Raw genomic sequence first — 70858 nt, 5'->3', positions numbered from 1 at the left:
CTGCTATTTTTGAAGAATCGTGAAAATTAGAATTTTGACCCGAAGTGTCTTTTGAATCCTTCGAAGTTTTTTTTTTGAAAAACCCTATGTTTCTATGTCAGCAATCTGGCCAGCCATCATCAAAGAAAAGGTCCTTTTCACTTAAATGGAGCTCAGTTAGTCTGTTCTTGAGAGACTACTATGTCGGTGGTTCTCAAACCATTTCATGTAAAGGACCCCCAAAATGATATGCATTTGGCCACGGACCCGCATCTCAAAATATTTAGTTCCAGGGACCACCCCGAAGCAAAATTTGAGTTACAAACGTTCGCTTTGAAAATACATATACCGGTAGTCAAAGATTTGCACACATTTTCACGACTTTTTCAAAAATAGCAGATCTACAAGCTTGCAGCGCTGTGAGCTTGTATATCTGCTATTTTTCAATAGTTAAGGCATTCAATAATTCTAGGCCTAAATGGGTTAAAGGGATGCTTGCTGTCCCCGAGTGCTGATCTAGGACCAGCCTTGGCATAGGAAGGATTAGAGTAGTAGCTGGGGCCCCAGATGTGTCACAGGATCATTTAATTTCTGATGGCTCCATTTGTGGTTTAAAATGAAAGAATATATGTAAATGAGCTTGGGTGGAAAAACTGTTTGTATTTTGGACGTAAGGCTGAAACCGTTAATAACCCCCCCATCTTAACTGTCCAAAGACTGTGTAAATTCTGTTTTGGGGTGTTTTTGCTAAGCAAGCAGTCAAAGGTTTAGATGTAAATGAATATGTTAGATGTGATCCAGGTCCAGTCAACGTTATTTTCCATACTGTTCTGTCGTTCAACAAACAGGATTCATTAGCAACAACCACTGTTCTTTTTCTTCCTCGTTCCATTTGAATCACATTTTGTTTTATATGCCAATCCCACTGAAGCAACATTTGTTCTCCTTTTGACACCGACTGTGTGTGCAGTTTTCTCTGGTGTTTTATTACATCCTGTCTCTGTAACCCTGAGCACCACCAAGTGGTCTTTTTTATGACAACACAAGTGGTAAAAGGTGTTTAATTTATATATTAATTTATGTTTTTTTGTTTTGTTTTCGATGGATCATTTTTTGAACGGTTGGAGACGTCCTTCTGTGTCTCCCGTGGGCTTGTCTTCATTGTTTTAACAGTATACTTGCCCAAGAAATCATTTGCTTATCCTAAGGGTAATACTATTGTCTTACTGTATATCTGAACTGAAAGTGGTCAAGGCTGCTAGTAATGTGTTGTGCCTGCTGTCTTTTCCCCAACACTAAAACTCTTCAGGTGTAACTAGTAAACAGTCTTTTGTTTTGGGCTTAGTAACTATCTAGTAACTTGTGTTTCGGGCTCTAGTATATAATCTCTTCTGTTTCTTGGTTTGGTCTCTAAATCTATTCTTTTTATATATTTAAAATGTGTTTGTTTTTTGTGGGCCATGTGTGAAGAAACTGTGGTCTGTTTTCTTGTGCCTGTGGGGGGGGGGGGGGGTTAACTTTGTCATTAATTTTATTTTTCTTGTGACCTGTATTGACTACTGTGCTGAGTTTAGGCTCAATCTAATGCTGCCTGTTCATAGCTAGTCAGCATGAACGCTACCTAATGTGCCGAGTGTACTTTGATTTCTACATGGCACTCTATCAATCAGGGTTTCTTAAATCATATTAAAATGTCTGAAATTTGAGTATTCTATACTAAATAAAGTTATAAGGCAATCTTTCATGCACATCATTTTCCCATTTATTTATTTTGACAAAATATTCATTATTTTGAGACCATGACTAACTGTTGACTGATAGATAGAATGCACCTATTGCACAGTAAACTCCTTACTTCAGTGTTAATTGAACTCCAGAGAGTGTAGAACCTTCCATTTGTACACTTTGGAGTTAAATTACTGTGCAATACGTTACCATACATTGAACATTGATGAAAGACATGTTTTTGTAAACATTCAAAACGTAAGAGTTTTAATTGTTTAACTATCTTTAATTCTGTCACTTTGTTATCTCATTTTAAGTTTAACCAACCCACTAGAGCCCTCCTACAGTCTCTTCTACACTTAGGTTTCATACTGTCTGCACTCAGCATTCCTACTGTCTGGCCATTATACACTCAGCTTTCGTACAGTCTGTCTCTCATCTACACTTAGGTTTCATACTGTTTGCACTCAGCTTTCCTACTGCTCTACAGTGTGTCTCTCAGCATTCCTACTGTCTGGCCCTTATACACTCAGCTTTCCTATTACCTGTCTCTCCTACACTCTTCATCTCAGCATTCTAATGTCTGTCTGTCTCTCCTACACCACCTCTCTAAGCTTCCCTACTGATAGAATAAGTGAAGAGGGAGTGAAAGGGAAAGTGAGGGTGAGTCTACGAGGTTGAGTTCCAGTTGAGGCAGTCATGTGTATGATTCAATTAGCAGCATGAACACATGTCTTATATAACACACATTATACAGACTCTCAGCTAGTCTCCTATCTGTAAAATAATAGTAAATTCACTCTGAGATACAGAGGAGGGGGAAGGGGGGACTGACATGCTGTCATGGCTTTTGAATGAATGCAGGATGAACAGACTTATCCTTGAGGTCCCTCTCCCTACATGTCTGTTACTGGGCTAAGGACACTGTCTCCTTATTCATTTATTTTTTAGCCCCCTAGGTGTGTGTGTGTCTGTGTAGTTATATCTGTGAAGGAAAGATATAGAGAAATGTATTTGAGAGAGTGACAGGTTAAGTCACAGAAAAGAAGTAAAAGAAACTGACAGAAATAGAGATCCCTTGAGGCTTAACCCCCCCCCCCCTTTCTGTCTTACACAGTCTTGCTCTCTCTCTCCTCTCTCTCTCCCTCTCCCTCCAACCTGGAAAAGCTGAAAGGAAAGGTCCACTGGCAAAAAACATCGCTCTCTAGTGCCAAGGCAAAGAAAAGGAAAGAATAAACGTCAGAAGAACGTCTGAACAATGTTATTTTTGCCAGAATGAAAGGGGTACATACAGTAAATGCTGTTTTAGTTGCACATTACTGTCATGAAGACAAAGCGTGGAATTTACAACTGAATGGAGTGAGGAGAGGAGAGGAGAGACAAAGATCATCATGGAAATGTGAGTATTGACCAGTGTTGTTGTTTTTTTTTTTTTTGTGTGTGATGAAGACGATTATGCTGATGTAGAATGTTAAATATGAAGTGTATACTGTACATGTGTTAAAATACAATGGCATATCCCTAACAATAAGATGTGTTTAAACATATAGTCAGTCAAATAAATTGAGCAACACTGAAGCTATCTTAGGCTTTCTTCCTTCCGTACATTCTTTCTAGAAACCATATTCCTTTTCTTCTGTTTTCTTTTCTGTTTTCTCCTGTCTAAATCATTTCAGTTTTTAGTTTCTTCCTGTACCCTACACTTTGTTTATCTCTCTCCACTTCTCTCTCTTTCTCCATGCAGGTAACGTAAAGCCTGATTTATACTTAGTTGCATGCTGATGTTGCATCCCAACAATATCAGATCTACAAGCTGGGAGATCGGCTATTTTCGATACGCAACATGATGTGCAACTGAGTATAAATTAGGCATAGTGCACCCTGCATTAGACTCACTCACTCTCATTCTCTATACCAGTGGGTTTTGTTATTTTTTATTTGCAGGAACTCCTGTTTGATATAATGGAAAGGTTCCATTTGTACCCTCAGAGTTACAGATCTGTGAGAGTCCATTTGGTTCATAAATATAAATAATTTAGCTGAGGGCACCCTGGAACCCTCTCAAGAACCCCTGGTGGTTCGCAAACCCCACATTGAAAATCATTGCTCTAGTCTACGCAGACACACACAACCTGGACATATCATACTGTTATGTGATATAAGGCCTGACATTTGCAAATATATCAGGATTTAAGAATACAAGTACTTAGTAACGCAATACTCATGAACGCTTCACCAACAGGAAACCTAAATATGGACGTGAAGGTGGTTTCACAAGAAATGGCATCGCTTAGCAACATGCTGGCAGCTTACACCTTTATGGCAGGTCAGTCCTCGTGGGTGCATGCGTGCGTGTGTGCGTGCGTGCGTGCGTGCGTGCGTGCGTGCGTGCGTGCGTGCGTGCGTGCGTGTGTGTGTGTGTGTATGTGTGTGCATGCGCACTGTGGTGAGGAGAATGTACTATAGGCCTATAGACCACCCAAAGAGTTGAGGATTACTACACCAGAAATGAATCAATATTTCAATGAATTGTCAGCCATCCCGAGACATGTCATAACAAGAAGACATGTGAAATTGTGAATATCTGATCTTGGGGTTTGGTGGTGGTTGGATGGATGTTGACCAGTGCTGTCTGTCTGTCTGTCTGTCTGTCTGTCTGTCTGTCTGTCTCTCCCCCTCTCAGAACATCCCGAGAGGACAGCTTTGGTGTTTCTAGGTGGGGTGTGTGCTGGCCTTCTTGTCACCCTCTGTTCCATTGTCTTCCAAATACACTGTCGTGCTGACTTCCATCGTGGAGACCATCTCCATGGTGATGTTGGCAGCCATCACCACGTTGACAGGCACTGTAGTCGTCAACGTCGATCATGTCTCCGGCATGACTCTGGTAAAAGAAACCAGGATGACACAGTGGCAGTAGCCACTGGAGAGCACAGCCAATCAGACGGCTGGGATGATATGACATCACAGCTGACTGCACAACGACAGAGACATTTTGAGAGAGATCTGCGGCACGCCGAGGGTAAAACACATGCACACACGCACGCACGCACACACACACACACACACACACACACACACACACACACACACACACACACACACACACACACACACACACACACCCGCCTGGCCCTCAGTCTGTATATGTGCATCTGTTCATGAATATTTGTTTAACTTTTATTTAGTAGCTACTTTGGTGGCAAGCATGGTGGGAGGAATTAATTGTCATAATGACTAAATTGGGAGAAAAAAGGGAGTACAAATAATTGGCTACTCTAAATCAAATTAAAAAATATAATTTGTGTAAGTATAATTATTCTTTTTAAAAGTTCATTTGTTTTTAGTTGTTTTAGTTTGACATTTTAGATTTCAATTTCAGTTTAGTTATACACTTTTTTACATTTAGTTTGACAGTTTTTACTGTTTTAATTTTTATTATCTAGAAATTACTTATGTTTTAGTTCAGTAATTGAGGTTTTATCAAATTTCAGTTGTTTACCATAAGCATCACTCGGGTAGGATTAAATATGTTTTTCCCCCTATTATATATATATACACAAACACCATGTCATGTACCGGTATTTAGTCTTGTACACAGTATGGGTCCATTGGGTCATAAATGATTTTATGTTATTGAAAGATGGTTGGATTTCTCCTCTGAAAGGGGGTGTGTGTTCTTTGCAGCAGCCTATACCAGTTATGGATTTCCACAACTAGGACAAATGAATGATATATAGCACACATGTTCCCCATAACTAATAACAACTCGACTAATAATGATAATTAAAATAAAATACAAAAAGAACCATTCATGCGTTAACCTCCTAGACAGTTGTTCTCTGAATGTAATCCATTATGTTAAGTAGTGTTGGATAGTCCTTGTCCATGATTGGCACATAACTTAAATGATTGTTTTTCAAAGTGCTTTGATTGATAGCATATTAATAATGGTGACATCGCATGTGACAACACAGTGATGTCAGATACTCAAAGCAGGGATCTCCATATATGGGCAATTGGGCATAAACAGGTGACATCACAGTGGTGTGGCTGGTTCAGACAGGGAACTCCATGTATGGGCATAAAAGGGATTGTATGTTGTGATGTCATGGATGCCCATATGGAGATCCCTGATGTCATCAATATTAAGCCCATATCTAACAGGACCTCATATCCATATATGGGGAACTGGTCCGATATACATCACTGGCCAGACGGCCAAGACATGGCGCGACCTCACCCTTTAGGCGTCTTACTAGTATCAATACTGTGTGTATATGCAATGCATTCAATTGTTTTATAGTCTACTCATATTCGTATGTTTCATTTAACAATACTTTTTTCCACAAAATAGCTTTCATGTTTGCTGTTTTGTTTTTATGATTTGTGTGTGTGTGTGTGTGTGTGTGTGTGTGTGTGTGTGTGTGTGTGTGTGTGTGTGTGTGTGTGTGTGTGTGTGCGTGTGCGTGTGCGTGTGCGCGTGCGTGTGCGCGTGCGTGCAGAGCTGGAGCGCACCCAACGGCTGGAAGAGAGGGAGAGGATTCTCCGTGAGATCTGGATGAACGGACAGTCAGATATCAGTACTGTTGCACGCAACCTGAACACATACTACTGATGAATGATACAGCAAACATGTGTGAGGGCATAACACCACGTTCCCCATAACTATAACAACTGGACTAAATGATAATAACCCAGATTTTCATGAATAAAAATAAATATAGTTATTTGTATTTTTCTATTAATACTTTTTAATGCTTTTCAATTTTGGACATACTTGAAGAACTAATGAACAGGCGTACATAAACCTTTTGGACAGAACATCATCACAAGTAATGCAAAGATTTTTCTAATTAATAAAAGAAAGATCTAAGAAATTCCATAATTTAGAAAACAATTTTTTAAGAAGTTGTGAGAATAGACGATCTAGAAGCTTCGTGCCGTGTTGTGAGCTTCTAGATCTGCTGTTTTCACTGGTTTGGGTCCCGGGCAAAGGTCTAATTTATCTTTTGGGTCTTGAGCTAAAAGGTTTGGGAACCACTGCTCTACATTATCGTGCATGCATCAAGATTTATGTAAATGAAACTACTTGTTCCTCCTACAGTTGTAGTCTTGAGCACAATCCATGTTGTATGTGTGTGTACAATTCATCTGAAAAGGTTTTTTGTGTTTTATTTTCTAACCCACATGTAAATGATATTGAATATGGAAGAGAAATTACATTTTATGAGGATAATTTGCCACATATAATGTCACAATGTTTGTGTATGTTAAATCAGTGGCTTGTCATTGCGACCGTAGGTCGCAGTTAACGATGAAAACCGGATCCGTATCTCTGTCACGCCTGAAACTGTGGTTCCCCTGACACATCACTGTGACATCACAGGCTATGGGTTTGCTGCTCTGACATCACGCTCTGGCTTCACTGTGATGTCACACTAACAAAATCCCTTTTATGCCCATATATGGAGTTCCCGGATGTCATCAATATTAAGCGTATATCTAACATATGGGAATGCCCATATATGGAGGCCACATCGGCCACATACCACACTAACAGAATCCATGGCCAAGACAGATGGCCAAGACAGCCCATATCTTTGTGGCTGGTTCTACAGACAGGGATCTCCATATGGGCATAAAAGGGTATGATGTCAGATATCATAGACATCATAGGACTTTCACATACTGTAACGAATAACTGAGTAAACATGTTTGGGCTCTCACAGCATATCTGCATACAGTACATGGATCTCCATACATGGGTACCAGGGGTCTCCATATAAGGGTAACTGGTCCGATATACATCACTGGCCAGATGGCCAAGAATTGGCGACGACAAGGTTGCATGTCTCCCTGAGGCGTCTTATAGTATAATTAATGTATAGCTTACAGTTTATTTTAAAATAGAGACTTATGGTCATGATAACATGTATGGTGGACCTAGGCTACTGTATATTGACTATAGTAGTTTTATAATGATCATATTCATTGTGTGTGATTTTTCTGCCTCTACAATAAAAAACAATGTCTAAACTTTGTGTTGTGACCAGGTGATAATCTGTGGACAGTGAGGACTGTGAACCTGACCCATCCAGACCCACTCAGAGGACATGCTGGATAGCCTGTAGACATCTGTGGCCTGACATGGCCAGGGTAATACACAGATGCTCTGGCAGATTCATCTGTCATCTCCTCCAGCACAGTGGTACACAAATAGGTTCCAAAACCTCTTGAGGCACATTAACTTGGATCAGTTTGCATGGTGTGGAATAGTGTGCCACCTAGTTGTCAGAGGAATGAATAGCCTACTACACATTTCTGATGCTGTTTACCCTGGAAGCTGTGCAGTTGAGAAACTGCAGTTGAGGTTTCTGTTGACTATTTTGCTCACAACATCTTGAGATCTCAGCTTGATGATGATGATTTAACTTGTTATTAGTGTGGTTGCCCTAACAGGGCAACACACTATAGTTCTAGGGAAACTTTCTTTATTTATTCTTTGGGGGATAAACTTTTTTTCGGCGCGTTTCACCGCCCACAGTTTTTGTGCCAAACACTCGCGCCATATGTCAAATCGACCGGCTTCATCGGGAATCGTGTGCTTATATTTTGCTAAGAAAAAAGTTCTATAGTTTAATTGATATTAATTTATTAGTGAATTAATTTTCCCCATTGACTTATAATGGGAATATCAAAAACTCACATTCAATAATTTTTCTCTCGCAAACCATAGGGGCTACAGTTTCAAAATTTAGAGAGGAGGTTCATAATGCTTACAAGGATTAAACAAAAAATAATGACGTCAGTCTGCCTCATGTTGGCGCTATAACAGCTCACTTTACCTTTTGGCTTATAACTCTTGAACCGTGGGTCGGAAAATTTAAATTATTTTTTCCCTGGATTCCTTGGGCCATGACGCATCTCCCCATATAGGCCACGCCCATTTGCGTCAGGATAGATTTTCCGCCATTTTGAATTTTCTTCAAAACACACTTTTTGCTCCTTTTCCTACATATTTTATCCAAATGTCACAAAAATCAGTACACATGATCTCTGGACCCATGCGATAAACATATTCAAGCGATATGTTAATAGTTTGTACCGTTCCTCCGTAACAGGCTTCCAAAGTTAGCGGGAGGGGCCCGTTTTGCAATAAATAGCCATAAATCACAAACAAAACATACAGTCAACACCAAATTTTAACCACAAGTTCCGGGTGATATACTCATCAAATCTCCAAAAGCATTTCCACTTCGACCCATAGGGGGTGCCACAAAATCGCAAAACGTAACCGCTTTGTGCCAAAACACGTTTTTTTTCGGGGACCCTCTCAAAACGAAACACAAACGATCTCGGAAGTGACACGACAACGTAATCGCCTGCCAAAACTCGTGGGAGGAGCCTATTTCTTTAAAACAAGAAACCATATCCTTACATCGAGAACGCAGGATCCCAACGGCACCTTTTCGAATGGCGCATCGCACGGCCACGACGGTATACGTCCCGGCGTCCTCTCCCTCGGGCCCCGCCGTTTTCCTCGGGGTCCCGGAGGCGCATCCCCGCCGCTCGCACCGGGGCGGGGCGGGCAACCACACTCGCAATTTTATTCTCTGTTCCGTAGGGGGCACTAATAGGCTACAAATGCACCATTGGCCAAACATGTTCAACTTTATCATTATGATTTTTGTACAGAAATCATAATATGTATATATCATAAACTTGCGTATATGTCGTTACTGGCAATATTATGTTCTGTATAATGTGCCCCTACATGTACTTAAGTGCGTATAAACTCTATGGATTTGTGTTTTGTTTTGTTTGTTTGCTTGCTTTCTTGCTTATTTGTTCGCTTATTTTCAATGCATAGAATCTAGAATCACAATATGAAACCAAACTGATTGTCAAACTGGTGTTGCAAGTAAGGCACAGATGACTGCAGCTCATTACAGATGTGTCAGACAAGAATGAGTCAACATTTATCACAGAAAGGCATTTATCCTTCACCATTAGCCTGATGAGAAATGGAACAGACAGAGAGTCCTGCTCAGCATCGACAGACAAAACAACACTGAGGTGTCACGTCAAAGAGCTGAAATGAACGTTCAGTTTCAGTCCAATCAGAAGATCACAGATTGGGTTACATGTGAAGTATGCTTTTAACCCAAATATAGGCGATCTACAAGCTCACAACATCATGAACATGTTGTGAGCTTGTACTGTATTCATTGGCTGTTTTTTTTCAAATAAATTAGGTGTAGAGGGGAAAAAGGAGGGGTCCAAGGATAGACCACTGGGGCTGGTCAATAAAGTATAAACTGTATGTACTGTAAGTGGTTAATATATTATGTACGGAATATTGGATTATTATATAGACCATCTGTTCATGGCCCAGGCCAGATATGGACAGGAAAGCTGCTCATATCAACATATTGTACAGTAGGCTATTACACCTGAAACAAACGTCTGTTAACTGTCAGTCCAGAACACTCCATTTCGCTTTTCTCTCAAACTTCTACTTGATTCTGTGCCTTTAATTGTAAACAACTTTAGACTGTGTTCATAGCAACCCTCAGAACAATTATACATGCACACTTTATCAACAAAAAGTCATGGTATGTTGACAGGGGCGGCCTTAGTAATCTGGAGGCCCGTTTCAAGAGCTATTGATGAGGCCCCCCCGTGCCGCCGCCGCCGCTCCGAGGCCACAGTAGCCGTGCAACAATCGCACACAGAAGTTAGTCAATAGTCAATGACTGGCTGCTATTTATAGATATCACTACATAATGTTATAGCATTGATCTAAATGGTGTTATATTAACAAGGTTATATGATTATTAAAAAGTGTTATAAGTGCGTTGCAAGTTGAACAAGGCTTGCTGGCTGGCTCTTGGAGGCCCCCCTGGTGGCTGAGGCCCGTTTCAATTGAAACTGGTGAAACATAGCTAAGGCCTCCCCTGTATGTTGATTAGTGAGGGATTAGCAATGATGGCCATTCTATAATAGTCTGCATGGTGTATACCCTCCAGAGCAGCTAATTCAACTACATTACTGTTGGAAATGAAATTAGGACAGGCTAATAATTGTAATTAACAGATGGAGTCTAATTATGAGGTTGGGTCATTATGTCTATATTAATATTGCTTTGGCGCTGAACTACCAAACTACAAAATATATATATTTTCTTTTTTAAGAGTTCCATTGAAGGTTTTTATCTGATGTTTAATTCAGTGGTTGTCAAAGTGGGGTCCAGGCAGGGAGGTCCCCAGCTAAATGATATATTGGGAACCATGGGTATGGGTCTATAAATCAGAGAAATATTAAATGGGGATCCATAGGCTAATGCATCAAACTGGGGGGTCCCTGAAATTAAAATGATTGAGAATCACTGCTGTAAAAATCTCATATATGGGTGTCCCTGGCATAGCCTATATTTTCAAATGGGGATCCGCGGTCTAGTTATTAAAGTGTAAATTTTGGGGCCAGGGGCCCTTGACTGTCATGAAAGAGTTTTGAGCACCACTGGACTGGTGTATAGTTACTTCATCGCCACCAGGCTACCAGTCTATTAATAGCTCTATCGCTTTAACGGTGCATGCGGGCCGGCCGGTGACGTTGGGAGACAAGTCGCGGGACAAACGGAGCCGAGAGAGCGGGGCTACCGCTGGAGAGACTCCTCCTGAAGGAGAAAGACATCAGTATCTGATGCTCTGAATCCCGGCCTGCGTGATGAGGGACTACTCGGTGTCCGTGGCTTCCAGCCGCGGAGGCTCGTGTTCGGCTTCGTGCTGCCAATGTTGTGTCTTTTTCTTCACCGCGTTCCTGATCGTCGCAGAGAGGACGGCGCGTGAGTTGTGTAGCCGCCTAATCAGTGTGTGACTGTGACCACACACAAGCACGCACGCGCGCGCGCATACACACACACATGCATGCTGCATGCACATAATCACGCACCAATCCACGCTTTTAGTGTTTTGGATTTTCTTCCTTTTGCATGCATGACAATAATTAAACATTTTAAGGGATGATCGGGTTGTTTTGTTTTAATTTTTGTATGCATAACAGTAGTTAAGAGCACATTCTGCACCACACTGCGTCTGACTGTATTTACACTCTCTGGATGTTTCCAAGTCCGGGCTGCATGCCGCAGAAAACTGCAGACTCATGCACCTGGAGAGTTGTCGCAGTCGTTATGTCTCTCTGTTATCACCATTATGCTGATGTCTACTTGTTCTAATATGATACTGGTGACAAACAACCATGTTGGCATGTTTAAGCGCTCATTTTTGGGGATGTGTTGTGATGTAATGATGAACGGGGAACGGCATTAGGGATGGGCGGACCCCCCCTCCCAGGATGGGGCCTGTACAGAGAGCACCAGCCCGCCAGTTTGGTTGCTGAAATGGGTCAGGTTACAGTGATGAAGAGGTGATGGAGGGAAACATGAGAGAGTGGCACAGCTTTACTTGTGTTTTAGAAACATAACTGCTCCAGCAGTCAGCAGGATACTGGGTTTCTCTGCTGATAGTGTCTACACTAGAGGTCACAGAAGACAAAATGGGTTAATATGCACAGTGCACACACACAGGTACACAGAATATAGGCTACTACACACATGTAGATGTGTAGCGAGCGAGCCTATTGTTTGCATGCGTGTAAACACACACTTCACCCCTGGCAATCTGCCATAGACGAAAGAATAGCTGTTCTTAGCATTACTATAGGACAGTGGTTGTCAATGTGGGGTCCAGTGAACCCCTTGGGTCCTGACTCTGTTCCGGGGGGTCCACACCATATGCAGCTGAAATATTGATAGTTACATATCACCTATGAGTACAAGTAAATGCAACCTGAACTTACTCTGTCATCTATATTTATCTACTGTACAGACAAGGAATTCTGGACCAAATGACATGCAGACCATATTGGACCAAATCAATAAATCATGTGTAACAATAATCTTCTCATCAAATGAGAATCTATGGCCTAATGCATATCAAATCGTGGGCCCTTGAAAATGAAAAAGAATCAACACTTTGGATCGAAGCATGATCTGTGTGTGTGTGTGTGTGTGTGTGTGTGTGTGTGTGTGTGTGTGTGTGTGTGTGTGTGTGTGTGTGTCTTTCTTCCCCAGTAATCTACTGTTTTGTGTACTACCTCTGGATGGGACACAACTACTGCTATGCTCATTTAGCTGCCCTCACTGCTGTACTGCTACTACCAGGTATATAAGGTTTCTGATCAATGAATCTATTTATTGATTGATGATTGATAAATGCATGCAAACAGACAGACAGACAGACAGACAGACAGACAGACAGACAGACAGACAGACAGACAGACAGACAGACAGACTAATAATAATAGGCTAATAATAATTATCATTATCTTTCTATCCGTAAATAATAATAATAACTGTTAAGTAATACATTTTATTTATAATGACCTTTCAGGTCACCCGAGGACACTTTACATATCCAGACAAAAACTCGATTGATTGATTGATTGAAGACTTTATTAGACGTTTGCATAGAAAAAGGTACAGTTTCATGACGGTACAGACCTTGCCCTAAAGGGTGAGGTGGCGCCATGTCTTGGCCATCTGACCAGTGATGTACTGTATATCAGACCAGTTACCCATATATGGAGATCCATCAGAGATATGGGCTTAATATTGATGACATCAGGGATCTCCATATATGGGCATAAAAGGGATTTTGGAACGTTAAATGGGGTAAAAAAGTTACAGACCTCTAAGATATTTAATTGTTTGTTTCTTTGTTTGTTTTTGTTCATCCTCAGGCTGGTTTCCTCAGTGGTTGAGCTATCTGTGGTATTTGTCAGATGGACGAATCCGCATGAAGTCTCTCACCTGGACGCACTATTTGCACCTGGGAATTTTCAAAAGGTAGAAGCTCTCTCTCTGTGTGTGTGTGTGTGTGTGTGTGTGTGTGTGTGTGTGTGTGTGTGTGTGTGTGTGTGTGTGTGTGTGTGTGTGTGCATGCGCATGAGTGTGTGTGTGTGTGTGTGTGTGTGTGTGTGTGTGTGTGCGTGTGTGTGTGTGTGTGTGTGTGTGTGTGTGTGTATGTGCATGTGCATGCCATGCGTGCGTGTGTGTGTGTGTGTACATAGGAACCAAGAGCAGCATAAGAGGGCGCATATTTTATTTTATGTTAGAAAGAAAGTGTGATTTTGAATGGGAAAACACTCCCCATGACTCAGGGGATGTGTTTTGTTCATACGCCAGACTGGTGAGTCAGTAGGATACAACAGCAGTGACAACACAGAAATGTGTGTGGGGAGGAATCAATTGGGGAGAGAAAGCAAAAGATTAAATACAAATATATATAAATTAATTGTTTTGCACAATTAAAAGAGAATGAAGAACTGTGTAAACGGAGCTGTATTTCAAGACCCGTGCATTTGCTGCCTCGGTGGCTGGAGCAATTGATCTGAAATCGCATCACCATAAGCATATGAACACACCTGACATAACTGTGAAGCCCGTTTGTCACTTTCACAAATCGTATGCTGTATATTAGCATTTTTATGGTGTATCTACTATCTATTCTGCATCTAGCTTGAGGCTAATCTATTCTGCATCTAGCATGAGGCAACATGTTTAACCAGCTCTCTCTCTGTGTGTGTGTGTGTGTGTGTGTGTGTGTGTGTGTGTGTGTGTGTGTGTGTGTGTGTGTGTGTGTGTGTGTGTGTGTGCAGGCGGGTGGGCGGGCGGGGGTTGGGGGGGGGGGGTGGGGGGGGGGGGACACAGTATGAGGCAAAATGTTTAACCAGCTCTCTCTGTGTGTGTGTGTGTGTGTGTGTGTGTGTGTGTGTGCAGGCAGGCGGGTGTGTGTGCAGGCGGGTGGGCGGGCGGGCGGGCTGGGGGGGGGGGGGGGGGGGGGGGGGGGACAGTATCTCTGTAGCCATTAAACGAAACGGGTTTCTTACATTGATGCTCCTACATCATGCAAGCACCAGTTAAAGTTACTTTCCATCCCTCATATACTGTGTGCACAGTGCACATCCCATAACCCACACACTGCACATCATTTTGGAGCTCATATCTTTGAACGGGTAAGGGCTAGTAGTTACAAATGGGAAAGGTTAGCTTGGACAAATAGCAGCACATCTTTCAAATGTATTTCTCTCTCTCTCTCTCTCCAGGCTGTTTGAGTGCATGGTTTTGCGAGATGAGGACCTTTACGGTGAGATCATGCAGCAGGCTGATGTGTCTGTGTTACGTCTATTTGAAGCCCTGGTGGTCACGCTGCCTCAGACGCTGCTGCAGACATATGTCCTCATCTGCACTGACATTGGACTCAAATCTCCAGGTATTGGACACATAATCTAATACTCTACTAGTAGAGATCGATGTTACAGGCCCTATTTCTACAGTGGAACTTTGTGCCTTGGCGTATGGTTTTGATTTGACTTTTATTTATCTTGAACAAATAAAAAGTACAGAAAACTCCATACATCTTAAGACACTACTAAACAACTATTTTTGTTCTTACCTTGACAACAATATGTTGTAAAACAATATGTTATAATACAAAAAATACATTTTAAATAAATATATAATACCCCCTTTTTTCTTCTTCTTTTACATACAGTAAATGTAAATCAATCATAACAAAATCCCAGTGGATTATTATATGAAAGTATCTTCCTTGGGGCGCCTGCTGGCCTACTGGCCCAGGCGTATACCACATAAGGTATTGCCACAAAGGCATTGATGCCTGACGGCGTCACCGGTTCGATTCCCCATCCAGATGACCTTTGCTGCACGTCACTCCCCATCTCTCCCCCCATTTCCTGTCAGTCTACTGTCCTATCGAATAAAGGCATAAAAGCCAAAAAGAAAACCTAATCTTAAAGTATCTTCCTTGATTATTACATGCTGTCCAATTTCCATTGAAGAAAAGTGAATTAAGTTCTATAAATTAAAATGCACAATTGATCTAACTTCACTTTTACTTATCAATTTCTTACTGACAGGTGTCATTATATTTCCCTCTGTTCTTATCTCTTTCCCCCCTCTCTCTTTCTCCTTGGCCCCTCTCTCTCTCTCTGTCTCTCTCTCTCTCTCCTTCTCTGTCTGTCTGTTTCTCTGTCTGCTGTAGTGTCGGTGTGTTTTGTGGTGTGTGTCGTATCTCTGGCCTGGGCGCTGGTCCTTTATGCCAGAGCCTGTCACCTCATCAGACCAGGACACCTCTCCTTGACTCCTGCTGCCATTATCTGTCGACTGGTGTGGAGGGTGGGTACACTGCCATGCATAGGTTTGTGTGTGCGTGCGTGCGTGCGTGCGTGCGTGAGTGAGTGCGTGCGTGAGTGCGTGCGCGCATGTATGTTAGAACTTATAGGACAGGGGTTCCCAGCCTTTCTGTATAGAATATTTTCAGAAAGAAATGGGGTTACTTCTTATATGACGCAACCTAAGGTTTCCCTATGGGAACTCCAAGAGACTTCTACATTGGGAAAACTACAGTGCTGTATGTTCTATGTTGTGAGTAGTTAAAATCAATCTAAAACAATTTCATACGGGTCCAAAACATTTCTTCCTGTTCCCATCATGTCTGTCTGTCTCAGGTTGGGATGCTGGGGGCTCGTTTCGCTGTGCTGATGCTCTTCACACGCATCTTCAAACAGTGGATCCTGGGAGTGATTGGTGAGTCTTTTATTTGACAGGTATGTGTGTGCACATTATCCACTTAACCCATTAAGACCTGAGGCCGATTCTATAAATGTTATTTATTTGATGGACTTCCTGCTCTGGCATTTGGCCTTTCTGTCCTCAAAAAATTGACAACACCAAAGGCAAAGTGGCCTTGCCCCTAAAATGACGAAATTCCAGGCCTGGTTGTTATACTAATATAACAAGGCTATATATATAAGAATAAATTGATTTAATTTGATCAAAAGATCAGCTGTTCCTGGAAGTTCTTCTCCGGACATCGGTTCTGCAGAGCACTCGTGTGTGTGTGTGTGTGTGTGTGTGTGTGTGTGTGTGTGTGTGTGTGTGTGTGTGTGTGTGTGTGTGCGCGTGCGTTTGGGTGTTTTATTTATTATATTTGTAATAATTGATTCCTAAAGTTTTGTATTGTAAACCTTATGTTCTAGTAATTGAAAAGTGTGTGTGTGTGTGTGTGTGTGTGTGTGTGTGTGTGTGTGTGTGTGTGTGTGTGTGTGTGTGTGTGTGTGTGTGAGTGTGTGTGTGTGTGTGTGTGTGTGTGTGTGTGTGTGAGTGTGTGTGTGTGTGTGTGTGTGTGTGTGTGTGTGTGTGTGTGTGTGTGTGTGTGTGTGTGTGTGTGTGTGTGTGTGTGTGTGTGTGTGTGTGTGTGTGTGTGTGTGTGTGTGCGTGCGTGTGCGTGTGCGTGTGTAGGTGTCCACTGGCTGGGTACAACATTCTGGATGGTTTCTCAACAGACCGACATCATAAAGACAACGAGTCGTTGGAGGATCTTCAACCTGGTGCTGGGAGCCATTCACATCTTCTTCTTCCTCAATGTGAAGGAAGGACCATCCAGATACCGCATGTTCGGATTCTACCTGGTAAGTGTGTGTGTGTATGTGTGTGTGTGTGTGTGTGTGTGTGTGTGTGTGTGTGTGTGTGTGTGTGTGTGTGTGTGTGTGTGTGTGTGTGTGTGTGTGTGTGTGTGTGTGTGTGTGTGAGAGAGAGAGAGAGAGTGTGGTATGATACTATTACTATGGTCTATGGGTAATATGGTGGGTTACCTCCAGTGAGTGAGAAAATGGCATCCAGGATAATGAGGCAGGATGATCACAATCACAGACACTGGGAGCTCCCAGTCAATAGACCAAAACACAGGCATTGATCATCACAAGGATGTCCCACAGTGGACAAACTAAAGAAGGATGCGTGGAAACGTCACTGGACAGCTCATCTGAGGACAAGTTATCTAACCTTAGATGTTGTCTATAGAATCTATATTGTGGAATTATAGGTAGCTAAAGTAAGGAGTTGTTTGTAAATACGATTTTCAAGCATTTTGCTGATGAAAGGAAGTTTGGAGATTGCTATTGCCAGATCTGAATTTACCAATGTGTCACTTGTGGGGAATAGAAACTGAGCATTGTTTTGATCATCATGTATAATTTGAGAGATGTAAGATTGACATGAAAATTGTATTTCTTCGTTTGCTAAGCGTGTTCACACAGATTTCATTAACAACCTAGAACTTATAGACGGGTTTCTGGTCCACGTTACACTGATAAGAAATAGATGCGTGCGCAGGGTCGGTACCAAAATTAGCCAATGAAACCAGCGCTCCCCAAAACAACAGGTTTGGGGATTGGACTGAATTGATTACATGATACAGTCAGCTGTGCATTTAGTCTCAATGTTTGTAAACAAGAAACCCGTCTATTTGACTGCCAATCTCGTACTCTTTCCCAATCTCCTCAAGGAGCTTTAAGATGAAGATATGAAATAAGTGTCTGATTCTCACTCTCTTCAGGCCATGTTCTTGGAGAATATGCTTCTTCTGTTCGCCTCTTCCTGGTTGTTCACCATGGCATCATGGGATACGGTGGGCATCCCAGCAGCTGTGTTCTGCAGCTTCCTGATCGGTGAGATACACAATCAGAGACACACAAATACATCATCACCAAAAACAGTCATGAACACATGTTATATCATATACTCCAATACCGAAAAATGTTAACCAGGCAAGGCAGTTTTATTTGTATAGCACAACAAGGCAATGCTGTACACAAAACATCAAGCAAAGGAAACACAATTATAAAATGACATTAGAAGGCATAAAACAAAATAAGTTGAATTAATAGTTACAGAGCAGAAGAGAAAAGAAAAGAGAAAAAAAGAAAAATAACTCAAACAAAGGCAGCAGAAAACAGAAATGTATTTAGTTCAGTCAGATAACTCACAAATAGATTGAGACCAATAATAGCTTGCAAACATTTTATTAATGTAAATATAATTGTGAATATTATATTTGATCTTGGCGTTCAGGCTCTGGTTATACTACATTACTCCCTGCTCAGCACATAAGCAGAAACCATTTAAGAGCAGGGAGATACATCTATAACAAATCCCAGCCCCGGGGGAACACAACTTTTAAGGAAAGCCGAGCCTACTGGTGGTGCTGGGGTGGTGGTGGGAGCAAACAAAACACATACAGTGGCATTGTTATATTGTCAGTGACAACCCTGAACACTGACAATACAACAGGAGGAAGTACAATGAATCAGGTGAGCTTTAAAGAGGTGGTGCCATAGTGTTGTACTTGTTCTGGTTTTCATGTGTCTAGGAGGTTGACAGGACTTCATTAGACCCCCTGGTGTGGTTGTTATGAGCAATTATGTATTCCCTTTGTATTTGGGGTTTCTTCCTGGAGGCTGACACCTTGTGGGTCAAAAGTGCAGATCCAAAAACACGGATTAAATGACATCATACAATCATCCCCTCCCCTTTTACCATTCACCCAACACTTGGATGTGGCTAACTTCAGCTGGGTCACCACCCACCATGACAACCAGGCATACTTAATGAACTGGTGGGTGTGGCCACATAAAAACCTAATTTTAACTCTTTCTGTACACCTTTTTGGAAAACATCTTCCTTCTAGTATAACCATAATACCTGATAATCATGTTTTAGGGGGGGGAAGAAAATCATGGCACTTCATCTTTAAGTAGACTGCCAATTGATCAGCTGCTTGACACGTCACATGAAGAACATCTCCCACACAGAGCTGCACATGCGTGTTAACCTCTCGAGTGTATACTGTCTGAACTAGCCTTGCAAACTACGTATCATTTGTGTTGGCAACAGACCTGCCGTGGCAGCAGACCTGCAGTTTTTCAGGTCATCAGTTTGCGCCTTTGACACAGCACCAAAAGCATCCACGGCAGTTACTGTGAACTTACCGCCATACCGCAATCATATCGCAATATATGACGTAGGCTATGATGATGTAAATATTATTATACATCATGCTATTTTAGTGTCTGTTGGATAGCTGTTACTAAAGGCATGTTTTCACTACAGTTCCGGAATTTTTCCTGCAAAATAATTAGCATAATGATTTTCAACTTGCCGGGAGTTTAGTTTTTTGGGTGTTTTCACATAAGCAAAAATGCTGGCATAGCCATAAAATACCTTGTTTTCACTAAAAGTCGTCGCGGTATGAAAGTCAGTGTTGCCAGACTTTGCGAGAGAACTAAGCAACCAGGTGTACGAAAATAATCCCCAAAAAGTGATATTATCTAGGCCACACGAGCACTTTAAAACTACACGCATCAGCTAATTGAAAATTACCGATCTACAAGCTCACAACAAATAAAACGAAACCAGCAACTATCATATACAAGCAACTTTACGGAAATGAAGCCCAGAGTCGCTTATAATTAGCAGACATGGCAACACTTGGACTGAAAGACCTGAAGAAAAAAAAGAAAAAACTCTCCCCAGTTCGGTGCGTTGAACTGCGTTCACTGCGGTGGCATCGTTGACTGTCCTGTCTCTTCTCTCTCTCACTCTGAACGCTACAAATGGATTTACTAAAACAAAATATTCTTCATGCTCAGCAACAACAACACATAAGGTCCGTTCAGAAAGGATCTCATCTAATGCAACGTGTTGCACCTGTGGGCTTTAGCTGTGGTCTGTGGACTCGCTCGCTGCTCAAAAGACTTTTAGGCTAATCATCACACGACAACGAGGATAAACTAATGATGCACCTTTTGTTGAGAACAGCTTCTTTCTTTCGGAACCTCTCCAGTCCCTCCGCAGATAGCGGAGGAAGAGGTTCCAAAAGGAGCTGCCGTTAAGAAATCATTGCACTTTTGCAGGCAGCCAGCCATGGTCACAATGCGACTCTACTCTTCTATTGCCTAAATAATTATATCCCTAATGCAAGGTGAAGCTGTATTATATTTCTACTGTATATCCCATTCACATTCAGATCGTTTTCAATCCCAAATACAATGCTTTAACTGTTATCATTGGCTCCTTACGCACCTGCTTGTCAAAAAAACGTCAAAAATAACGGTATGCGTTTTCACAGAAGGGAAATTTGTATTCTCACGGTACTTTCTGCAAAAATTACTAGGTATTTTCCCGTCAAATTTCGGCCCCCAAAACTAACGGAAGACAAAATAAGTGGCCGTTTTCACATGGCGTGAATTTCAAAATTGCCGTCATTTTGGAAAAAACTTCCAGAAGTTTGACTCAGTGAAAACGGGGCTTAAGTAGTGTACCAGTAGCTGTAGTTCGAACATCATTGCAGTTACCTCTCATCGCCAGACACAATATTCAGAAATACTGGATTGTTGCAGATTTCAAGTTTGATTGTAGGTACCCTCACACAAAACATGCAGTAATCCTGGTCTCTATACTACCTCCCCCTGGCCAGGCACCTGATGGAGGGGAAAGGAACTGGTTGGAATAACGTGTTCCTTCCACGCGCTACGTCCTACCGGGGAAACTCCCCCCTGTTAGGTGAAAAAAAAGGGCTTGGACTCCTCATGCATAGAAGGAAACATGAGGTCAGTCCGTTGCTCTCCCCAGGTTGGCAGAGGGAGTGTAGCGCCCAGGTTTACTTTAGATAATTGACACTGGTTGAAAAAATGGGTTACAAAATCGTAGGATAAAAATTAAGAAAAGATTTCAAGTCAAGATGCTCTTCTCTGTTCTCTATTTCCTGTTCTGCTCCGTTCTCAGTTACCTGTTCTCCTCTGCTCTCTGTTCTCCAGGTGTCATAGCGTTGGTGTTGTACTACCGCTTTCTTCATCCAAAGTCCTTTGAGATCTTCCAGAGTCTTCGTCACAGAGGAGTCAGTGGAGCCTGCATGGAGCGAGGGTCTATTTTGTCCTTGGATGAGAAGACAACACCCAGCTTCCATCGCCATGCAACACTGTGTGGTCTGTACAGATCATATTACCATGCAACACTGTGTGGTCTGTCCAGATCATATTACCATGCAACACTGTGTGGTCTGTCCAGATCATATTACCATGCAACACTATGTGGTCTGTACAGATCATATTACCATGCAACACTGTGTGGTCTGTACAGATCATATTACCATGCAACACTATGTGGTCTGTCCAGATCATATTACCATGCAACACTGTGTGGTCTGTCCAGATCATATTACCATGCAACACTATGTGGTCTGTACAGATCATATTACCATGCAACACTGTGTGGTCTGTACAGATCATATTACCATGCAACACTATGTGGTCTGTCCAGATCATATTACCATGCAACACTGTGTGGTCTATCCAGATCATATTACCATGCAACACTATGTGGTCTGTACAGATCATATTACCATGCAACACTGTGTGGTCTGTACAGATCATATTACCATGCAACACTATGTGGTCTGTCCAGATCATATTACCATGCAACACTGTGTGGTCTGTACAGATCATATTACCATGCAACACTGTGTGGTCTGTCCAGATCATATTACCATGCAACACTGTGTGGTCTGTACAGATCATATTACCATGCAACACTGTGTGGTCTGTACAGATCATATTACCATGCAACACTGTGTGGTCTGTACAGATCGTATTACTCTATTATTATGATGATGATGGCAGTCAGGAGAGGCTGGTCTGTTGTCTGTGACTGTCTGCATGTCTGTCTGCCTACAGTATTTCCACGTATTATTTGAGACCAAACAGCACATCATGGCTCCGTCTGTCCGGACGTCTGCCCTTAGGCGTCTTACTGGTTATTGTCCGTCCGTCCGTCCGTCCGTCCGTCCGTCCGTCCGTCCGTCTGTCTGTCTGTCTGTCTGTCTGTCTGTCTGTCTGTCTGTCTGTCTGTCTACAGTATTTATTACCCATTTATTACCTTATTTATGATGATGATGATGATGATGATTTCTTCCTTTTTCTTTTTCAGGAGGTGGTACCTTGATGGATCTCCCCCACCAATGGGAGGGCTGGAAGCACCATCACTGGCTGCTGATTCGTTTAGCTCTCAAGACTGGAGATGTGTCCAAGATCTGTTCTTCCTATGGGGAGGGAGGTCTGGCTGGACTGATGGGTCTGGATGAAGATATCATTCACTCTCCTGATGCTCATCTTCCCCCTCAGGTCAGAGGTTTAATATGTATGAATCCTTAAACAATAACAATGTGCTTGAGGTATTACTCCTCGTTCAGAGACTAGACTAAAAAGAATAGACGTCTCATCTATTATTTTTTGTGGATAATAAATACATCATTTAGACAACCAATATTGATTCCTTTCCCATCTACAGCTGCTATTTTTGAAGCGGTGAAAACCGCTTCCTATGAGTGGCCCACACCCATATATGGTGATCTCAGTCCAGAATGAACAGGGTTTTTCAAAAACACAATGTATGTCACCTCATGTCCATATATGGTCACTCCAGTCCAGAATGAATAGTTTTTTTCTGTCCCGTACGTCCATAATATCAGTCCAGAATGAATAGGCTTTTTCAAAAAGTCCCATGTCCATATATGGCCATTTCAGTTCAGAATGAACAGGTTTTATCTGTCCTGTACGTCCAGAATATGTGTGTAGTGTCCCTCCCGGTCTGATGAATGGATACTTTGAGGATTGGTCAAGCTTCACATGATAATTTGGCCCTCCATTCTTTATATATTCATTCAGAATATATAAAGAATGTAGAATTCAGAATATTTAAAGAATGAATAGATCACAGAGTCCATAACTGTATAGATGTATAGATCACAGAGTTCATAACTCTAGAACACATAGAATAAAAGTTCACCGCTTCACTTCGAACCGAGGTTTGATTTTTTATTTTCTATTTAAAAATGGGCTCCTGTCCATACTGTCTGAGCAGGCACACGCGCTGATTCATGAGTGACAGCTACCACTCATAACCTTGGACACGCCCAATTATTGCTTTTAGCTTCATGCTTTTATGTCTTACACATTATAGTGTATCATGATTTTATGCTTTAACTATTGAAAAATTGCAGATATACAAGCTTGAGCTTGTAGATCTGGTATTTTTGAAAAATCGTGAAAATTAGAATTTTGACCCGATTCTATAAGTGTCTTTTGAATCCTTCTAAGGTTTTTTGAAAAAAAACCTATGTTTCTATGTCAGCAATCTGGCCAGCCATCGTCAAAGAAAAGGTCCTTTTCACTTCAACTGGAGCTCAGTTAGTCTGTTCTTGAGAGACCACTATGTCAGTGGTTCTCAAACCTTTTCATGTGAAGGACCCCCAAAATGATATCTATTTGGCCACAGACCCCCATCTCAAAATATTTAGTTCCAGGGACCCCCCAGAAGCAAAATTTGAGTTACAAACGTTCGCTTTGAAAATACATATATTCAAAGATTTTCACACATTTTCACGACTTTTTCAAAAATAGCTGATGTACAAGCTCGCTGTGAGCTTGTAGATCTGCTATTTTTCACTGGTTAAAGCATTCAATAATTCTAGGCCTAAATGGGTTAAAACCATAGCACAGAGACTGCCCTAGTCAAGGTTGTAAAAAACCTTAGAGTGAACAAGTGATGGTTCTCCTAGACCTCTGCATTACATTTGACACAGTTTGTGATATACTTATGGAAAGACTGGAGAAGTCTTTCTGGCACAGTTCTCAAGTGGTTTAAACTTATAATATCCACAGATAATACAAATAATATTTGACCAGCTTTTACCTAGATTTCTGCATTAATCTTATTCCTTGGCATTTGTTTTTAAGATCAATTTATAGTTTCTTATTCCTTATTGTATTTAGTTGCACCTGTTGTATTAAATGTGCTATATAAAACGATTGATTGATTGATTGATTGATTGATTGATCAAAAATGTCATCACTGACCAAATTAAAAAATATATATTTTGTTTGTTCCCCAGGTTCCACCAGCAGCACCTCTACCTGTTCCTCAACCTGTTCCTACAGTGACTCCTCAGGTATAACTTTAACCACTAAAGCCTATACTCCTCCCCCCCCCCCCCCCCTCACAATGTATGACTACGTATCGTTGTAAGCTTGTACGTGTAGATCGGATGATTTGGCGAATGGTCCCCCCAGAATAGGTCATAGGGTTCAAGTGGTTAATTGTGTTAATCTGGCAAGACAATTTAAAACAAATTCTTATTCTTACTTATATTTTTAGTCCAGTATTTATTGGAGGAAATAAAGATAAACCTTGGAGATGGGTCTAACCCTATGTAGTCATCACTATTATTATTAGCACAGTATACTGTAACTCAGTGTTTCTCAACCACTGTGCCTGGGGACCTTTGGTGTGCCCCTGAGAATGGTCAAGTGTGCCCCTTGAAACTGCTTGAAAGCCAGTATTGTATTTATCATTTTAAAAATGATTTAAACTAGTGAAAACAGCAGATCTACAAGCACACAACGCCTCACGGTGCGAGGCGTTGTGTGCTTGTAGATCTGCTGTTTTCACTACTCTTGTGCGACAGCCTTGAATGATGAAGCAGGGCTTTACCTTGTGAAGAAACGTACAAATTTGAAACTTGGAGATACAAGGTTTTCCCGACAGTGACGATATTTACACCCCCGTATTATGTTTGTGTGCCACATGGATTCTTGGGACATGAAAAGTGTGCCCATGCAGAAAAAAGGTTGAGAAACACTGCTATAACTCATTGTAGGAACATGCCTGTCTGTCCTTTTTGAGCGGTGGTAGACCGCTCCTATACGTGGCTGTGCGTGTGTCTGTAGCCTTTTTCCTCAGCGTTTTGCCATAGCAAAATGTGTGTACGTAGCACCATGTTTGTCTAGTGATGTCATATGTCGTACTGGTATGTCTGTAGCCTTTTTCCTCAGCGTCTTGCCATAGCAAAACGTGTGTGTGTAGCATAGCCTGTAAATCCTAGACTCAAATCCTAGTCTGAAGACGTTATGCAAGCACGACCACCGCTCACTTCACATTGGGTGTGATTTTTTTATTTTTTTTTAACCAAAGGTGATAGAAGAAGCCCCACCGCCAAAGCCAGCTCCATCCACAGTGATAATGAGACCGGTGAGACAGGCCGCCGTCCCCACTCAGATCAGACGAATGAAAACACCTCCAGAGGTCTTCCCATGTCCGGATGTCATTCCTGAGGAGGTTGAAGATTCCAGCGCTGCACCTTCTGAAAGAGGTTAGATGTTTGACAAAAACTAAAGCACGCACGCATTTATCATCGGACTTAAGGCCACTAGGCCAGGCTTTGGCTCACAGACCCCATTATATTAATAAGGTAAATATATTTGTGCAGTGAATGTCACCACCATCCTAGACCATTGTGGGCATGTCTCAGCATGTGTGTTAGTCAGTGAAAGCGCATGCTAGAAAATATTTAACCCATTTACTGTAGGCCTAGGATTTTTGAATGCTTTAACTATCGAAAAATAGCAGATATACAAGCTTGCAGCACGGCACCGAGTGCCGCGCTGCAAGCTTGTAGATCTGCTATTTTTGAAAAGTCGTGAAAATGTGTGAAAATCTTTGAATATATGTCTTCTTTAAGCAAACGTTTGTAACTCAAAATTTGCTTCTGGGTGGTCCCTGGAACTAAATATTTCGGGCCGGCCCGAGCTGTATAATTGCAGCACCATTTCGGGCCAGGGCCGACATTTTCGGCCTGTGCAGGGCTCCAATATGAACGCACACCACGCATGACGTGATTGGCCCTCTACCCCTGTCCCCTGCATTTCTGGAACAAATGTCGATGATGCATGTTAATGGTCCACTAAAACTCAAAACAATTGCCTGAAACACAGAATCGCCATAACTGAGAAGACTGGAAGCACCAGTATTATGATCAAATATTTGATTAGACAAGGTGAGAATTTGTTCACCTTTTCCCCACCGTTGTGCCATGGGTTTAATTGTTAGTATAGAGAGGGTATGTGCATGCATCAAGTGAGTGGCAAATCGAGTTGCAAAGTGAGTTTAATGTTGTTTAACGTCGTTTAATGCAATCAGATAGGACTTTTCTGTTTGGATGTATGGGCTGTCAAGGCCAGAAACTTCCGGGTATGATCATGATGTCACACGCATACCCTCTATAGAGTCAGTATGGAGTGCTGCACACACATTATTACAGTTGTTACATCAGTTCAATCTAATTTGTTTGTCAGGAGATGAAGAGTTCCAGAGCGCTGCATATGGCTCACCCTCACCCTCAACTCCTATGCAAGCAGACAGTCTCAGTCTTCCTCACATCGACAGTTTCGGAGGCACTCTGACAGAGGCTTCATCCTCCGTCTGCTCGCTGGACATCAAGACTCCTGGCTGGTCCCCCGACCGACGGTCCCCTCTCCTGCTGACGTCCCCGGACAAGAACCCTGCCGTGCCCGGAGAGTCCAACACCACGCTGTACTTCAGCGCCGAGGCCCAGTCTCCGTCCAGCGGAAGTTATCTGGGCTGGGGTTCCGAGCTGTCACCCATCTCCACCTACAGAAGTCCCTATCGGATCAGGGAGGCTCGCTTTGCCACTTCGACCCCTCGGCCTGAGTTGACCCCTCGGCCTGAGCCGATCGCCCCTAGGCCCGAGTCTCGTGCTGTGATTGAGGTTCCAGGTCTGACCCCTGTTGTTATCACCCCCGCTACCCCAGGAACCACTCCTGGAGCCACTCCGGGTACAACTCCGGGTACGACCCCTGGTACAACCCCTGGCGCTACCCCTGGTACCTCTACCGCTGGTACCCCTGTCGCACCTCTTACTCCAGTCATTTCCCATGCCCGCAAACAAATGGTTCAGTTTGTGGACTACAGGGAGAGGGGTGTATAAAGAGGATGAGAAGTACAGGACAGGGAATGAAGGCTCATTTGTTTTTAGTTCAGCCCATGGATTATGGATCTACAGTACACGACACACAGTAAAATCCTCAATGTTAATTCAACCCTAAGAATATAAAAAATTAAACTGACCCAAATGAATGTGTCTATTTGGGTCTATTTTTATACTCTCTGGGTTAAATTATGTATCAACTGTGGGTCCGCTATCTGGGGGATTGAGGCCCTTCACAACTGTGTTCAGTCAAATCAATGAGATTAAATACTATTTATTTTCAGCCTGGTAAAATATGTATTTTTAAACGGTTGAAAACATCTGGAAAAATATATATATACTCTGTGAGGGATTATGTTTCTGTTACATGTAGAGATTTATGTTATGAAACCTTATGTGACCCCCTGGCCATGTGGTAAAATAACTGCCCCAATCTGCTATAGCACCATTAGAAATTATGCCTGACACAGAAAAACTTTTAGTTGCTTGCAAAATCTGAATCATTTCAATTATTTTTTTCCCTCATTGCAAATCTTTCCTATAGTTGACATTCAGTCAATCAGTGAATCGGTCAGTCAGTCAGTCAGTCAGTCAGTCAGTCAGTCAGTCAGTCAGTCAGTCAGTCAGTCAGCCAGCCAGCCAGCCAGCCAGCTAGCTAGTCAGTCAGTCAGTCAGTCAGTCAGTCAGTCAGTCAGTCAGTGAATCTGTCAGTAAGTCAGAGGGCTAGTCTGTCAGAAAGTCAAGAAAATCTATATTGTTTTGCAAACAATAAATAATTATAAAGAGAATATAAACTGGGCTTCAGTCAGTCAGAACTTCTGTCAATTATTCAGAGAGACACTGGTTGAACACTTTATGGTCATACAAACAAAACATTAAGTGATACCTATTCATCTATGTATCTTGATCTAATCTAACTGGTCAGCAAAATGTTTCATAGGGAAGTTTTTTTAGGCCTTAATTTCTTTGCTGTTTGTAACAGATTGCACTTTTGAAACAGAAACAGTAATGGATTAACTTCCTGTTTCCACCAAAGGATATATGGATATTGCTGTATAATCCATGATATTTAATCATAGGGTATGCAAGCAATATACAGTGAAAAGGGAAAATAGAAGAATGTTTTATGATATGTATTCTTTTAATGTACTAATTTGTTTACATTCTGTTTACATTTACTGTTATTTGCATCTGCACATAAACACTTATTTTAGTTTATGTAAAAGTTTGTTGTGAATTATGTTGATGACACGCTATATCTAAAAGAGAGAGAGGCAGCTTTGGACAATAAAAAGCAAAACACGGATTGTTTTTCCAGTAGGCACTATGTTGTGTCTCCATGGTTTAGCTTTGTGCAAAAATCACATGCTGTTTTCTTAAAATAAGAACTGCTATCAGCTTGATGTTGTGATGAGGTATAAGAAAAGAGTTAGGATGTAAGATTTCTGACAGGTACTGTATGTAGTGCCGTATTCCTGTCAGAATGGATGTAAATGTCATCATATGATCATTCATAACATCTCTTCATTTCTGTTTAATGAGAGAAGGTCATTGTATGAACTTCAGTGGTACTAATGTAATCTATTATTATAAGCTACAGTATACTAAAAATGTATTATAAACTACAGTAGTAGTTCACAAGTTTAAGCTAATCTGTCAGAACCCTTTAATAACCCCAATCCTTTTAAATGAACCAGAACACATTACAGGACATGTTTTGTTTTGCTTCAGATAATGTCATGAAATTATCATGCCAATGGGTAGCATAGCATTAGCTATAAGCTCAAACAAAGTGGCTTGAATACTGGTACTCACTGGATGGTTTGTTTTGGGGATAACTAAAGAACTGTGAAAGACAAGTGAACATTGTGAAATACATAGATTATGTATTATGATAGAGCTGACATTAACCATCCTTGGAGCTGGTCTCAGACACCTCTTCCTTCAGCACCCCCCATGGTCTTTATGAGCCTTTTTCTCCGGGACGTCTAATGCCACGTATGCTTTCTCCTGTAAATATCCATACAGTTGTAAACTATAAAACAGATTATAGATTTTGAGAGAAATGGAGAAAGGCGTACGGGACGAGACTGGAGCTGTAAGGGTTAATGGTGCTTGGAGAATGGATGGTTTTATCCGCTCAGTAGCCTTTTACAGAATGTTATGGGTTCCTTTTAATATGTTATTTTATTTTATTATTATTTTTTTGTCAACATAAAAAACATATATTTTCATCTCTTCTGTTTTGTATTATTATTTGTTTAACAAATGCATTGTTTTGTAACAAAAATATAGGCTACATTATTTCTACAGCTCTTCAAAGTTCTATCTCTGTGGTGAGGAAGGAAATGCAAACTGGACAGACATCAAAATGGAGTTTTTAAGAAAAACACTCTTGTTTATAAAGGTTGGTTAATCTGCTTGCTTAAAATGCCTCAGAATATTGTCCATGTTTGGATAGAAACACTGCATGTTCCTCTTCCATACCGCCATCTAGACAGAAAAAATTAAAAGTATTTATTGCAAAAGAAAAAGAAAGTATGCAACTACACCGACACATTGCATTACTCTAACGCACAAGCTAGAATGTATGTCTATGCAACACTAATATGAAATGTACCTTAGTGCACTATGTTACAAAACATAGCAACACGCTTTAGAACGCAATACCAAATGCTTTGTCTTGTAGAAATGACAATGTGTGTGTATCTGTCTGCAATTTTATGGCTTGTATTTCTACTTTGCTTACATTTTGTACTTATTGTGTTGTCCTTTCACTTGGTGCTGTTATGAGATCTCTGGACATTCTTGGTGGTCAGTCTGGATACAGCTACTGGACAGTCTGAACACACAGTGGCAGTATTTCCCTGGTTATAAGTTTTACATGTTTTATTTTATTATATTTATTTTATTATTTATTTTATGTTCATTGATAGAATGGGTTTGATTGCTAATTGATTGTAACATTGTTTAGTCATTGGACTGTCTCATGTTATAATTCATACTGTACATCTCATCTTAATAAAGATTGAAAAAGATTAATAAACACATGATCTCACAACTAGAGACCTGGTTTATGTTTTGATAAACATATTCATCTTCCAGTGCAGATATTTTTGAGGACCTCAGACAGAACTGTGGTTTGAGATGGTTTGGAGTTGTTTTGGTGTTATAACAGAAGGACAATAAAAAGCAGCATAGTTTTGTCTCACTTCCAGGCAGTGTGTCTCAAGTATTTGAAATTCCTATATTTTAGCATCAGTTAAAGGGGAATACCACTCATTTTCAACACTGAACCCATTTCATAATATTGAGCTGTTGTGTGGAAATAAGAAAAAGGTCCCCCTCCCCCAAACGCCCTTCTTAAGTCTACAGGGAGTGTTCACGCAACTTTTGACACAGACTGGTCCAGCCGATTCTTTGGTCTTGACGTTCTCCTGGCACCACCTCTCTCCTCTAGAGACTAGGTCTTGAGGCTCTAGGCATCATCATCATCATCATCATCTCTGACAGAAAGTCCAGGGTCCAGCGGCACAGGCTGGGATTGGTTTCTATGTTTCTGAGCTTGTAGGGGATTATTATGGTGTTGAACACTGAGCTGTAATCTATAAACAGCATTCTCATGTATAGGTTCCTCTTCTCCAAGTGTGAGAGTGTATATAGACATAGTGGCTACGCCATCGTCTGTGGATCTGTTTTCGGCGGCCGTAGCTTGTAGGCTGTTTTGTAATCAGAGGGTCACCAGTTTACCTCCCATGCAGTCCTGGTCGATGTGTTAAAGTGTCCATGAGCTTTGTGGGGGTCCATTGTGGGGGTCTAATGGGTGGGTGGTATGCTGTTTTTCAGTCTTTGTGTAAGGAAGCACAACACACTACTTGTTTCATAGCGATGATGTGATATGATCCCAGACTTTTTTTCCCCCTTTTCTTTTTTGTTAATGCAATTATTCAGTGTCTTGCAATGTGACTTTATAGGTAACCCTCAGTATGTAAACTCACTATGAGACTACTATTTGGATAAGACATTCTGAATGTACAGTATGTCTCCTGGTCATGGTGCTCCAGACTAGAGTGGAGGTTGTGATTCAAGCTTGGCTGAGGGCAAAGTGCCGGTCAGTGGACCGAGGCCATTGCTTACGTGTAATAGCAGCAGCAGTGGAACTGCAAAGTAGACAAAAGTATAAGAGCGTGGTTTCATGAGTGTGTGTGTGTGTGTGTGTGTGTGTGTGTGTGTGTGTGTGTGTGTGTGTGTGTGTGTGTGTGTGTGTGTGTGTGTGAGAGAGAGAACAACTGTTCAATATTAATATAGCCTATTGTTAAACCTATCTGTTAAACAGCAAGAGCCGCTGTTCATTGAGGATATGCCATTTGGTCTAATCATTCAGTCAGTCAGATGACAATTTAAGGAAGAGAAAATGGCTAAAGACACTTTTTACAGTGACACGTAGGCAAACATGCACAATGCACATGATGTGTGCATAATGATGTATATTAAAGTAAATTGTTCCCCTAATATGAAGTTTTACTTGCGTCTCAGTTTTTGAAAGAAAATATATCAGCAAGTTGAAGAGCAGAGTGTTTTGAGATAAATGTTTCGGATCCAGCAGTTGCCTATGCAACACATGACACATAATATTAGGCTACTGTCATGTCGATGTGTGTAAAGTCATTGATTTTGTTTATTTGTTTTATTAATTAATAATAGCTTTTGAGAGGGAGATAGGCCTAGACAATTTTGACCTCGACAATAACTAATTACAAGTCATTACTTTTGGGACACAAACGCTACAATATAAATAATACCAAAATGAGCTTTTGATGGATTCTTGACTCTTGAGTGATGATTAATATACATATATATGATGATAGATGCATGATGTTTAGCTCCAATCAGAACCTCTCCCTCAGCTCAGGGCTACATAGCAGAGGGAGAGGTTCCAAATGAGGCTACATGATGGTAAGGTTTATATTTTATAGGCTCTATGCACAGCAGCCATATTGGAAAGAAATTGGGCCCCTTCCTTACATCTTCACATGTGTACCAATGATTCTAGTGAAGGCTTTGATCCATATAGGCCAGTTTTTCCCAAACATTTTGATTTTAAGGACCAACATAACTCCATTGGTTCCATTTGTAGACTCTCAGAGTTACAGACCCATAAGGGGCCATTTGGAACCCCCTCAAGAACACTTTGAGGGGGTTCCCCCATAGAATTATAGGCTAATAGGGTACCCCTCTCTGATTAGAGTATTTCTAGCGAGCCAACTTGCACAATACCAGCACCCTGACCCTGTTTTATGGTTTTACCAGAATGGAACAGAGCCTTCGTTAAGACGTCACCTGTGAAGGAAGTAATGAAGGGGCCCAATTTCCAATATGGATGCAGATGTAAATCCTATGTGTAAATCAGATGCAGCCAAATCAATCAAACTCTGTAAGCTAAATTAATTTTACCCCCACCTAGTGTTCACGCAGCACCACAGCAGCAGACTGTCCTATGATCACATCAGTTTATTGAATTCACTTTCCTCCTTTGAGATGAGTTCAGTTGAGTTGAGTTGTGTGTTGTAGTGTCATGATCAGGTGAATGGTGGTGAACTATTTAGGAGAAAATGCTTAATAGACAATTGTTTAATCAAGTGATGAAGGAAAGGAAGTGAAAAAACATTGTTCGTGCTGATTCATGTGAGTGTCGTCATGACATGTGACCAGATCACATGGTGTGTGGTTTGGGCAGGTCACATGGCTGCAGGGAATAAACTCAGAAGTGGCTGTTGTTTGATTTCATTTGTTTTGAAGCTTCATCACTGAACAGAAGGGGGACCGAACTTCAACTTCAAACCAACAACCAATCAAAAAGAAAAAGGCTACAGGTAACATTCATATTATTTTGTCCAGGGCCTTATCTTACTTTTCCTGTTGTTTAAATGTGCTCCGATCGATTTCTATGACTTGATGATAACAGATAAAGCAATACTTGTAAAAAGAATAACTCAAATATAAGCGATGTTCTGCTTTTCACCACAGGTCATTGAAGTGGATGTTCATTGTAGCAGTTTGAAACCTACTTGTATCTGGCCTATTTTTACACTATTGATGACATGTCGTAAACACAACGACGCTAGATAGAAATCTTTGTTTACCTCCTGAGTCCTGCTAGCCTGTATTCCTGTGTGGAATCACAAACAATGAAGGCTGTGTCATTCATTTAACATTCTGACAAACGTTGTCGCATTATATTACCGTGTCTTGGCAACATGACATGTCTCATTTAAAACGAACCATACACATACACAAACATGCTACATTGCCCTCGCTACAATTTGCTACAATTTCAGAGCCAGACGTTTCAAAAATAGAAAGTGAAAAGTGCATACTGCAGCCATGAAATATGAAACCTTAGCTCACTCGACTCCATTACTTGATAGAGAATTAGATTAGATAGATACCCTTGGCATGGTGATCATCAGAAGATATCTATCAGTGGTCATTTCCCCACTGTCTGTTCCTTCCTCACTATTCATAGGTGAGCCATGGCTAAGTGAGCCACTAATATCTACCTGTCACAAATGCAACATTATCATAATTGTGTAGAGACAATCCTGTTGGTTTTACTACAAGAGAGGCCTACGAAACTTAGAAAACGTATTCTTGCAATTTGTTCTAATGACCGGCTGTGTAGTCTCCTCTGGCATATTCCTTGGTGTTGACTCTGTTCAATTTCACCTTTGAAATGTTTTATAATAGCTTGACACTAGGACTTGAATTCAGACTCCATATTGTAGTGCAGTGAAACTGCCACAGGACAGGAACTGCTCACTCAGAACAAAGCACCATGTAGGCGTACAATACATGTACTGACTCCTAATCCAGGTATGACTGTAGCACAGACACAGTACAACTATAGGATCATTGTGGTAACTTTCAGCCCTCTGAAGGCAACAGTAGTGACAAACTGCATTTTGAATCTTGTTACCAATTGTATATTTTATATTGTGGACACCACAAAGAGGAGGTGCTGGAGATGTTGAGACCCATGTCTCACTAGCCTAGCACAGCTAAACAATCAGTAGTTAACTGCATGGAGTATATAGTCTGGCTACACCAGGCTAATGTCTCACTTCCCTCTTCTTTTCCTGTGGGGATCCTTCCTTTCTCTCTCTCTTCCTCTTACGCCCACCCCCAATGCTGAGTTCAGACTTTAGTCATCAGCATGCTGATTGAACCCACAGATTGGAAATAACATGTTGTTTCACTTGTTTCGTTTCCACTCACAGACTTTAACTTTGTCCATAGATTGAATCACCAGTAAGACAGGCGCCTAAGGGCGACAATCGACCTTTAGGGTGAGGTCGCGCCATGTCTTGGTCATCTGGCCAGTGATGTTTATCGGACCAGTTACCCATATATGGAAACCTCTGGTACCCATATATGGAGATCCATGTACTGTATAACCTTGCGTCTCCACTCTCCAGGCTTTATCGGGGGAAAGCCTGGTGATCGTTTACAACGGGCCGTTTGATCCGGTCTAGGCGGAAATCTCAAGCAGAAGAAGCGGCGTTGCTTTGTTTTGGTTCCCCCCATTTGTTTCCCCAATCCCTATTAAAATGCTCGAGTAGCCTAGTGTAGTCTTGCCAGTTGCTACGAGTTGGACTAAAAGATGCATATACCAAACAAATTTGAATAACAAGGGGTTTATTAGGTAGGCCCTAAAAGTATGTCCTTGAGCGCAGGGGAAACGTTTTGGGTTAAAACTGAATCCGGTTTGATCTTTCCGGCCTAATTGTAGTCCTTTGACAACTACAACATGACGTAAAGTGATTTCCGCTCCCGACCGGATCAAACCCCAAAAAGTGAAGGGATCCCAGACTATGTGCTGTATATGAGATGTGCAGTGAGACTCCAAACATGCTTACTCAGTTATTCGTTGTGTGAAAGTCTTATGACATCTGACATACAATCCCTTTTATGCCCATACATGGAAAAGATCCCTGTCTGTAGAAGCAGCCACACAGAAATGGGCTGTCTTGGCCATATATGGATTCTGTTAGTGTGGTATGTGGCCGATGTAGCCTCCATATATGGGCATTCCCATATGAAGTCCTGTTTGATGTGGGCTTAATATTGATGACATCATGGATCTCCATATATGGGCATAAAAGGGATTCTGTTAGTGCCGTTACCCTGACATCACAGTGATGTCAGAGCATGATGTCAGAGCGACAAACCCATAGACCGTAAAAAAGCGTACACGGACAGACGTCCAGACGGAGACATGATGTGGCGTATCTCATACTAAACTGCGACCTTTGGTTGCAATAAGGTGTGTCTGTACTGTACTGTATAGCATATCATAATAATAATAAGGACAGAGATTCAGTAAACACATGATCTCATTGCCTGAGGGGAAAGGGCTTTACTGAGACACAACTAGCCTCTGTTGTGCTAGGAACTTTAAGAAAATCTATTTCTTATCTAATATCTACTTTTTCTGTTGCTGTGAAGAGCTTATGTTTGCACGTATTGATCTTTTATTGGTATAATTCATAATTATGACTGAATTATTGTGCATTGAATGAAATTAGGAAATGAATATCTCCGCTTATCCAGTTTTGTGTGATGCGATTATATGCTAATGTCTTGAGTTCATTCCCTATACTACTTAATAGTTTTGTTGTTTTGTTTGTTTTGCATTTGAACTCAAACCTACTGTCTGTGAGTACTGAGTAGAGACGTTACAGGTGTTGAAACAAGGACATGTCCCAACAGGTGTGTCTCTCAACTAACCAGCAAGAGTAGCCTCGTAAACCAGTCGGGAGGAGTCAGTTTACTAGGCTACAGCAAGAGTACCAGCTAAATATCCTGTCCTTTGTCTTAATCTGAAATAAATGTGTGTCTTTTAGCTGTTTATCAGCTTCTCGCTGAGCTTCCATTGATTGCCACAGACAGTGGTACCTTATGCAATTAAGCTCAATAGGTAATTGTTGATATTTGTTTAGTTTTTGATGTGTTTGTTCTGTGATTCTTGTTTGTTCTTTTGCTTGTTTTAATTCACCCCCAATTATTTATTTATTTTACTATCGATTACTTACCCCATGGAGACTTGAGTTCAATAATATTAGTTTTTGCTGCATTCCTAAGCCAATAATTTGATTATAATAAATTTACCCCATTGATTCTGGATGGAGACCCAATGGGCTTACAAATAATTATTGCTTAGGAATGCGATAAAAACTAAAAGATATTATTGAATTCAAGTCTCCATTGGGTAATCGATAGAAAAAAAGTCATTTTGGTGGGTGAACTACTCCTTTAAATGCCTGTAATCTTGACGAAATGGGAATGAGGATTAGAGAGAAACCTTACCTGTCTTTTTAGAATCAATAAATAAAGGCCATGAAAGGAAAGGAAATTAAATATGTTTTGTTTTAAACCACCCTAACCAGCAGAGCTTGGATAACCTGTTATTGGCACTCCAAACTACTTGAAACTTGGAATTACATTATTAGGATGAGAATACCAGTTCTCCGATACGAATACAGTTGTGTGTACACAAGGATTTATTTGTTTGGTCTGGCTGCACTGCACTTACAGTATATGACCCCTTTATCAGGTCTACACCAAATGCTGCTTTTTTATAGGCTCCTTGAGAACTTGAATTGATAAGCCTGGATGGTTGTTGGCCAAGCCTGGCTCTGGTATCTGATAAGGGCTCGCCTGCAGTGCCACAAACAAGAAACAAATGTAGTTCTAGTAACGTCTGCTGCTGTGTACACACAGCATTGTGGATTATTTCATCCAAATTTCAAATTTTTGACAGAGTTCATTGTTCTTCCCCTAAGACTCAATGCTATTTGATTAGAAGCTTATTGGAACCCATAATTCTTTTATCCATTGGTTGACCCACTAACACAGAGGGGAAAACTAAGCAAGAATTAACCACAACATTTCACTTCTTACTTTAACTTAGGAGAACCAAATGTTAATTTTATCTATTGCACTTTTTTTTTAAATTATCTGTGTTAAGACATTCTTCTTTACATTATGATTTCCGTGTATGGAGTTTGTTTAAAGTCATTTGAGTGAGTCTGCACAAGCAGGCACATGAATGCTGGAATGTGTGCAACTGTTATCAGTGTGGCCATAGTTCTGTTGTGTAAACCAAAGAGAGACTCCTCTGAATAGCACGACTAGTGAACCGAAGTGTGTGTGTGTGTGTCTCTTGTTACCACAGCCTTTTTCTTATCACATGACACAACTGGGTTAACTTATGTGTGATTAGAGAACCTGTTATTATGTGATAGTGTCATACAGCGTGTTGGTTTTTCACAGGTTATAAATGTGCAGAAGTCTCTCGTTCTAGTCATTTTATTGTATGTTATGTTTAATTTTGTATAATGCTATGTATGTTATTAATGGTTAACCCCTGATGAATCGTATTTCTGAGTGTTTTTAAAGTATGGAATGAATTACCAAACCTCACAGCTTTAAATAAAGTATGTGGTAAATAAAGAATGATCTCTTTCTCTCTTAGGTATAATGTGGCGTGCAGCCCTCTTGTTGTTGGCTGGCAGCTTGTCAATCAGCTTGGCCAGACCACGCCTCCAGCCATTGTCCAGTGAGATGGTCAACTACATTAATAAAGTCAACACAACCTGGAAGGTGAGCTGAGATTGTTTTTATAATCTACTAAATTGACTAGTGTTAAACACTCAACCCTTTATTTAACCCTGTACTGTACAATGGCGGTGTACAAAAAAAAATTGAAAATTGCATATCTACAAGCTCGCAACGCGCTGCGACTTGTAGCTTGTAGATCTGCTATTATCACAATTTATTTTTTTAAAGTTCATTTAATCGAGGGAAAAGTTTTAAATTGTAATATTGATTTGAAGTCATATCATCACATTAATGTAAGAAGACCAGCAATAACTTGGAATATGTCTGTGGATCAATTCACTTTAAACCTACTGATCAGTGTGCATCTTCTGGAAAATACAGTTTCATTAATCTACTGTTGTTACTAGATAATATCAGCTTGCGTATGATTCTCTGTGTAGGCCGGCCACAACTTCCATCACATGGACTACGGCTATGTCAAGAAACTCTGTGGCGCGCTGCTCAATGGGCCAAAGCTACCCATCCTGTGAGTCTTGCATCATTTGTGTACAGGATCTGAGTGTGTCTGTAAGTGCAGTATGTTTGTGTGGTGTGTGACTGTAGATATGAATGTATGTTTGTGTCTAGGCCGGGACGTAGTGGTGTGTAAATGGTAAATGGTGCATTTATATAGCGCTTTTATCCAAGGCGCTTTACAAAGATTGTGCATTACATTCACCCATTCATGCACACATTCATACACCGATGGCGGAGGAAACCATGCAAGGCACCAACCTACTCACCGGGAGCAATTAGGGGTTCAGAGTCTTGCCCAAGGACTCTTCGACATTAACTCAGGGGGAGCCCGGATTCGAACTGGGAACCCTTCGTGCTCTAATAACGGTTTCTCTACCCCTGAGCTATGCCGGTGTGTAAGTGTCTGTAGGTGTGTTTGGTGTGTCTCTGTGGGTGTGTGATTTCGCTTATAGATGATGAAAGGAAAGTGAATGCTGTGTTCTGTTGCATGCGATCCAGACTTCATATAGACATTTAATAAGTTCGGTCTACATAATCCTGTCATCTGAGATGCATGATGTGCGTTTTACTACTTGTGTTTAGGGTTCAATACGCTGGCGACATGAACCTGCCTAAGAACTTTGACTCCAGAGAACAGTGGCCCAACTGTCCCACTCTGAAAGAGATCAGAGATCAGGGTTCGTGTGGCTCCTGCTGGGTGAGAAACAAACATAGCAACAGACACACTGTTATTTCATCATGAATACAGGGATGAGGTGAACTATGAAACGTGCTGTAATTTGAATACATACATCAGGGTTCCCACGGTCATGAAATTCCTGGAAATGTTTTGAAATTAGAAAAATATTTATCCAGTACTGGAAAAGTTTTGGAATTGATCAAGGGTCCTGGAAGGTCCTGGAAAAAATAGCTATGCATCGTCTTTTGTTATCGATTTTTTTAATACCTCTGAAATGACAAATTAAACATATGGGCCAAATTGTCAAATATTAGAGGCAGACATTGTGAAAATAGCAAATCTACATGCTCACAACGCCTCGCAACGCGAGGCGTTGTGAGCATGTAGATCTGCTATTTTCACAATAGAACCGTGTTATACAAAATTCCTCAACTCTTAGTGCTCGTCAGGTTGGGGGGGTCCCCACTTAAAACATGATTATTTCGGGGGCCACGGCCTGAAAAGGTTGAGAACCACTGGCATACACTACCTGTCTTTGGGCATTGCGCATAGGAGTAAGCGACCTGTTATTGAGCTGAATTATTGTTATATAGTCCTGGAAATTCGTTTTAAATATTCTGGAAAAGTTTTGGAAAGGTTTTGGAAATAAATTGGTCAAAATGTGTGGGAACCCTGTCATGAATACAGGGATGAGGTGAACTATGAAACGTCCTGTAATTGAATACATGGTATCTGAATGGGTCATTTGAAGCATCACTGCCTGATGGCTTTGTCTTACTGTTGGTGTGCTGGTTGGTTGGTGTGCCTACAGGCGTTCGGTGCTGCGGAAGCCATATCAGACCGTGTGTGTATCCATAGCAACGCCAAGGTCAGTGTGGAGATCTCCTCACAGGACCTGCTTACCTGCTGCAGCGACTGTGGTATGGGGTAAGGAGAAAGTGTGTGTGTGTATGTGTGTGTGTGTGTGTACTGCGTTTACCATCTTTCAAGGTCTAACTGTCCCAACCATCAGATAACATGTTAAATGGTGGAAAACCTTGTATCCCCTATATTGTAAGTGTGAATTAATGCCCTGCTACGTTGTACAAGAGTGTCGTCGTCATTTTCTTTGTCAAGGACATTTTTCTGGGGCATTTTTGTAGGGCATCTTGGTATCCTATTGATCGCCACCGTGCTCAACAGAAATACTGTCTAATGGCTTACAGTAGTACAGACAATACATTCAGAGTGACTTGAAACCTAGCGTCTCCATTCTGGGGCGAACATTCACTGAAAATAGCAGATCTACAAGTTTGCGTTGTGAGCTCGTAGATGTGCTCTTTTCTGCTAAAAGATGTTCAGATCTACAACTTCACATGGCAATGCATTGTAAGCTTGTAGATCTGCTATCAACTGGATCGATCCCATTTCCCAAAAAGTAATGGTTTACAAGGTTTCTGCCCAACAGCGATGATATAACACATAATATCATTTAATAATGAATAGAGTTGGGAGTTTAAATTGGTCTCATACTCTCAGAAGAGGAGTTTCTGTTAACAGTAATTTAATTGTGAGGAGAAGAGGACATTGTCTTTTGGATGTTACATTTGAGCCTAATTTATGCTTTGCCGCACAACGGTGTTGCCCTCTCAAAAATAACTGAATTTCAAAAGGAAAAAGCCATGCAACATGACACTTTTTTTCATGTAAATAAATTATTTTTGGTGAGCAACATGGTCATGCAGTGAAGCATGAATATGGCTTGTCTGTTTGCAACGGGTGGTAGTGGTAGCCTGGCTTGGCCAGACAAAAATCACTGCATAAGTGAGGGCTTTTATTCTTGCACCAGTAGATTCTTCTGGTTTCCCGCCTATAACGGTGGTTAGCTATAATTTCCATTTATAGGTGTGACGTTTGTTAAAGTTATCATTTCTGTTTGTAGGTGTAATGGTGGTTATCCTGCCAGTGCCTGGGATTTCTGGACCACCGATGGACTGGTGTCTGGCGGCCTCTTCAACTCCCACGTTGGTAAGTGTGTGTTTCCTCTAGACCGCCTGAATTGTCCAGGCTAATCGGCTGTTGTTTTGTTTTTTTGCACAAGAATGCAGAAATATTGCAATGAAGGAGTTCAGAAGCCTAGCTTTAGGAAGTGCTGGGAAGTATTGCATGACCTTGAAATGTATTGCATGGGTTTGAAATGTATCGCATGAATTTGTTAATGTGATGCATGACTTTTACATTTATTTATCACACACACACACACATACACATACACATACATACATACATACATACACAGCATTAGTAAAGTACAGTGTATTTCTCCAGGTTGCAGGCCCTACACCATAGCTCCCTGTGAGCATCATGTTAATGGAACCAGACCTCCCTGTACTGGAGAAGAAGGTGACACCCCTGAGTGTGTCAACCAGTGTGACGGCGGATACACACCTGATTACCAACAGGACAAGCACTACGGTAAGGAATTGAAGACATGCGTGCACACATACATTCACGCGCGCGCACACGCACATACTGTAATGTGTGTACTGTATTTCTTCACAACAATAACTTATTTATATTTTGTTGTCATCCACCACAAAAATATTTTATTTATTTTAACGGTCTGCAATTTTGTCCACCAGAGGGTGTTGAAATAACCAAATGCTCAGATGTGCACATCTTGGTTATCAAGTTGTCTTGTTCTGATAGGACAGGTGGTCTTCAGGAAAATAAATTCACAATTTCTCCCACCTGTTAACTTCCGTTAACCGTAATCCGTTTTAATGCACCAATTCCATAGGGCGCTACATTATGATACACTGTGTGTAAATCACAACACTGGGACACAGGGACTTGACCTTATGCACTTTTCCACCGCCTAGACTCTCCAATCAACAGCAAGTTGACTGAAAGTCTGAAAGTTGAACACAAACTGACCTGTAAAGAATCCATTTCAAGTGATAAATTAAAATAGTGGCTATACTGCATTACATTTACCCCTTGAACATAATCTGTGTGCAGCATACAGTACATACAGTTGTACATATTGTGTATGCGCATACACAATATGTTGTCTCTCCAAGAAAGCCTAAGCCTGTGATCTGTTGTGTATAGTACACGGTATAGAAGACTAACACTGTAGGTGTGCTGTAGGTAAAACGTCTTACAGAGTCCTGTCAGAAGAACATCAGATCAGGAGTGAGATCTTCAAGAACGGCCCAGTGGAAGGTGCCTTTACTGTCTATGAAGACTTCCCGCTTTACAAGACTGGTGAGAACTACACACTATGCAAGCTCACATAAACACCAGAGAAAACCCACCTCTTCAGACACTTACTCTTTTATTGTGTCTGAAGTTCCTACTTGTTTTTTTGTCATTAAAGTATTTTTAATACTTTTACAACAAACATTACAAGCAACAACATATTCTATAGTTGTTAGTTGGTCTCAAAAAGCAGTGAGATCAACCACACGACTTGGTGGACAGGGTCTACAAAAAGGCCTTCTCCTTAAGAGGCTGCCAACAAAACAACACAACTCTTAGACCTTTTACAGTCCTGCAGTAAAAACAAAGACAGACTCCATCACTAAGGACCCTTCACATCCCCTTCACCACTCCTTTCAGCTACTCTCATCAGGCTACCGCTTCAGAACACCCCTGGTCAAAGGAACAACTCGCTCAAACTCTTTCCTCACTGTCTTCTTGTCATGTTGTGTGTTATCTTGTCTAATGCTGTGTTGTCTTGTGTCATGTTGTGTGTTTTCTCGTGTATAGGTGTGTATCAGCATGTGTCTGGCTCTGCTTTGGGAGGTCACGCCATTAAGATCCTGGGCTGGGGAGAGGAAGACGGCACCCCCTACTGGCTGTGTGCCAACTCATGGAACACTGACTGGGGCAACAATGGTTAGGACATGCACAATATCCTTGACCGATAACCTTTTCAACACATTCATTTCCCAATATGTAACCCCAACCTTAACTATCAGTATGATATGCATAACCTTTGCCTTAACATAACCCAAATTCTAGTCATTTTTACCAACATTTTACGTCACACAGAATTTCAAGTGTACTGTGACACACACACACACACACACACATATATATATATATATATATATATATATATATATATATATATATATATATATATATATATATATATATATATATATATATATATATATAATATATACACTTTGATGTTTTCTGTAAACCACTATATTCACTATATTCCCATGGGCTCTATACTAAATATATTAAACAGGCACATGTATTAACTCAAAACCACACACATTAGCATTGTATCATCAATGTGTACTTGACATTAATGTAATAATATTCTCTTCCTCAGGGTTCTTCAAGATCTTGCGTGGGTCAAATCACTGTGGTATCGAGTCTGAGGTTGTGGCTGGAATTCCAAAGTAAAATGTAAGAAAAGAATCCTATGGAAACATTATCAAAGAAACTCTGGTGTACCTAAAGCTGTGTGTACTAGCCTGTCCGGTGTCTTGGGCCCCAATTAAATCCATACTTGTCTAGCCGGGGCCTATTGATAGTTGATTGATCCAACTCCCCAGTTCTTATCCAGTGTAGAGGGACAGTGTGAACATAAAATCAGTATGATAACATGTTTTGCTGATCTCTTTTTTTTCTTGTTTAGGTTTGGGCTGTGGTGTCATGATATGACGACATTTTCCTTCCTCCCTGCACTAGAACCACGAAGAGGTTTCAGTCATGATGGTTCACCATTCAAACATTCAATGTTCTTTACAAAGACCCCACAAGAGTCTGTTCATGTGTCTTAGTTTTTTATTTCATTTTATGAAGGTGGGTTATTATTGAATATGATGTGCAATTTGTGCAAAATGCCACCTGTCCACCACTTCTCAAATGAAAGTTTGGTACTATAAATGCTAACAATCCTTGGACTGACCTTTAGTGCAGTCTAATTCTTTGTGTCTCAGGTGATTCTTGCAGACGACTGAACCACTGTTAGGTTTTAACATAAATGATGTAGCTGCTGTACTCATGCTGGATTATGTGATGTTTTGTAGATGTATGAAAGGAGGTTGCTGTTTTTCTATCTTCATCACCCTTCTCCCTCTTTTATTTCAGCAAAATGTGGTATTTTATTTGTTGACAATTTGTTGTTTTATTTTTTTTTACTTTGACTGCTTGAGAGATGGATCACTTTGTAGTCTGATTTTGAGTTTTTTAGGTTTTTAAAGCTTCTCTGCCTAACCTGATCAAAGTACAGTATTGCCACATTATGTTACAGTATGTACAATGGTAAATAAAAGTAATGTCTTAATAGTTGGCTTCCAATGTGCTATTTTTGTGTATCACAGGCTGTTCAACTAATTTGTCTTTTCATGACCAATGAGAGACATGCAGGAAAGCATATGAAGTATTATTTAATTTTCAATGTGTGACTTTAAGCTAACCTCTTGTAAATTATTACCATAAGAGTTATTGAGTGTAAAAGCTCAAATAGTCTTGAGTTATGAATTCTGTCTCATTGATTGTCAAAGAAGCAGCTTAACATACACACAATGACAGACACTGTAGATGTTGGGTCTTTGTACTTTTTTTTAGTTTGTTAAATCCAAAAACAACCAATAGATCAAACATGGCTCTCTGGATTCAAGTAAGCTGTATTAAATATATAAAAATGTCATGTACAAGATTATTGAAATTAGTATGGGAGTTTGCCTTTTGAAGCGTGTTCAGAATTCAGTTATATTTTACAATAGAGAAGTACAATGCAAGTTGCAAATAACTGGTTTCCCATAAGATAATGTATAACTTTTACACAGCAAACATAGGGTTAAATAGATATAGCAAGCAAGGTGATTTAAACTGACACTTCCGCCTTGTCAGCAAGGCTTCTTGTCGGCATCTATGGTCGGCATCAACAAACACTCCCTCTTCGTAGTAGAGGAAAAAGACGCGCTTGTTTTCGCCGACTGGAGCTCGCCACATGACCAGTCGAATGACAGAAATACTTACAAATACATCACCACCACAATAATGCCCAATATGATGCGACCACCTGAGTTGATGAGTAGTAGGGAGATCTGTTTGATTATTATTGCAAAATCGTTCAACATTACATAAATAGTCGAAATTATTTGTGAGTGTTTGCTTTCCTAGATCCACCCCGTTAACGCAATGACGGGAGCCTCTGGGTATCAAAACAAACAACCCATCCTGTGTTGGTCTGAGAGCGTAGAGCTGAGCAGCACGCAGTCAGTCGTGTGAGAGTGGAGTAGTGGACCAGACTGTTGTTGCTGGCAGCTAGCTGACAACAATGGAGGGGACTGGGAGAGGTGGCTTTTCATTTATGAAGTATGGCTCAGCTCTGTCCCTGTTTGTAGTTCTGTGTGCTTACTGGTTTAGAACACCACCGAACACCGAACTGGACGACCGGCTGGACGCCGTGCTGTCCTCTCTGCTTCGGGCCGAGAGCAAAGTGGGGATCAGTCATGGAGCCAGACCCAGGGTGGCCATTGGTAAGAGCTAACGTTAGCTAACTGACACCATTGATGGTTTAAATACATGCAGGTGAATTGTCAACAGCAAAGAAGCCTATTTTGATGGGTTCATTTCAGTGGGTTTATTTGTCAAGTATATACAGGCTGCACAGGATATGTCGTTCGCTAACGTTTATTAATTTAATTTAATGTAATTTGCCTACTTGCCTACTGTACATGCTGCCTATTACTATGTATCAGTGGTGGCTCCTGGTAAATATCACCTAACCTACGTGCAGACTACAAATATTTGTAATGTAATTTACCTAACCTACGTGCAGACTACAAATGCAGTGTGATGTATGTGTGATTATGTGTTTAGTCTCTGAATGGTAACATTGGTGTACCCATCTGAAATGAATAGAGCTGGAGAGACTCCTGTTACTGAATATAGCAATGAATGATCACTCAGTCTTTATTATTTTATTAATTTTGACTTTTGCATAAATCCGTTCCGAAAATAAAGGTCAGACTCGATAAAATACATCTATGATATTCTTGATCCAAGGCTTTATCAGAATAGACCTCCTGTCCAGGGTGGGGGCCTTGGGGGTATAGTTATCTGTGAGGACCATGCCATAAAACAGGTTTATCAAGCTGTGGGCTAGCACACAGGAGCACATTGAGAGACTGCATTGAAATGACTGGGAAGGGAAGGGAAGGGAGGAGGATGGCAAGATATTAACATTGAAGTCAAGACAATGCGACCTCCTGGGTGCAAATCAAGATTTTCACCCAGGTGTCCCTGAAGGGGCAGGCCTAAGGCTACACAGGACTCTTGACCCTGATTGTGACATTCTGTTGGTGTTTTGATGACACCACTTGCCATTTTTTCCTGGTTGCGCAATAGCCAAGATGTTTTGCCAAAACCCAAAAGTTTACAATTTTTGTCAAAGATTGACTTATATAGTGATCCCTCTTGATTGAATCATGCAATCCAGTTCAGTCGGTGTTGTTGACAAGGGTACAGGCGATATACAGCAATGAAACATCGAGACAACTGAGTGAATGCAATGTACATTGTACATGTTTGTCATCCCGACTCGATGTATGACAATTTTGACAAAAGACGGTAAATGCCTTTGAAACTAGGTGTGCCAGGTTTTGATTGACTGATACTGATACTTTTATTAGACATGATGCAAACAGCACACGTACTAGCCTAGCTGAGCTAGACATCCCAGCCATGTTAAAACAAGGTAGGGATACTGCAGTTAGTTAGCTAGCTGCATTAGTATCTAGGCTGGTTATACCAGGCTACACAATACAGTCATACACTTTCAGTCTACTCTAAAAGGATAACCCCCCAAAAGTCCTGTTTTAGTGGCTTAGCATTACATTCCTCAAGAGCCACTTAGTAGTAGGGTCACTGTGGGTGGTAGAGAATGTACTGCTTTGAGTTATTTGGCATTCAGCAGTAGATAAACCAATTTGGGGACCTTCACGTGTGCATAGCGTTATGGATTTAAGGTTATGTGATCTGAGAGGTTAAATACTCAACACTGAAACTCATCCTGATTATCACTGACATGATGGAATTGATCATGAGTTTATCAGCCAACTGGTGATGAAATGTCTGGGTCATAGTACCATATATACCTCCATACTGTCCTTTGGACCTGATGACAGACACAATGTATAAGATTTCACCTTATCTGCTCAACCTTTAGCCACTCCAGCCACAGTCCCTGTCATGCTGTCTCTTCCATATCATTACCACTGTTATGTCATTATAATGAAATTGTTGAAACATTTAAACCTTATTTTATACTTACTAGTAAGACGCCTCACGCCAATTCTTGGCCATCTGGCCAGTGATGTATGTCGGACCAGTTACCCATATATGGAGATCCATGTACTGTATATGGAGATATGCTGTGAGAGCCCAATCATGCTTACTTAGTTATTCGTTATATGAAAATCCTATGTCTATGACATCTGACATCATACCCTGTTATGCCCATACATGGTCTGGAGATCCAGGGAACTCCATATATGGGCATAAATGGGAATCTGTTTGTGTGACATCACAGTGAAGCCAGAGTGTGATGTCAGAGCGGCAAACCCATTCTGTTAAGAGTGGTTCCCCTGACATCACAGTGACATCAGAGCATGATGTCAGAGCGACAAACCCATAGACCGTAAAAAAGTGTACACGTCCAGACAGACGGACACGAACAAGCTGTGCCGTTTCTCATAGTAAACTGTGACCTTCGGTCGCAACCAGTACTTAGTCATACAACATTCATTGTATTTTAAAAACGGTTAAAATAGTGCATGCAATGCGTCGTGAGCTTGGATCACGTATAATCACAAGGTTGAAAGTGATTAATTGAGGGAGTGCCTGGTAGTTAGCCAGCTTGTGCACAGACCATGCTCCTTGGAGCTGCGAAGACTGGAATTTGAATTTTCCGTCTTGTCTTTGCATGACTTTCCTCTCTGCCCTTGGTTGCCTGTCTCTATTAACTCTCCTAATAAACAAAGTATATCATTCTGAAAAATATATTTGGGGAAAAGCTGAAGCAAGAATTTCGTATTCACAGGAATTTCATATTCACAGTAGGATGGGCTTCAGCCTTCAATTCCAGACATCAGGCCTTTTTAAGCTAATTGACACAAGCTGTTATCCTGTTATCATTCAGTTCATATTTTAATAACGTTTTAATAAAAACATGGTACTGAATAAATATGATAAAGAATAGAAAGGGCTTTTTGCCTTTATTGACAGAGTACAGTAGCAGTAGGTAGACAGGAAACAGGGAGAGAGTGACATGCAGCAAAGGCCGTCAGGATCGGGACCTGAACCCGCAACACACCATCAAGCATCAGGGCCTATGTGGTGCGCCCCAGAAAGGTCCTTTTATGAGGAGCCATTGGACAGTTGATGTCTATCCATATGGTAACCAAGCATTGGTTTGGTAGTAACTGAACTGAGCACGCTCTAGAGAGACTTCACTGCTCATTACGTGTCTACTTCATGATTAATCTAATTAAATGTAATAATAGGATCACATTTAGTATGAAGCAAGTCAAGCAACACATTCATTTAAAGATATACACAATTGTAATTAGTCTCAGATTAATGATATGCCAATGATATTATTATTACTTCCCTCTCCAGGTTTTGTATATGATGTGGCATTCTTTTGGCAATTTGGCATCGTTTGATCATTTGTGTGTTTCTGTGTTTCCTGCAGGTTTTGGGGGTTGTGTGGACCTCATAGTGGATGGTGTGACGTTGTTGAATAAAATGGGTCTGACTCCAAGTGGCCAGCCGCTCCATCACGACTACATAGAGAACTCAGAGCAGCTTATTCAGAGCTTCGCTTACTTCTTCCCACCGGGAGCCGCTGCAGAGTGAGGCCACATTCTCATAATATAATTCGGTTTAGTCGTGCGAATGGGAGGGGTGAAGTTGCCACATTCTTGCATATTTAATTGATACGTTTGCCCTCACACTGCACATTGTCATCCGAAACAAGGAATCACTGAGTCCACGACACGTCTGTCCACGGGACATGTATGTATCCAAGCTGCATAATAATGCCTCCTCCATCTCCCTGTGTTTATTAATTCTTCAAGTTCAACTCACAAACCACAGGACCCCTGCAAAATTGCAGCGCAGGCGTTAGCCTATTTATCTGCGGTCGACGGTCGTAAACGGGCGATCAAAAAATAAAACCAGCGGTGGCCGGAGGGACTCGCAAAATATACCAGCAATAAACCAGACAGCAAATACTTTTAATAGCAAGATATGAATATCTACGAAGAGGAGGACGTCAACGTCTCTCTCTCTCTCTTTCTCTCTCTCTCTGCCCCTCGTCTTGCCCTCCGCTGGCTACCTCTGCGCGCTCCGCGCATAACAAGCGTCTCCATTTGGACATGATTTGGCACAGAGAGCGAGAGAGAGCGCGCGCGCGAGCAAGGGCGAGAGACCCACACATCGGCCTATATTATATTAGGCCTATAGCCTATATATGATATACAAGTGACTCCAGTGGCACTTTCCTTTTATCTAACTGTGAGCAACTACTCACAAATAATACACTATGTGCGATCGAGGGAGCGGTGATCAAAAATTAAATCAATGAGGGGAGGGGGCGGCCAGAATGGTCAGACATCTAATGAGAGCGGACGGTCTGGAGGTGGATTTAACCTTTTATAAATAACTATGGATTTAACCCGCACATGGCTCTGCTCTATATAGCCTACCACAATGTTTCATTGCCTGTGTTTAAGACGGATGGATTCACACCAACAGTGAAGCGTTTGCTGTAGCGAATCGAAACCACCGTTTTTTTGTGGATTTGCATTCGTTTCTTTGATTCGAAAAAGAATACGGATGCATCTTCATACATGCCCAAACGTTGTGTATTTTCCGACAATACGTTAGAGGATTCATTTTAATCGCAATAAAACGTGCCTGTGTGAATGCCGCCTGAGTGAGCTGTGTGCATGTGTGTGTCTGTAATGCATAATATGCATTACAGATATGTCTCTGGGCAAGTTTGTGTGTTTACACATCCTGTGTATTGTGTTAACTTTACACAATATACAGGATGTGTGTATGTGTGGTTAGTTTCAGAGTTAGCTGTTCATGATGTCTCACCACCTCCTTGCAGAGTCTGTGAGTTGTCTAACTGATGTGCTGAACATGTAAGCCACTGTGTATGTCTTTAGACCCAGGTTTAAATCCCGGGTTGGACATGAAAATTATGGCTTGCACTTTAACTTGAACAAGTCTACCTGAATGGGTCGTTGTGAATTGTGATACATACATAGCGTTATGTACAAAATGATTCAATCAATAATCAAATCCAGTTAATGTTGAGCCCTAGTCAGTCACTCAGTTTATAATGAGTCAACAGATGGAGTGTTTCGTATCCTGGTAAAAACATTGAACTCAAACAGCTGTAACAATTGCAAATGAAACTTAATCGGGATGATTAAATCCCTGTGTTAATTCTTACACGAGAGAGGACTTCATTGTAACACAGTGAGTCATTTTATACATTAAATACACAGCATTCTCTTTCCTTTATCTCATGATTCTGTCTCTGACTGTATAAACATGTTCAGTATCTGGAAATCCTAAAAACAACTGGCTGTCATGCTCACTATGCACGGACTGAATGTGAGAGAGATTAGACAGGGAGAACAGACAGAAACCTCAGGTCTGCTCAGAAAGATTACTGGAATCTGTTCATTTTCTTTGCCATTGCTTATTTATCACCGTATTCATTCACCAGTTGATTTATACAAAATATAAACAAATACAAAATCTTCAAAACAAAGCATTTAATAATGGATAATAATGTATTGACGTTGATGGTGGTGTCCTCTTAATGGCATAGTTTTTATTTGGACTTGAATGGGGTGTAAACTAAAGTGTTAAATAATAAATAGCTCAATATGCTGATAGTAATCATTGCTATAGAGTGTTTGTTCTGTAACATGGGTATCCCTGTCTCTCCAGCTCTTTAGTAAACAGAAAATATTTTCAGGTCGAAATACCAATTTTATGCTGGAGAGAGAACTACTGTAATAGGATACACGTTTCTCCTCTTGTCTCTTACCTTTTCTTCTGCTGTCTTCTCCTCTCCTACCTTTACTTGTCTCCTCTTTCAGGCGTTTTGTGAGCAATGACACCCTGTTCAGTGAGCTGGTGGAGGCCTCCCGTGAGTTACCTGGCAACAGATGGTCGGTGGGGGGCAACGCCCCGGTGATGGCTGGTCGCATGGCAACTGAAGGTTGTGATGTACTGCTAGGGGGAAGCTTTAGCCCTGACTTCACTGACGTCTTGTCTGGACACATTGCAGGTACACACACACACACACACACACACACACACACACACACACACACACACACACACACACACACACACACACACAAAGGCTGAACAATTAAAATTAGGTAATTAGTCACTGTAATACTGTATGTGGTCTTTGTGTTATGTAGAAACCGCAAGCCAGACTCTTATTTCCAACGTTGAACTAGAGTACAATTCGTTGCTTTGATAGAAAGGTGGTCCTGGCTGGACCTACAGACTCAGAGGGTCAAGACTGTTTTTGTTTTGTACAAGGATTTGTACAAAGGCATATTTAAAACTAGAGGGAACATTTCCTGTAAATATGAATACATTATCAAGAATACCAAAGATTCTAGGACAAACGGACATGAAAACCTCTTTCAGCAGGTGGTTAGGATTAAGACGCACACCCAGGTAGCAGAAGTTGTTGACACCCTATTTTGTGTGACAAGAGATCTGATATCAGAAACTTTCTTCTTAAAAGAGTGTGAGAAACTCTTCACATTTAATTTGGGAGCATTCAGTAACAACGTGAGAGGAGGGGCTGACTACACTATTAGTGGTATTGAAAAAGACTTGCTCCCTGTCCCTCCCCTCTCCTCATGCCTCCATCTCTGCAGTGGCAGGAAACGTGGTGGAGGAACCTGACATCCACCTAATCCTGGAGTATCCAATGGGAGCAAGGTGGGGACACTACACCTCACGCAGAGCTAACAGGTAGGACATATACTTACAGGTATGCTTACTTGCTATAGTACAGGTTTGGTATGAAAACTGTAATAATTAATGGCATTGTCTATAACGGTGAATATTAATTCAGTTTGTTCCATTGTGAAGCAGAACTGTGTTTCTGTTCTGTCAGGCTGTCTGCGTGTATTACTTTTATTGTATTGAGGCATTAATTAAATCATAAATATGCAAACTGCCACCACCATGTTCATTTGAGTGATAATTCCTGGTCATGTCTGTTCATAGTTATGATACATAGTTATAATGTGCTGTTTATTGTATTGCTGAAATGTTGATGTGAGGGGACAGCACGACTCGCTTTAATTGAAATCCTCCACGACTGCATAGGGCTGCATATGTTTCTCTAAACCCCCCAATGCCTTAGTTATGGAGTTTATATATAATAAGTGTCTCTGACAGACTATCGCTGAGCAAAGAATGTTGGCTTGTTTACAGCAAAGCTTTGACTGTTGACAGGGATTCACACACAGGTGAACAAAGGGAATATATATTTTTGTGCTCATTTGATGTTAATTTAGTACAAAGATAATAGCAAAGTATTGGGGAGCAGAACCTTTTAATGCATCAACTAGCTAGATATTTGTTACACAGACATTGGTAACAAAGCAAATTCTATGGGTGGGAGACTCTATGGGTCATCATTTGGCAATTTTGGTAGATTTTTATTTCATTGAAATAACATAAATTAAATATACTCTTCTCTTTCTGACTCAACCCTACGTACCTATAGTCCAACCCACACATCGCTACTGTGTGTACCAGAATAGTGATGATGACCCTAACTCCTGTCTATTGCTCTGTGTATTATATTGTATTTTCAGGTACATAGTTCATAGTGATGATCATAACCCCTACCTGGACTCAATGGAGGACTTTGCTGACAAATTAAAAGACTTCCAACCAGACCTTCTAGTGGTGGGTGGGCTACAGATGATGGACAGTTTCCCCTTCCAATCAGGTCAGCAGATCATTGACATTACAAAACTCTGTGTGCAGCTGACTCCTCCCCTTTCTATATGAATTCCATATGTCTTTGCATTTAATGCTTCATTGAATCTTCTAATTAGGAGCAAATAAAGGCATTGACATTGAACTTATCCTCCTCAGGTGAACGTGAACGTCTCCTCTCCCGTTTGGCTGACCTCCTCATCTCCTCATCTCCTCACACTGGGGTTCATTTTGAGATGGCCAGTTTTGTAGACGAAGGTCTCATGAAAGACCTTCTTCGCCTTGTCATTCCGAACGTATGTAGAGATGATTTTTTTCTCTAATATTCCTCCTGGCAAGGCAGGATTGGCGCGATTACAGTTATAGATGAATCAAATCGAAAATCTATATGCAGTGGTTAGTGATTTATTAACAGCATAGCATGGGTAATAGTTGGCTAAAGGTCACGTCAGTAGCTATCTCAGTACTGTTGATGATAAATAATCACTATATTGATACTCTTTGTGTTTGATGTTGTGGTCTTTGTCTTCCAGTCTGATTCTTTAGGAATGAATGAACAGGAACTTCCAAACCTCCTCAGTCTGATGAAGGGTACTAACGTCACAGTGCTCTCCGACCCCAACCCCCGCGTCGCTACCGTCCTCGACCAGATGAGGGAGCTCTACCGCCTGATCAACCAGCGCCACGGGGAGGCCAATGAGGGACGACCTCTGACCCGGCTCCACGTTCACACGCTGGCCTTCCAGGCAATGATTGTGACCCGTGGCTCTCAGTGGAAGAACACAATGTCTGCCACGGCCAAGGCCTCGCTGACGGCCAACCGCCACGTCTGCGGCTCGCCCGACATCGACCCCAGCAAGGCCCGGCTCATTATGGACGACTCCTTCTCCATCAGCAGGCAAGAGGGCAGCCAGCGGATTCCCTTGCAGGAGACGAAACCTGTGAGCTGTTGGGAAGAGGATAACTATCAGATCTGTGTGGCTCCAGTTTTGGTGTGCACTGAGGTCTACCAGACGGCTGGGGGAGGAGACAACATCTCAGCCGCAGGGCTGGTGCTTCAGATCTAGGGAGGGGAAACTGGTTGGTCTATCTGTATATCATGCTAACTAGATGTTAGCAGCTAATGAGGTGAGGGAGAATGGATTGATCGTTGTATGTGTGACGCTAAATAGCCATGGGCAGCTAATGTGGCTAACATTGGAGATTACGCATCAGGCTAAAAGTAGCCACTCTTGCACCTAATGCGTAGGAGGCTGTACAGGAGAATGGCTTATTTTGGGGTGGAGGGACTTGTCGTTCAGTCACACTCTTTGGCTTTGAATAAACAGCTCAGGCTGGAGAACAGGACAGTGAAAATCTATAATCCGAAAAAAAAAAAGATGTGCAACCCAGCCTTGCTGCAGAACAGGTCTGCGTTTTCTCCTGGGCAGAAAAAGCGTGACATTTTTACATCCAATTTGTTTGAGTTACAACAGGACTGTCCTGTTTGTCCCTGTGACTCGTCTAGCCAATTCTCTGAATCCAAGAGCTGTGAACGACTTCTCGGATGATTCCATTTATTTAGGTTATTGCAGCAGTCTGAATCACATAAGACTGGACAGGGCTGAATTCAGGAACACATGAAGATATTTTTTGTTTTGTTTCAGGAAATATTACTTTTTTATTTTATTTGTGTATCCAGCTGAGAATTCCAAAGAAGCCCAACTGTGTTATACTGCTATCTCCTTGTGTCTTGAGACTGTCTGACTGACTGAACTCTGCAACAGTTCGACTCCCATAGCTCTGGGAAACATTCTGCAATTCAAACCAGTAAGCCAACTTTCACCATCAACCAACAAAAATGTAAGAATCTCCAGAGACCGTCTGTTCACCCCTGCCCATTCTCTCTAATGTCGTTCGTGTTAACCACTTAAATTGTATAATTTATTGACCTGTGTTCCCCCCAGGGGTCTATACTAGACTTCCCCCGAAAACAGCAGATCTACAGGTTTGTAGATCTGCTGTTTTCGTGGAATGAGTTTACCACTTCTGCAAACATAGGCCAACAGTTGGTCAGATGGAACCTTCCCATAACATGTGACAACTGGCAACTGGATTTGTTGTGACGGATGATGTCATACTGTACCTTTGTACAGTGCAAATGTACTCTACTCGTAGCCAGATACAGTATGCCATTTGTTTTTTTTCCCTAGCTACCTCCTTTTTTTGCATCTTCCTCTTTCCATTTCCTTCTCTATTTAGGAACACTTTACCTTTTTCAATCTTATATCCATACTGTATGTGGATCCACACTAATGCTCACTATATCATTTCTGTCAACTCCCACATGTGGGCTGTGAATATCTGCACACAAAGAGTTGGGGAACATACAGTTTATACAGACACACACCCCTTAGGTGCCATGCTGTAAAAACATTTGAAACCCCACTCATGATGTCATTGGCAGGATACCCACAACCCACCTCTGAATCTCAGCATTCCCTGCCTATAAAGCATTAGTGAAGAATGAGGACCAATATGGAAATGATATGGGTGAAAACAGGTGGTCTTGCTTGTCCTGCACTACAGCTCTGTGTATGGACTAGAACTGTTGGTAGCAGATTTCCTGGTTAAATCCAGCTCAATAAATGTGTTCTGCTGGTGGTCAGACACCCAATGCATCCGATGTCCCAATGCACATTACACACTCATCTCATTCTAAAGCCACTATGTCCAACTATCTCTGTCTCTATAATATGGAGATGTCATTGTACAATCTCATTCCATCGACAGCTGGGATCAGCTCCAGTTGCAACAATCCACTTAAAATAGGATAACTTATTTAATTTCCGTTTTTTTATTTAATTCCTTCTTCCTCCTTTTGTATTTCCTGGATGGGTTTATCTATTTCATGTTCTGGTTTCTTGAATCAAACATTCCACATTTTCAGTTGCAGTTTTAGACTTTCTCTTGTAAGCTGGACATTCTTCTCACCAGCCAATTATTTCTTTGTCAGTTTTTAACTTGTGGCTTGTGACCGTTTTCATTTAAAGAGGAATGATGACAAGCCATTTTAAAGTGAGAAACTAAGTTATGTAGCTCCAGTGTAAAAGGTGTTCATGTCTCCCTGAAGGGAATAAGACTGTATGTTTGAGTTGATGCTGTAACACTTCTCTCTTCTGTACTTGAATGTTTAGTATAAAAGGGAATGTTTTAATTTTAAAGCGAGTGTTATTGTGTACTAATCATCATTCCTGGTTGGATACCAAGAATAACGGGTCATGTTTTACTGTGAACTGCTTCTGTTCAGTGCATAACATGAACATGTGTTCAAGCTTGGAGATGTGTGCTGACTGTGCTCTGTCATATGATATACGTTATATCATTTATATTTAATATCACATGATGATATTCTATCATATCGCATGATATACCTGTAGTGTATATCATGACTAATTTGATAGTTGATCATATCAATCTTCTAAAGCTAATATTTGACAGATTTTTGCATCTTATCACAGTCTCGCGGTCACTCTTTAAAGATAAATGTCTATTTTATTTTGGTTTTAAATTGTTCATTATTCAAAATGTAGTTTCCAATTGATACATTCAGTACGTTTGTTCTATCATGTGGTCATGATGTTATCTTCTTTGACAGAAACACACTAGGGTTTCTCAAACGTGTTTACACCAGGACCCCATTTTATGTGGGAAATGTTTTGGCGACCCCACACTTGATTTACAGTGCAATTTCAAAGTTTAAATAAAGCATATTTTAAAAGAAAGCATACATTGGTATCCTTGAATAGTAACATTTATTAGGAGATGAATTTACAAAGCTTTAATTCCTGCTGATTTTATGTAGTTTAAAAGCTATGGAAAAGTTCTTCTGTACACATTTGTAAATAGAAGCATACAGTATATACTGTAGCCATCTGTTGCCAGCACCTTAATAAATAAAATTAAACAAAGGAAATGTACAGGCTATGCTTTTCAAAAACGTTAGTGTGGGTGCTGACTCGCTGAAGCACCCGGCGGTGAAGGTTGAATTTCACATTATCAGAGTAGCTCGGCCATTGGCTGGGACAACAAGTTGAACCAGTCGACTCGAGTCGGGTTTAGTACCCAGTGATCCGCAGAAAAATCTGCGTCTATGTTCAGGTATATTAAAATGAAGGCTCAACATGAGCTGTATACACAAACATTAAAATTAGATTCAGATCAAGACATTAACATTGAAATGGAAAACTATCAGTGCAGTACAATGGTAGTGTTTCAGTATTATTACTGTAATATACTAAAGGTATGATTAGCGTATTATGGTATTTAATTATATAATACTATTATAGGACCTAAACCATAGCCATGTAATTGTAAAGACAGAAGGTCAAAGGTCGCTTTCTGTGCAATCTGGGACCCCCCTCCCTCCCTAAATGTCATGTGCAGGGGTGTCACACCAAATTCTGGGCCCTGGGTACAAGGATTCACTGCGGGCCCCCCATGAATGTTAACTATTGAAAAATAGCAGATATACAAGCTCACATGCGAGTAGATCTGCTATTTTTTTTAAATCGTGAAAATGTGTGCCAAGAAACCTATGTTTCCATGTCAGTGATGCTCAAACTTTTTCATGTGAAGGACCCCCCATCTCAAAATATTTAGTTCCAGGGACCCCCCAGAAGCAAAATTTGAGTTACAAATGTTCACTTAAAAAATACATACATTCAAAGATTTGCGCACATTTTCGCGACTTTTCAAAAATAGCAGATATACAAGCTCACAGCGCGGCACCGAGTGCCGCGCTGCGAGCTTGTAGATCTGCTATTTTTCAATAGCTAAAGTTACTAGGGCCCCTCCACCTTCGGCCCTGGTAACTCAGTCCCACTTTCCTACCCCTTGTGACGCCCCTGGTCATGTGTGCATGTCTGCATCACTGCTGGGGACATCCTGCAACTGAAGAGGATCTACCTCATAAATAAATAAATCCATGCCCCACGACAGCGTCGACACCTTTGCATGCCATAGACTTTTTAGGAATCAGTTGCTCAGCTTGCAAATATAAGTCGAAGTCTATGTTACTACTTTATGTATGGCCCCTATACTGTACCTCGGAACAGACTTAATGTTCACCACCCCATGCATGCATTGATGACATTAATTTAAGGACAATCATATATCCACAAATTGCTTACAGAACATAAGTTAAATAGGAGAAAGCCAACATTTTCACATTTTGAGTCAATAGTTTACAAACAAAAACCTGCAATGAAAACATCCACCATTAAACAAAATTGTTGAGTCCTGTTGCATAAAAAAATGTTCAAGGACCAGTGCGATAGCAAACTTTGTACCAATAGTCCCTTATATTTTCACTGTTTGTCTTCTAGCTGGCATGTACATCGTTCTTTATTCTGCTCTAGCTGCCCCCATTTTATCTGCAGTTCTTCCTTCTCTTTCTGCAGTTCTTCCCATTTTATCTGTAGTTCTTCCTTCTCTTTCTGCAGTTCTTCCCTCTGTCTATCCAGGGCTGTGGACTCCTTCTCCTGCGCTTTCCTCAGGGATTCAATCCTCTCCCTCTCTAAGGTTAATTCCCGAGCATTTGCGTCACGTAGCATTTCAACCAACTCTCTCTGGTGCTCCAGAGCCCGTCCCTCCTGCCTCTGAGCATTCCTCAAAGCTTCTATCAGCTCCTGCACTCTCTCCAGTTCACTGAGGTCTTCTTCTCTGCATTCTCTTGATACATAAAACGCATCTGTAAGGAGGGGAAAGAAGAAGAAAATTTGTATTGAATAATTGTGGATCAAGGGACTGCAAACTCACGTTATCAATTTGATTATGCATTTCTTGTGTTTGATGATTAACTTCCTACCTGTAGGTTTTTCTTTCACCACGCTAGTCCATGATTTAGGTGATTTATTTTGAACATGTTTCTGTTGTACCGTTTTAGAGGACTGGTCGTTAAGTGTGAGGCCAAGGCCAGCAAAGGCCTCTGGGTGTTTCTTTGACAGATGCCGTTTTAGGTTGCTTGTGCTGTTGTAGTGTTTGATCTCCTCCATGCACAGCAGGCAAAGTGAACATGTCGGATTCTCCATTCTTTTGTAGTGCTTCCAAACAGAGCTCCGTCTGCGTAATGATGTGATGGGCCCGGACTCGTCATCCATCTCCACCTCCACTGCTTAACACACAAAACAATGACAATGTTGAATGTATTTTATGCCAGTTTGGTATGTTTTTACTGTGGAGAAGATTTCTGGATAAGCTGAAGCCTATCCAAACTCTTGGACCCCAATCTAGTCCAAATTGATCTAAACAGCCATTACTTTACGTTCTCTAGTTGTATAACTTTTTATAACTTTTTCCTACATATAATAATGTTACAATGGTGAAGATAATAACTATCGTTAATTTAACTTGGGACCCCCTGAACCACCTCAAGGACCCCTAATAGGGTACCCGGACCCTGTAGAGAACTCTGCTATAAACCCACATTTAGAGATCAAATCAGTAGTTGATATCTTATGTGTAAACAATTACAATGATTTGTTATTAAAAGGTAATAACCAATGTGTATCACCACTTTGCACTGTATTCACTCTCAACATGGACTATTTTGTTTACATTGGTATTAAGCATTTGCACATTGGTGTAAAGCAGGCCTAAGTATAGGCTCTACATTTACTTGTACAGTTTGAGGTAATATTTACTGGAGCATACTTCTACTCCACATCTTTTAGGAAAATATTGTACTTTTACTCCACTACAATTATTTGAACACTTGAGTTACTATATAGTTACTATGCAGATATAAATTAAATTATTAACAATACATTACACCACTTCAGCCCTACAACAAGCTCGTATATCTGCTATTTTCAAACATTTGGTACTTTGACTTTTGGGAGGCTACTTTAAATACATTATGATGCCAACATCACTTTCATATTTTAACTCAATTACAATTATTTTTGAATTCCCGACATTTACTTGTAAGTTAACAGAGTATTTCTATATTGCCGTATCGATACTTCCACCACTGCTAACCAAAGTAGAACCATAGAAGCGTTATTTAAAGACCATTAATACCTGGGCAGAAGCTGCCAATGTTTTGTTGATCGTCGTTATCGGTCATTTCAGATCCATGGCCGTCGTCAGCGTTTGCGATCACATCAGGGTGTTTTTCACGCAGATGCCTCATCATGTTTGTTGTAGTGGGGCCATCATGAACTACGCCAACCGTGCACAGGAGACACTGTACCGTTCTTTCATCTAGCATCTTAAAACAAGACCGAAACAAGCTCTTTTTGCGTGGCGCCATGTTTAATTCGCTTTGTTTAGCTTGCAACTGAGAGCCGCCCTCTGGTGGTGGAGGAGTATTCCTCCTTTAACACATCTTACATCTGAGCCTTTTCTAGTATACTATTTACTATCTGGGACTTCCCCCCTCCCAAAATGTAATTGCAGTGTGCATGTAGCCTAGCTCAGCTATACCATCCACCCATGTTAAAACAAGGAGGGGATGATACTGCAGTTAAGTGTTGTTTAGCTGCATTATAGTCTGTGCATGTATGCATCACTGCTGGGGACAGCCTGAGCTGAAGAGGATCTAGTACCTCCACCACCTGTGCAAGGGGGATGAACATGGAGGTCAGCTTTACATGTAGACTGGCAAGTGTCAGCCTAGCTCTGGTCCAGAGCTAGTGTCAGCCCACTTTCTTTTAAGTGAATACATTTCCATTTAGATTTTGGTTTCGGGCATAAGTTCGTAGGCTATATACCTTTTTGTATATACACATTCATAAATCAAAAACGTGCCCTTTCTTTCACTCGGTAGCCTATTGGTCTATTACAGTGCATCTTTCTGTGCAGCAGCACCAGAAGTGGTCTGGACGGGGACTGCTCTGACTGGTAGGCTAGGTTTTTGTTGTCTTGCTCAGTAGCAGTCTGATTCAAAGAGCAGTGGTCACTCGTGCAATACAAAAGTAACATTAAAACTAAAAGAGAAGACGTCCAGTACTCTGCAGTCTCTGCACACAGCTGTAGCTCAGAAAAACAGTTACTGTGCAATAATAAGATAGCCTACACATGTTGACAAATATTTTAATGCAAATAGCAAATTTACGTCAGATGGAAAATGCGGAATAAGCAATGTTAACTTACATACAACTTAAAATGGTAACTGTCCTGGTACAGTTTGAGAAATGAGATCAAGTCTGTAAAATAACACATCTTGAATCAAGAAGAGTACGAGTGCCTCTGATGTAAACGCAAGAATACAAAACAGGAATGCCTAATTATTTAATAATCTAACCCATGACAGCGTCAAAACCATTGCATGGCATAGGCTTTTTAGTAATCAATTGCTCAGCTGGCAAATATAAGTCGAAGTCTGAACTGTAGACTATACCTTGTACAGACTTAATGTTCACCACCACAGGCATTGATGACATTAATTAGAGGACAATCCTACATCTACAAATTGCTTACTAAATATATTTTAAAAAGGAGAAAGCCAAGTCAACATTTTCACATTTTGAGTCAATAGTTTCCAAACAAAAGCCTGCTGAAAACATCCATCATTAAACAAAATTGTTGAGTCCTGTTGTTTATAAAAATGTTTAAGGACTTAGCCCTATTCACGGCCCGCCCACTCAGCAAATTTCTCAGCAACTTCCTGGTGCTGACCTCAGTTTAGAAGGGGAAACTATAACAGAAATAGCTGGACTTAAAGCCAACAAATCATTATTTCGAACGGTAAAGTAAATTATAATGCTTTGTGCCTTTTACTATCTTGTGTTCTTGATCATGCTAGCCGTATTTTATACTTTACTATTCGGAAATTGTATTAAATTTGCGATTTCTGTGTTAACTCTATGGGCTTTTAGTATGGGCGGGCTGTGAATAGGGCTAATAGTCCCTTATATCACTGTTTCCCAAACACTGGGTCGGGACCCATTTGTGGGTCGCGGACACATGTTCATGGGTCCCTTGAATGTTTAGTTTCCTACGTTTTGTTTTTGATTATTATTTTCAAAAAACACCCCCCAAAAAGCTAAGATTTTCATGAATAAAAAAAGAATGCTCACAACGCAGACACTTATACTGTAGATCGGCTGTTTTCACTAGTTTGGATCCTGGACAAACGTCTCATTTTTCTTTTGGGTCACAGGCTAAAAAGTTTGGGAACCACTGCCTTACACAGTACATTTTCACTGTTTGTCTTCTAGCTGGCATGTACATCGTTCTTTATTCTGCTCTAGTTCACCCCATTTTATCTGTAGTTCTTCCTTCTCTTTCTGCAGTTCTTCCCATTTTATCTGTAGTTCTTCCTTCTCTTTCTGCAGTTCTTCCCTCTGTCTATCCAGGGCTGTCGACTCATTCTCCTGCGCTTTCCTCAGGGATTCAATCCTCTCCCTCTCTAAGGTTAATTCCCTAGCATTTCCGTCACGCAGCATTTCAACTAATTCTCTCTGGTGCTCCAGAGCCCGTGCCTCCTGCCTCTGAGCATTCCTCAACGCTTCTATCAGCTCTCGCACTCTCTCCAGTTCACTGATGTCTTCTTCTCTGCATTCTTTTGATACATAAGACACGTCTGTAAGGAGGGGGAAGAAGAAGAAAAGTAGTATTGATTAAATGTGGATCAAAGGACTGGAAACTCATGTTATCAATTTGATGATGCATTTTGCATTTGAAATCTATACTAGTTAGAGATGTTACCGATCAATCGGCAATGGATCGGATCGGGCCGATCAAAGCGTGATCGGCGATAATCGGTGGTTTAGATCAAAAGGTAAATTCACCGATCGGATCAGTGCATCCGATCAACCAGCCGTTCAGTATGCCCACTTGAGGCCATTTTGGGGTATTGATTTCCAGTGCTGAAGGAATAATTAGTTATTGCTATGATATACATAGTAATGCTGGTAAATAACTATAAGGCAAATATATAAATGAATTCATGAGTGAATGAATGAATTAAAGTTAAAACATTAACATTTAGAAAATATAAATAATAACTTGATCGGATCGGTGATTGATCGGTATCGGGTGATCAAACTTTTGTGATCGGTGCTCGGTTCCAAAAAACCTGATCGGACCATCCCTAATACTAGTAGATCTATCTACTTCCTTGTGTTTGATGATTAACTTCATACCTGTACGTTTTTCTTTCACCACGCTCTTCGGTGATTTAGCCATTTTTTTTGTAACATGTTTCTGTTGTACCGTGTTAGGGGACTGTTCTTTAATTGTGCGGCCCAGGTCAGCAAAGGCCCCTGGGTGTTTTTTTGACAGATGCCGTTTTAGGTTGCTTGTGCCTTTGTAGTGTTTGATCTCCTCCATGCACAGCAGGCAAAGTGAAGATGTCGGATCCTCCAATTGCTTGTAGTGCTTCCAAACAGAGCTCCGTTTGCGTGATGATGAGCCATCATCTGAATCTTTACTTGCTTCTTTTCTCACTGAAACTTGTTGTGCAGCTTCCAAGATGCCATTGATAGCACTAGCAATAGCAGCGTCGTCCACTGTGACTGTTGTGATGGGTCCGGACTCGTCATCCATCTCCACCTCCACTGCTAAACACAAAAACAATGACAAAAATGTATTTTAATTGTATTGGCACGTTGGTATGTTTTACAGTGGAGAAGATTTCTGGATAAGTTGAAGCCTGGAGGCTGCTTAATGTGTGTGTGTGTGTGTGTGTGTGTGTGTGTGTGTGTGTGTGTGTGTTAGCCATAAATTATAACTTCCAGCAGAGGGTGCTAATATTCTGACGTTTTGTCTCTCCTGGAGTTATAAGCCAGAGTCATATGGCTCTCGCTGGTTGAGCCCCAACGTCCATACTACGCTCAAAACATGTACATATCAATAAGTTGCTCACCGATCCGTCGAAACAGCTTTATATCTACGGGATCGCCCACTCGTTGGCATGTGTTAGTCCATATGTTGCTAATAAATTAATGTTTACTAAAACTTCACCGAGTCTCATCGCTTTCCTTGTTTTTGAACTGCTTGGGTAAAAATGGCCGAACATATCACGTGACGTTGATCGCCGTTGCGATTCGCTCATACTAGGACATGACGTTTTTGTATGCGGAAGTATTCCAACGTTCTGTAGTTCTGAAGCGTTCTGAAGGCGACGAGGAAACGTGAGTCTCGGAGAAGTTTTAGTAAACATTAATTTATTAGAAACATATGGACTAACACATGCCAACGAGTGGGCGATCCCGTAGATATAAAGCTGTTTCGACGGATCGGTGAGCAACTTATTGATATGTACATGTTTTGAGCGTAGTATGGACGTTGGGGCTCAACCAGCGAGAGCCATATGACTCTGGCTTATAACTCCAGGAGAGACAAAACGTCTGAATATTAGCACCCTCTGCTGGAAGTTATAATGTATGGCTATGTGTGTGTGTGTGTGTGTGTGTGTGTGTGTGTTTGGCCGCTCGAACTATTCAGGTTTGAACGCACCATAAGAAAGAAATAATCACCTGAACAGAATTTCTTGACAGAAAGTAGCTTATAACATGTCTTTAGTGTTTTTTTGTGAAACAAACACTTTGCAGATAGAAAGAGGATAATTAAAGTTATATTTATAAAACAAATCTTAAAATTGCCCTAACTGTTAAATCGCTAAAGTTTTAGAACCCCCACTCTGTTATTTTCAGCTTCTGAAGCCTTCTCTTTATATGTTTTCTATGAGTTGTGAGGGGGGGAGAATTTCCCGGCAAAATGATGTCATCTCCCAATCACAGCGCCGATCATACACCACCGGCCAATCACAGCGAGTCTTGCTGTCTCTAAAGGAAGTAGCTTCCCTCAGCAACTCTGTTTGCGAGGAGCTCATTCGGCTTGAGTTTCTTGCAGGTGGGATTTATGGCTCTTTGAAGTGAGCCGAGCCGGATCTCTGCGATCCGTTCCTTTTCAAAGAGCCGTTCAAAATACTACATGTAAAAAGTACAAACATTCTTTACTACAATGTACAAAATACACAAGTAGAAGTGTAATTAAAATGTACTTGAGTAAAAGCACTGAAGTATTGGTATCAAAATGCACGGAGAAGTTCACTCCCCATTCCCCAAAATGACTTTTTTTCTATTGATTACTCGTGCCATGGAGACTTGAGTTCAATAATGTGTTGTAGACTATTTGTCGCATTCCTAAGACAAAAATATGATTATAGTACATTTAGCCCCATATTGAATAGAAAGTACTCAATATGCAGAACGTCACATTTCACAGGTTTTCCAATTAATAACATTTGGAAAAATCATTTGAAAATAGCAGATCTACAAGCTCACAATGTGTCGCAACGTGACACATTGTGAGCTTGTAGATCGGCTAATATTTTCAAATGGCGGAAATGTATATGGCCAAAATGCAGGCCTATATAGGGTTGAAGTGATTTGTAATTATAATCAAAATCTAGAAAGTAACAAAATAACTAAAAGTAACTAAAATGAGACAGTATTTTGAACGGCTCTTTGAAAAGGAACGGATCGCAGAGATCCGTCTCGGCTCACTTCAAAGAGCCATAAATCCCACCTGCAAGAAAATCAAGCCGAATGAGCTCCTCGCACTGTGTTTACATTGGTGAAGGAATCTTGCTTGCTACTCCCTCAATTCTGGTCTAAAAATGATGGGAGACGGCTCTACGGAATCGTATCGGCAAGGCGGAGGTGCTCGCGACGACCGCGGTGGTCGACTCCGGCCGAAAAAAGCAATACCGCTACTGACCACTAGTTGAGCAGCTTCCACAGCCCCATATTGAATAGAAAGTACTCAATATGCAGAACGTCACATTTCACAGGTTTTCCAATTAATAACATTTGGAAAAATCATTTGAAAATAGCAGATCTACAAGCTCACAATGTGTCGCAACGTGACACATTGTGAGCTTGTAGATCGGCTAATATTTTCAAATGGCGGAAATGTATATGGCCAAAATGCAGGCCTATATAGGGTTGAAGTGATTTGTAATTATAATCAAAATCTAGAAAGTAACAAAATAACTAAAAGTAACTAAAATGAGACAGTATTTTGAACGGCTCTTTGAAAAGGAACGGATCGCAGAGATCCGTCTCGGCTCACTTCAAAGAGCCATAAATCCCACCTGCAAGAAAATCAAGCCGAATGAGCTCCTCGCACTGTGTTTACATTGGTGAAGGAATCTTGCTTGCTACTCCCTCAATTCTGGTCTAAAAATGATGGGAGACGGCTCTACGGAATCGTATCGGCAAGGCGGAGGTGCTCGCGACGACCGCGGTGGTCGACTCCGGCCGAAAAAAGCAATACCGCTACTGACCACTAGTTGAGCAGCTTCCACAGTACAGCTTTAAATTCAATTTCCAGCCATAATGGCGAGTTTTACGTATTTCAAACCCAGATTCAAAATTATTTTTAAAAATCTAGTATTGCAATTTGCGGCTAAGGGTTGAAGAGGTTAATGTATGTTTCGTAATAATAAAAAAAGTAACTAGCAGTAGTAACTAACGTGCTAAAAAAATGTAGTTGAGTAAAAGTAAAGTACAATATTTGGATCCGAGTCCGAGATGTAGATAAATACGCCAGTTAAGTAAAAATACCAAAATTGTACTTAAGTACAGAACTTGAGTAATTGTACTTAGTTACTTTACACCAAAGACTAAAAACCAAAGAAGCGTTAAAGATAATTCATACCTGTGCAGAAGTCGCCGCTGTTTTGTTGCTCCACTTGCTCGTCGTTATCGGTCATTATAGATCCATGGCCGTCGTCAGCGTTTGCGATCACATCGGGGTGTTTTGAACGCAGATGCCTCATCAAGTTTGTTGTAGAGGGGCTGTTATGAACTACACACACCGTGCACAGAAGACATTGTACCGTTTTTTTGTCTATCTGCTTAAAATATGACCAGGCCAAACTCCTTTTGCGTGGCGCCATCTTTAACGAGCTGTTTGTGATTTTGCTTTCAGGAAGCGGAAGTGAGAGTCACCCTCTGGTTAGTCACGCGAGACTACCCTCTGGTGGTTGGTGGAGTCAGAGCTGTGTTTACACAATGCTGTACCCCCTCCAACTGTATCCTCATTTTCAACAGTTTTTATTATATTTTGACACTTGCTTTGGCAATATTGTTTTCTCATGCCAATAAGGCTCCTTTTGAATTGAATTGTACTACTCAGTAAACTGGTTTGGCCTAGGCTAGCTCAGTGATTCTCAAACTTTTTACTTTCAAGGACCCCCATAACTCTCCACTGATGGTCCCCCACTGCACTCACCGAATGGATAATCTGTCAGCTTGTGAGTGGTCTTTATTTTCAATTCCTCTAGTGTCAGTGCATAAAAGTAGTTGGATAAGCGGGGAACAAACAAAGAGCAGTTCTTGAGAAAAGAGGCCACAAAATTAGTACAACAGTATTTATTTGTCGAAGAAATATCTGTCAGTTAAATGAACAGCATGGTTTCCAATGCCAGTACTTCCTCAATTTAAATGGATCATAAGTAGTGCTCACAAGTAGTGCTCACAAAGTGATATAAGTTACAAACAAGATAAATATTACAGCTTAAACAGAATTTTTCACAGGCTGAAATAGACAGCAATCGCTGAATAGAACAGTGGGACATTTCCCCCACAAAAAAAATAAATACAATAAATCTTTCTGAAGCAGACAAATGTTCTATTCATTTGCAGTAAGCTGGCTGGTTCAAACAGTAATATTACACTGCACATTATTAAATATCTGGCATTTTATCAGTGCAAAGAAAAAGAAAATGCTACCAAGAATTGGACTTTGCTAACTTGGTCGGGATGTAGATATAGTAGCTAAAATATCAAACATTCTGCAGGCATGTGCATTAAATGTAAACCTGACTCACCTTTCTGTAAAGCACTATTGGGATAGTGTGAGGTAAGTGTGTAACATTGTAGCATCTATCCTTATCTGTGTCGGTCAAAGTGCTACAAACCACAAGTCCCTCTGTTACTCTGCATCTACTTTCCAAGGTGTTTTCATAGATCTAAAAGGACAGATAAATCTAATCCTACCAGAGCTGTTTGATTTTACTCAGTAAAATCCTAAGAGTTTAAAAGAGCACTGAGAATTTTGTTGTGTAGTCCATAGACATTTTGCTTTGTACAGTATATCTGTCATCCCCCAAGTACTAAAGTACATGGCTTGCAACAGTCAATATTAATTTAATGTATTCAGCAGAACTGTGAGACAGTGAAATTGTTTAATAACCCTTCCTACTCTCATTACGGAGTCCCTCAAGGATGCATACATCCAGACTGACAATCACATACTGTATATCAAATCCAGTGGTTCCGCTTAAAGGGTTACGTTCCAAGAGTAGGAAGTGTGCCTGAGAGTATGGGGATTGGAACATAACAGTAATAGATCCCAGAGGACAGACTCGTTAGGTTGAGTTAAGCTTTTTCATTAACCTTCTATTATATTCAAATTATTGTAAAACATATCAGCTTACTCCAATGTTTATTAACATGTGTAAACAAATCTTACAATTTCAACACTTCTTAGGCACCCCACACACATATGCGTGAAACATCTTCTCCGTATGGTCTGAGAATGGCCACTGGGGGCGCCGTACTAATGCATTGTCAATGGAAGGTTGTTTGGTGTTTTGTCGTTTCCGTGTCTCTTGGCCAAAAGACAGGCTGTGGTTGAGCTAGAGACACGGCAACGACAAAAAACCAAACAACCTTCCATTGACAATACATTAGTACGGCGCCCCCAGTGGCCATTCTCAGACGATACGGAGAAGATGTTTCACGCATATGTGTGAGTCCAGCCTTATGGAAAGCTGTAAGTCAATGACTATAGATGTCAACAGTTCGATGAGAATCTATGTTTTTGTCAATGTATTGCATAATACTTGGGACTTTAAAAACAGACAATACCACACGCTATTTGTCCTGCGTGCTAGTTTGTTTCTTACATAGCCTTTTCTATTTTAAATGACCCCAGGGTAGTTTATGTGATTCAGTGTCACATGTTTACTCTACCTTCTTGTGTGTTCATGTTCAAAATAATAAGGTTATATAAATTCAAAACATAACTAAATTGGCCACAATCTTCATGCAAATATATAAATACAAGATAACATGTTAATAGCACCTCTTGTATTTTTTTAACCTTCTCTTTCTTTCTGGGAACCCCCCTCCCCAATAACAATTTGAATAGATAAAAAAAAAAAGAAGAAAAAAAAAAAGACCTGGATCTCTCCAGCTACATTCATCTAATTTTTTTTATGGTAACATTTTAACATGTGAATATAAAATACATTTTCATCTTATTTTTCTGTTAGTGTAATGTAATTAACAATTAGGTCTAAGTATTGTCAGTTTAACTTATTCAAAAACATACATACTGAAATGACATGCCCTACCAACAACATTAGGTCGATACTCTCAACTGCTTAACTCAGTCAATCATGAAGATTTTGGGCAAACTTGTCGACATGGGAGAGTGACTTCCAGGTGTAAAACTGACTGATCAGAGGAAAATATGATTGTGTCCATATAGTGAAGAAAAAAACAATGGTGAATGTGGTCGGTGTACACAGTATGATATACGTATCATTGATTTATTATTAAATAGATGTATGTGGCACATTTGAAGGCATCTGAGAGTCATAAACAAATCTCATTGTTATTTTAAGGGTTGAGATCAATAAAATGTTTCTTCATTTCAGTCTCTTTAATGTGGAGTAATCCAGCACAACTCCAACATTTTAGGAAGCAAACCTATCAGATTCCCTCAGTCTTTCTAAGTTACTGACATAGTCTTTTGTCCTTTTCTATTTGCGAGTTATTTTTGAGAAATAATAGCATATTGAAGTTGGAAATAACAGCAAAGTAATTTTTGTATTCACCTTAGAGAAAAATAAACAAAGTGGCAATGAGAAAGGCATAACAGAATTTAGTTAGAATAGCTGGAACACTGAACCATATTGAAAATATATTTGAAATATGATAGAATTTGAAAGAAAATACTTAAACAATCTGGGGTCATATAAATTAGAAAATAAATTAGATCAGTAGGTAAGGTAACTGTGAAGAGATAAGTAGTACTCTAGCTACTAGGCCCAAAGCTTTACTGGGTGTATGCGTTTATCTAATTCTTGTTTCTTTGCAGAGCTTCACACAGGTTTTGGTTAGGATCCGGTTCTTGAGTCATAATCTCAACACATTCCCATTCTCCACTACGGCTTGACCGTTTAACTGCCTCCACAACTGTCTGCACATATAGCCCATCCTCAAATGTTGGCGCTATGGCAACTGGCCCACGTGCCCATGACCTGCGCTCCTCATGTGCCTGAAAAGAATGTCTCAGTGCCGTTACCATGGAGCCAAGCCCCCGGAGGTGAGGCAAGGGCATCTCTTGGACCTCTGGTCCAACCCACCCACTGTCCCCCAACAACAGCTCTTCACCCTTAGAGCCATTGCGTTGTCCATATAGTTCTGTCCCTCTGGCAACCAATCTCCCCATGGATCCGACCACCATCACTTCATGCACAAATGACCCTGGCATGTTGAAGTTTAGAGTCACAGTGCAACACACCCCACCAGAGCCAGTCCCA

General features: G+C 40.9%; 7 protein-coding genes across 8 annotated transcripts in view; 4 read left to right on the top strand and 3 right to left on the bottom strand.

The window, feature by feature from the left end:
* Positions 1 to 3957: 3957 nt before the first annotated feature.
* Positions 3958 to 6319, top strand: LOC308288577 (protein eva-1 homolog A-like; the record flags this gene model as incomplete). The annotated part of the gene is made up of 3 exons (XM_080730048.1): positions 3958 to 4030; positions 4388 to 4723; positions 6207 to 6319. The coding sequence occupies 3 exons, from the start codon at positions 3958 to 3960 to the stop codon at positions 6317 to 6319; spliced, it is 522 nt and encodes a 173-aa protein (XP_080586174.1).
* Positions 6320 to 11433: 5114 nt separating this feature from the next.
* On the top strand, positions 11434 to 27467 carry LOC308288576 (XK-related protein 5-like; the record flags this gene model as incomplete). The annotated part of the gene is made up of 12 exons (XM_080730047.1): positions 11434 to 11551; positions 12839 to 12928; positions 13507 to 13612; positions 14872 to 15038; positions 15831 to 15964; positions 16297 to 16375; positions 17090 to 17259; positions 18186 to 18297; positions 21445 to 21612; positions 22613 to 22806; positions 25655 to 25832; positions 26815 to 27467. 12 exons carry the CDS (start codon positions 11434 to 11436, stop codon positions 27465 to 27467), a joined length of 2169 nt encoding a protein of 722 aa, XP_080586173.1.
* Positions 27468 to 33204: 5737 nt separating this feature from the next.
* On the top strand, positions 33205 to 44577 carry ctsba (cathepsin Ba). Its single transcript, XM_080729763.1, has 11 exons — positions 33205 to 33340; positions 38002 to 38129; positions 38528 to 38613; positions 39186 to 39300; positions 40094 to 40209; positions 41204 to 41289; positions 41590 to 41736; positions 42415 to 42531; positions 43036 to 43164; positions 43616 to 43692; positions 43925 to 44577. Exons 2-10 carry the CDS (start codon positions 38007 to 38009, stop codon positions 43687 to 43689), a joined length of 993 nt encoding a protein of 330 aa, XP_080585889.1. The 5' UTR covers positions 33205 to 33340; positions 38002 to 38006; the 3' UTR covers positions 43690 to 43692; positions 43925 to 44577.
* A 952-nt stretch (positions 44578 to 45529) lies between these two features.
* On the top strand, positions 45530 to 57044 carry adpgk2 (ADP-dependent glucokinase 2). Its single transcript, XM_080729764.1, has 7 exons — positions 45530 to 45776; positions 48995 to 49154; positions 51426 to 51616; positions 52230 to 52326; positions 53181 to 53317; positions 53467 to 53603; positions 53841 to 57044. Exons 1-7 carry the CDS (start codon positions 45575 to 45577, stop codon positions 54372 to 54374), a joined length of 1458 nt encoding a protein of 485 aa, XP_080585890.1. The 5' UTR covers positions 45530 to 45574; the 3' UTR covers positions 54375 to 57044.
* Positions 57045 to 58180: 1136 nt separating this feature from the next.
* On the bottom strand, positions 58181 to 60586 carry LOC308288130 (uncharacterized protein). 2 transcript variants are annotated; one of them, XM_080729475.1, is made up of 3 exons: positions 60361 to 60586; positions 59156 to 59458; positions 58181 to 59038 (listed from the first exon to the last, which is right to left on the bottom strand). In XM_080729475.1, exons 1-3 carry the CDS (start codon positions 60557 to 60559, stop codon positions 58656 to 58658), a joined length of 885 nt encoding a protein of 294 aa, XP_080585601.1. In that variant the 5' UTR covers positions 60560 to 60586; the 3' UTR covers positions 58181 to 58655. The 2 variants fall into 2 exon arrangements, with proteins under 2 accessions (XP_080585601.1, XP_080585602.1); XM_080729476.1 differs by having other exon boundaries at positions 59156 to 59461; positions 60370 to 60586.
* Positions 60587 to 61419: 833 nt separating this feature from the next.
* On the bottom strand, positions 61420 to 67194 carry LOC308289014 (uncharacterized protein). The gene is made up of 3 exons (XM_080730522.1): positions 66961 to 67194; positions 63438 to 63854; positions 61420 to 62875 (listed from the first exon to the last, which is right to left on the bottom strand). The coding sequence occupies exons 1-3, from the start codon at positions 67079 to 67081 to the stop codon at positions 62493 to 62495; spliced, it is 921 nt and encodes a 306-aa protein (XP_080586648.1). The 5' UTR covers positions 67082 to 67194; the 3' UTR covers positions 61420 to 62492.
* A 2857-nt stretch (positions 67195 to 70051) lies between these two features.
* Positions 70052 to 70858, bottom strand: part of gfod2 (glucose-fructose oxidoreductase domain containing 2) — a gene marked incomplete at its 5' end in the record, with an annotated part of 2363 nt that continues 1556 nt past the window's right edge. Inside the window, one exon of the mRNA XM_080729571.1 lies at positions 70052 to 70858. This exon is cut by the window's right edge and continues 448 nt beyond it. Within this exon, the coding sequence (XP_080585697.1) occupies positions 70393 to 70858 (466 nt within the window). The 3' untranslated portion in view covers positions 70052 to 70392.

This window comes from Nannobrachium achirus (assembly GCF_963921795.1).
Source record: "Nannobrachium achirus genome assembly, chromosome: 7".
In the NCBI taxonomy this organism is placed as follows: Eukaryota; Metazoa; Chordata; class Actinopteri; order Myctophiformes; family Myctophidae; genus Nannobrachium; species Nannobrachium achirus.
Note: the sequence above shows the minus strand (reverse complement) of the source record. Positions and strands in the feature narration are given on the sequence as shown.

Bases quoted from the DNA above. Each gene is read 5' to 3' on its own strand.
- adpgk2 (XM_080729764.1), top strand. From the start codon at position 45,575: ATGGAGGGGACTGGGAGAGGTGGCTTTTCATTTATGAAGTATGGCTCA. The intron at 45,777-48,994 runs GTAAGAGCTAAC...TGTTTCCTGCAG, and splicing joins CAGACCCAGGGTGGCCATTG to GTTTTGGGGGTTGTGTGGAC. The intron at 53,318-53,466 runs GTCAGCAGATCA...TATCCTCCTCAG, and splicing joins CAGTTTCCCCTTCCAATCAG to GTGAACGTGAACGTCTCCTC.
- LOC308289014 (XM_080730522.1), bottom strand. From the start codon at position 67,081: ATGAGGCATCTGCGTTCAAAACACCCCGATGTGATCGCAAACGCTGAC. The intron at 63,855-66,960 runs GTATGAATTATC...TTTTGTGTTTAG, and splicing joins CAGCGGCGACTTCTGCACAG to CAGTGGAGGTGGAGATGGAT. The intron at 62,876-63,437 runs GTATGAAGTTAA...CCCTCCTTACAG, and splicing joins GGTGAAAGAAAAACGTACAG to ACGTGTCTTATGTATCAAAA.
- ctsba (XM_080729763.1), top strand. From the start codon at position 38,007: ATGTGGCGTGCAGCCCTCTTGTTGTTGGCTGGCAGCTTGTCAATCAGC. The intron at 39,301-40,093 runs GTGAGAAACAAA...GTGTGCCTACAG, and splicing joins GTTCGTGTGGCTCCTGCTGG to GCGTTCGGTGCTGCGGAAGC. The intron at 40,210-41,203 runs GTAAGGAGAAAG...TTCTGTTTGTAG, and splicing joins TGCAGCGACTGTGGTATGGG to GTGTAATGGTGGTTATCCTG.
- LOC308288130 (XM_080729475.1), bottom strand. From the start codon at position 60,559: ATGCTAGATGAAAGAACGGTACAGTGTCTCCTGTGCACGGTTGGCGTA. The intron at 59,459-60,360 runs GTCTTTAAATAA...TGTGTTAAGCAG, and splicing joins CTTCTGCCCAGGTATTAATG to TGGAGGTGGAGATGGATGAC. The intron at 59,039-59,155 runs GTAGGAAGTTAA...CCCTCCTTACAG, and splicing joins GGTGAAAGAAAAACCTACAG to ATGCGTTTTATGTATCAAGA.